This window comes from Cibotium barometz, chromosome 1, assembly GCF_041138505.1.
Source record: "Cibotium barometz isolate CiBa-2024 chromosome 1, ASM4113850v1, whole genome shotgun sequence".
NCBI classification, from domain to species: Eukaryota; Viridiplantae; Streptophyta; class Polypodiopsida; order Cyatheales; family Cibotiaceae; genus Cibotium; species Cibotium barometz.
Genome location: NC_141046.1, coordinates 56,569,351 through 56,641,439, shown reverse-complemented (window position 1 = coordinate 56,641,439; position 72,089 = coordinate 56,569,351). Strand labels below are relative to the sequence as shown.

At 41.7% G+C, this 72,089-nt stretch overlaps 1 protein-coding gene across 2 annotated transcripts; it reads right to left on the bottom strand.

The window, feature by feature from the left end:
- Positions 1-42,770: 42,770 nt before the first annotated feature.
- LOC147642211 (uncharacterized) lies at positions 42,771-69,233 on the bottom strand. 2 transcript variants are annotated; one of them, XR_015266782.1, is made up of 5 exons: positions 68,943-69,233; positions 68,481-68,732; positions 43,865-44,618; positions 43,236-43,485; positions 42,771-43,083 (listed from the first exon to the last, which is right to left on the bottom strand). XR_015266782.1 is itself a non-coding variant. In XM_086803869.1 (4 exons), exons 1-4 carry the CDS (start codon positions 69,130-69,132, stop codon positions 43,311-43,313), a joined length of 1,371 nt encoding a protein of 456 aa, XP_086659995.1. In that variant the 5' UTR covers positions 69,133-69,233; the 3' UTR covers positions 42,771-43,310. The 2 variants fall into 2 exon arrangements, 1 of the variants encoding a protein (XP_086659995.1); XM_086803869.1 differs by having other exon boundaries at positions 42,771-43,485.
- Positions 69,234-72,089: the final 2,856 nt, after the last annotated feature.

The following is a 72,089-nucleotide window of genomic DNA, read 5'->3' as shown; positions in this document are numbered from 1 at the left end:
CCATGTTTTGCATTAAAAATAGTCAAACTATATATCAATAGTAGTCATGAAAAGAATGAGACAGACAAACACAATATTTTATTTTAAAAAAACATACATATAAGTAAGTTGATGCATGACTACTGTGTGCAAGTGTATGAATCATAATTGTAACTATTGTATGTGTGCGCATGGGTGTAAGAATCATGATTGTAACTACCATATGCATGTGCATGGGTGTAAACAGCATAATTGTAACTACTATGTGTGTTTACATGTGTGTTTCAATTTGTACATATGGGTGCTTTCCCCTTTAGTGTGTGTACATGTGTTTTTGAATAAATACATGTAAGTCCTTATATTTTTCTCCATGGATGTGTGTGTGTGTGTGTGTGTGTGTGTGTGTGTGTGAGAGAGAGAGAGAGAGAGAGAGAGAGAACACTTCTTCATTATTAACAACATGTGTGTTCTTATCCTTTTCTTGGTGTATCATAATTGTAACTACTGTATACGTGTGCATGGGTGTAAGAATCATGATTGTAATTACCATATGCATGCGCATGGGTGTAAACAGCATAATTGTAACTACTATGTGTGTGTACATGGGTGTTTCAATTTGTACATATGGGTGCTTTCCCCTTTTGTGTGTGTACATGTGTGTTTGAATAAATTCATGTAAGTCCTTATATTTTTCTCCATGGATATGTGTGTGTGTGTGTGTGTAAATGTGTGTGTGTGTGTGCGTGCGTGCGTGCGTGCATGCGTGTGCGTGTGCGTGTGTGTGTGTGTGTGTGTGTGTGTGTGTGTGTGTGAGAGAGAGAGAGAGAGAGAGAGAGAGAGAGAGAGAGAGAGAGAACACTTCTTCATTATTTACAACATGTGTGTTCTTATCCTTTTCTTGGTGGGTGGGTGTGTGTGTGTGAGAGAGAGAGAGATCTAGGCAACACTTCTTCATTGTTTGCAACATCATAATTCATCAAACATAGTATTTGTATTCTTTTCTCCATGGGTGTGTGTGTGTGTGTGTGTGTGAGAGAGAGAGAGAGAGAGAGAGAGAGCACTTCTTCATTTAAATTTAAATGTACGTATGTATACACATATATACTCTCTTCAAACTCTTGTGGGTGTAAACAACATAATTGTAACTACTAAGTGTGTGTACATGTGTGTTTCAATTTGTACATATGGGTGCTTTCCCTTTAGTGTGTGTGTACATGATGTGTGTTTAAATAAATACATGTAAGTCCTTATATTTTTCTCCATGGATGTGTGTGTGTGTGTGTGTGTGTGTGCGTGCGTGTGCGTGTGTGTGTGTGTGTGTGTGTGTGTGTGTGTGTGAGAGAGAGAGAGAGAGAGAGAGAGAGAGAGAGAGAGAGCACTTCTTCATTATTTACAACATGTGTGTTCTTATCCTGTTCTTGGTGGGGGTGTGTGTGTGAGAGAGAAAGAGCGGGAGACAGAAAGAGAGAGAGAGAGACAAAGAGAAAAATGACACACGAATATTTATTTTCAAATTAACTTATGCTTAGGGATACATTTAATAACTTCTTGAAACACTTGACGTGCTTCATCTCAATCACACCAGGGATTGTCTTTTATTTCATAAAAATCAATCAACCCTAGACTTTCTTTAATATTCATCATATGTGTGTGTCACCATATGTGTATATGTATGTAGGCAAAAAACATAACATGTGGCATTATTGCTTGGGGTGTGTTTGTGTGTGTGTGTGTGGGTGTGCATCCATGTGTGCTCTACATGTGTGTGTATGTGTGTGTGTGTCACCCCATTTACAAAACATGCCCACACCCCAACTTGATAAACAAATGTATGCATATGCACCCATGTATGTGTGTGGGAGTGTTTGTGGGTGTGTGTGTGTGTGGGGGGTGTGTGTGAGTGTCACCATATGTGTATATGTATGTAGGCAAAAAGCATAAATGGTGACAGTAAGAAATATTCTAAACCTATCAAAAATTACAATAAATTATTTAAAAAGTGCATAGATTTTAGAATTTTTGACCGTGATTCTTTAGAATGTACATATAATTTTTTAACTTTTTGAAGGACAAATCCAACTTTGATGATGGATAGCCAAGGTTGATGTCCATGTGTGTGTGGGAGTGTTTGTGGGTCCATGTGTGTGTGGGAGTGTTTGTGGGTGGGTGTGTGTGTGGGGTGTTGGAATTAGGGTTGCAGGAATGCACACACAACTTCAAGAAGATGAGGAAGCTTGAGCACAACACAGTAGTGTATTATGAGTGCCAAAAATGAAAGATAACAAGCCCTAGAAGATAATGGGCGTATATACAATGCACGGGGGAAAAAACCTCCTAGTGAGGGAAAAAGTGCCCCGGCGGTCCTAAGTGTGTTCACACACATCACTACTATAATATGGTAACAAATCCCCCCTGGAGTGATGCGGTGAACAAGAGCTAGCACTCATGTATAGGGAAGTGTCTAGCTATGTGGACGAATCCACAAAAGGGAGTAAGCCCAAAGCTTTGCGAAAAGCTTCGAACTTCTCACGAGGCAGAGCCTTTGTGAAAAGGTCTGCAAGGTTATCCTGTGTTGGCACATAAGCCAAACTGATCTCTCCTGCAGAGAGTCTCTCCCTGACATAATGGTAGTGCACCTCAATGTGCTTCGTACGAGCATGGAACACTGGGTTCCGCGCAACTGCCAATGCGCTCTGACTGTCAGTGAAGATGGTGGTGGCAGATGGCTGCCCAACACCCAAATCAGCCATAAGGCGTCTGAGCCACACACACTCAACCGTAGCTGTGAAAGCTGCCCTGTACTCAGCTTCACAACTAGAAGTGGCCACAGTAGGCTGCTTCTTGCTCAACCATGATATGCATGAGCTTCCAAGCATGAAGCAAAAACCACTCGTGGACACGCGTGTGTCATAACAACCAGCCCAGTCAGAATCTGAAAAAACATGTAAATCTGGCGGCAATGATCCCCCCTTGGGATAAAACAACCCAAGATGCCGAGTACTACTCAAATAGCGAAAGATACGCTTCACTGCCTGCCAATGCTTAATGCCTGGGCTATGCATAAATCTGCTCACCTGTGAAACTGCAAACTGAATGTCTGGCCTCGTAATGCATACATAAATGAGGCAACCAACAGCTGTCTGATAGAGTGTGACATCAAAGTGATCTCCAGCATCATGAAGACTCAACTTCAAACCTGTCTCCATTGGAGTAGCAATAGGCTTGCAGTCTTCAAGGCCAAATCTCCGCAACAATGTTTCAATATACTTTGTCTGACACAAAGCAATACCTCCATCACACTGCTTAAATTGTATCCCCAAATAATGATGCAAATGCCCCAAATCTGACATCTCAAAAGAGGCATTCAAATCAGCCTTAAAATCAGCAATATGACTCTCATTTGGTCCTGTGAGCAGCATGTCATCGACATAGAGAGCAATGATTAGATGTACACCATCCACACGTTTAACATACAAAGTGCTTTCTGTTGGACTATTCTGAAACCCATGTGCAGTCAAATATGCATGTATTTTTTCATACCAAGCTCGTGGAGCTTGCTTTAAACCATATAAAGCCTTTTTTAACCTGCACACTTTGTTTTCTTGCCCTCTTTGAACAAAACCACGAGGCTGCGATACATACACCTCCTCATGCAAATCTCCATTTAAGAACGCAGTCTTTATGTCCAGCTGATGTACATTCCAACCATTATGAGCTGCTAATGCACAGATGCTACGAACAGTGGTCATACGACATGTGGGAGCAAAAGTCTCATCAAAATCAATGCCTTTCTCTTGAGCATAACCTTTTGCAACAAGCCTAGCCTTATGGCGATCCACTGTGCCATCAGGCTTACGCTTCAATTTGTATACCCACTTAGTGCCAATGGCCTTCTTGCCAGGGGGCAAGTCACATAAAGACCATGTACTATTCTTCATAATAGCATCGTATTCTGCTTGCATAGCAGCCATCCAATTTTCTGAACTTTGTGCCTCATCAAATGAAACAGGCTCACTTTCATCGCACATACTAGAAACAGCCAATGCATAACAATCTGACGCATAAGAGGCACCATGAGAGCCAGAACGAGTGCGATTAGACAAAGGGGCATCCAACTTGCTGTCACGCAAAGTCTGCACCAGCCATCTAGGCATGTTCCTAGAGCCCTCAATCTCTTGTCTCTCATCCTCAAGTGCATCATGCACATCTGCATCAGATATAGGCTGATCTGTGCCATCATTTAAAACCTGCATAGGCTGAAAAACTGCCTCATGAGGTATTGCACTTGACTGTGCACCACTGAAAAGAGGCAACAATGTATCATAGACATCACGTGAGCTGATATCTGTCTCCTTAGTACATGAAACCAAGGGCTGAACTGCATCTTCCACAAATACAACATCACGGCTAACCAAAATGCGCTTTGTCTGTGGATGATACAAACGATAGCCTTTGCTCTCAGCACTATATCCAACAAAAATACATTTGACAGCTTTGTCATCCAATTTTCTGCGATGTTGCACAGGCACTAATGCATATGCCAGGCAACCAAAAACACGTAAATGGCCAACAGATGGCTTGCGGCTATGCCAAGCCTCATATGGAGTGACAACCTGTAATGCTTTGGTGGGACACCTGTTTAGTACATAAGTGGCACACATGACAGCCTCAAGCCAAAAACCATGTGGTAGACTTTGACTCTTAACCATACATCTTGCCATTTCCATGAGAGACCTGTTTTTTCTCTCAGCCACACCATTTTGCTGTGGTGTATATGGCACTGTACATTGGTGTTTTATCCCACGCTCAGCCAGAAATGCATTAAATTCTGAAGACATATACTCCCCCCCTCGATCTGAACGGAGGGTGCCCATCTTACTTTCTGACACATTTTCAGCCATAACCAAAAACTGTTTGAAGCACAAAAACACTTCGGACTTTGCCTTCAAAGGATATACCCATGCATGCCTGGTAAAATCATCAATGAAAGTCACGAAGTAAAGGTAATTTCCAAATGATGGAGTTTGCATGGGACCACAAACATCACTGTGAACAAGCTGCAATCTGCGTTCAGCTCTCACTGATCCATCTTTGGGAAAGGAAGCACGCTGCATTTTACCCAATATGCAGCCCTCACAAACATGCTTGACAGGTGCCTCAAGCTTAGGCAAAGAAGACACCATTTCAGATTTCTGCAGGCGCAGCAAACTTGCAAAATTCAGATGACCAAAACGTGCATGCCACAGTTTTGCATTTGAAATAGCCTGCGTATCCATAATAGCACATGCTGAATCCTCTACACATTTGCCATCCATATTGAGCTTATACAGCCCTCGACATAGTGAACCAGATGCTACAATGATGTCACCACAAGAGAGATCATGAACAGTACATCTGTCATCCACAAATTTTACAACCAAACCTGTTTTGGCAAATGCGGAGACTGACAGCAGATTCTTTTTGATCCCTGGCACATACAATGCATCAAAAAGTGTAAAGGTGTTGCAATTTGCAACATTCAGCACAATCTGTCCAACTCCTTTAACGGGATAAGAGGAGTTATTGGCACAAGTGACAGTATTCCCTGTGGGAGCAGACTCAAGGAAAGTGAATAAACTGCGCTGCGAGGTGATATGCTTAGTGGCACCACTGTCAAAGTACCATACATCTGAATCTACTGCAGACATACATGTGTCATGCAAAGATGGGTCATAACTGCACTGCGCATTGAATGCCCATTCTGTATCTTGAACAACATTAGCAGATTCATTGTTAGAAGGAGAGGCATCTGCAACAGCCATACCAGCCTCTTTCTTCTTAGCCTCTTTCGCAGCCAGCTTAGGACACGCTTTGATGACATGATCATTTCCCTTACAGTACTTGCAAAATGTCTTCTGTTTGTCACCCTTCTTCTCATCTTTGTCTTCCTTCTTTGGTTGCGCAGCATTTGCAGATTTCTGCTTACTAGAAGAAAAGCCAGCTTTACCTTTCCCGCTTCTCTGACTAGCAACGAAAGCTTGATCTGCGACACGCATAATATTCCTGTTTTGCCTTGACTGGTCTTCTTGCAGCAAAACAGAAACTAACTCCTCAAATGATAAGGCATTGGGATTGCCTTTCATCATCAAGCGAAGAGTGGAAGCAAAACCCTGATAAGAATCTGGTAGACCATTCAAAACAGTCTGCACAAGTGAACTGTCTGACAGGATTTCATCTGCAGAAATGAGCTGCTCTTTGAAATCCTTGATCTTTGTCAAAAAGCTATCCATAGAATCACCTTCGTTCATATGCTCACTCTTCAACTGTTTTCGGAGGTAAGCAACACGAGCCTCATTTCTTGCCTGATACAATGTGGCAAGTACATCCCAAGCATCCTTAGAAGTCCTGCAGGAGCGAATATGTGGGATAATGGTACGTTTGACAGACAGCGCAATCAAGGCATGAGCCTGCGCATCTCTACCATCCCAACGAGTCTGCTCTGCTGAAAGTGGTGGTTCTCGAACAGCTGCTACAGCACTTGTGCCTGCACCATCATCAACAGTACCTGTTTCTGATGTGTTTGCAGCATTCCCAGCCACAATAGGACGTGCATCAATACCCTGCACAATGTTCCATAACCCCTTTGCTACCAATACATGTCGCATCATATATGCCCACAATGGATAGTTGGTGCCATCCAACTTATCCTCAGCAGCCAACATGCGGAATACATCATTGTTGTCAGCCATGGCCAATGACTGTACTATTAGATGTAAATGCTGTCTGTAAGAGGTAAACCTGTATAAAATCGACCTGTGCTATGTAGCACAGCCCAAAACAGACGAATGGGCACCTGTCCTGCAGATTTTAATCTTGACAGAAAATCTGCACAGTAGGACGATTTTGCCTGCGCAGTACTTGGAATTCAAAAACGGAGGGCGAAATGACTTCAGATCAAAATTCTGAAACGACCGAGCCCTCCGGCCCCCCCACGGCATATACTAACCTGCAGACGCTCGTGAAACCTCGTCGCAATCGGAGGAGATGAAGCGGCAGGTGCCGGTGATGCTGCCCGGGAGGAGGAAGCCTGCTCTGATACCAATTGTTGGAATTAGGGTTGCAGGAATGCACACACAACTTCAAGAAGATGAGGAAGCTTGAGCACAACACAGTAGTGTATTATGAGTGCCAAAAATGAAAGATAACAAGCCCTAGAAGATAATGGGCGTATATACAATGCACGGGGGAAAAAACCTCCTAGTGAGGGAAAAAGTGCCCCGGCGGTCCTAAGTGTGTTCACACACATCACTACTATAATATGGTAACATGGGGGGGGGTGAGTGTCACCATATGTGTCTATGTAGGTAGGCAAAAAACATAACATATAGCATTATATTCTTGGTGTGTGTGTGTGTGTGTGGGTGTGCATCCATGTGTGCTCTACATGTGTGTGTGTGTGTGTGTGTGTGTGTCACCCCATTTACAAAACATGTAGACTTGATAAACAAATGTATGCATATGCACCCATGTGTGTGTGTGTGTGTGTGTGTGTGTGTGTGGGAGTGTTTATGGGTGTGGGGGGGTGTGAATGTCACCATTTGTGTATATGTATGTAGGCAAAAAACATAAATGGTGACAGCAAGAAATATTCTAAACCTATCAAAAATTACAATAAATTATTTAAAATTTTCATAGATTTTTTAGAATTTGCATATAATTTTTCAACTTTTTGAAGGACAAATCCAACTTTGATGATGGATAGCCAAGGTTGATGTCCACAAAGTTTTAAATTTAGTGTATTTTTATGAACCCCAATAATGACCGTCACAAATAAAGCTTGATATTATTACCCATCTAAAGAGAATACCCAAAACAACCCTAAAAAATTAAGCTTGGTGCGGTCGCATACGTCCACACACACACACACACACACATATACACACACCGCCGCAATGTATGTATGTACATTCTCTCTCTCTCTCTCAAAAAAAAAAACTCTCTCTCTCTCTCTCTCTCTCTCTCTCTCTCTCTCTCTCTCTCTCTCTCTCTCTCTCTCTCACACACACACACACACACACACACACGGCACATTAAAAATACTTACATTTTCAAAAACTTAAAAAACTTTATTAACATTAAAAATTTAAAAAACTCTCTCAAACAAACACACACACACGCACACACACACACACACACACACACACACATGGCCCGCGCACATTAAAAAATACTTTCACCAAAAATTTAAAAAACTTTCTCTCAAACACACACACTCTCTCTCTCTCTCTCTCTCTCTCACACACACACACACACACACACGGCCTGCACACATTTAAAAAAGGTCTCTCAAACACATATACACACATGATGCACTGTAAAAATATTAATATTAAAAAATAAACACACACGACGCACTGTAAAAATAAAAAAATATATATAAAAACAAACACACACACACACACACACACACACACACACGGTGCTCTCTCAAACACACACACATTGCACCTGTAAAAATATTAATTAAAAAACAAACACACACACACACACACACACGGCTCACTATAAAGATTAAAAAATTAAAAACAAACAAACACACACACACACACACACACACACAAACGGTGCATTGTAAAAATTAATTTTTTTAATTAAAAAAAGCTATCTAAAATACACACACATGGCCCCGCGCACAGTAAAAATTATAAAAATATTTAAAAAAAGCTCTCTGAAATACACACACACGTGGCCTCGTGCACAGTAAAAAAAAATCACAAAAAAAAACTCTCTCAAGCAACGATGAGGCTGACTGAAAGATGACGAAGGCGCACTCTCTCAAGCGACAATGAGGCTGATCGAAAGGTGACGAAGGCAACCACCCCATAGATGATGACGAAGCCCCCTAGAGAGAAATGGCCAAAGACACCTGCGCATACACAAAGAGTGTCAAGGGGAGAGAGAGAGAGAGAGAGAGAGAGAGAGAGGAGAGAGAGAGAGAGAGAGAGAGAGAGAGAGAGAGAGAGAGACCCTCAAACGCAGGTATGGGAGAGCAAACGCAGCAAGGTACGGGAGCAAACAAAAATGCGGGAAGGCAAGACAAAAGGGTGGCCTGCATGGTTGATGTCGGCGTGTGCACGGCATCCTCAGGTATAGCAAACGGCGGTTGCATGCTAAACCCTCAAACGCAGTGAGGGAGGGGAGCAATGCCAGGCATGCTCAAAAAAATCCGCCAGGGGGGCGTTAGCCAGGTTAGATAATAGTAGATAGAGAAGAGTGTGTGTGTGTGTGTATGTGTGTGTGTGTGTGTGTGGAGAGAGAGAGAGAGATGATGCCATTAATTTGCGATGCAATTGATATGCTCAAGAGAGCTAGTGTGATACCAAGAGAAGGGTTTTTACATTGATTAGAGAAGGTGTGGTTTTATTTTATGATGTACAGGCTCTAGATTTTAATTTTATGGAGTGGAGACAATTGGGCTAGGGACTTTACAATATTGACAAGATATTGTGTAGAATCAAAGGTGTAGGGAATTAGAAGTGTGCTGGAAGTATTCGAGTACAAGGTAAGTAAGTGTCAAATCATCATCATTTATATTGTTGTAGCTTTGGTTCCTTCTTCTACTCTTGGTTTTGATAGTCTATCCATGATTTGTATTATTGCTTAGTTCTAGGTTCTCCTCTTGGTTTTCCTCACAAGATCGGGTTTTCACATGTTGTTTTGATAGTAGTAGGACATGTGCAACAACACAGTGAGAGAGGTGAGGGGCTAATGGAGGGGAGAAAAACAAAGGGAAGCAGCTCTTCATTGGCAGGTGTGATCAATATGTAAGTAATTGTGAGTAGTTTCAACCTCGTTATGAATCCTTTTTCGTATGCTTGCATGAAATTTTTCCACAAAGGGAGATTATGGTTTCACATGCATTGTTCCCATGTTTGCATGAAAGATGCCATGAAGGGCCCAAACGTCTTTTCTCCTTGAAAAATAATAATTGAAAAAAAAGTATATAGATCATAAGGTTTTTGTATTATTTTGGTCTAGTATTCGCTTTGCTGCTTCTGTAAATTAATCTCTCTTCAATATGTGGAGATTTCAATGATTCTGGTCCATAGATATTTTTTAAAAAATCCAAAGAAAAATCCCATGGAAGCATGTTTTTCCACCCCTAGCCTCCTCCCCTCTCCCCTCTCCCTCTCCTCCTCCACCTCTAGTAGCCCCTCCTCCTCTTCCTCCCCTTCGCCTCTCACTCTACGCTGCAGGCCCTCCCTCCTTCCTACTCCCCTTTCTCTACAAGCACCTCCCTCCCTTCTCTCTCTACGCTTGCCAGCAGCCCCCAACACCCCTACCGTGCTCCCCCCTCCTCCCCCCCCCCCTCTCTCTCTCTCTCTCTCTCTCTCTCTCTCTCTCTCTCTCTCTCTCTCTCTCTTCCCCCCATGCGTTGTCTCTCTACACGATTTAAGGTGGGTGCAAGAATCTTCTCCGAGCTTACATATATTTTTTAAAATTTCCTATTCTCATTAAGGCTGCGCAATGCTAAAGGTCCTCTGCATGTTTACAGATTGCTCTTGCATGCCCATCTTCGTGAAGGGTCATACCCCTCCCCTCTTAAGCCCAGATTGTCGTAAGTATCGAAATAATTTATCGGAACCACAAGCAACATTTCATTTCATGAAACCTTAGAAACGCCTTGAAAAAAAAAACGAAGATCTCATTGGGCAACTATTTGACAAGCGGGACGGAAGCCGACAATTGTGCTAGAAGATCGCACGAGGAGGAGGGACAGAGAGGAGAAGCACACTGCGCGGGTGAGAGAGAAGGGGGACCTTTTTTTGCAGCGTCAGGCGAGGGTACGGTGTTTGACAAGCGGGACGGAAGCCGGCAATTGCTGCTGGAAGATCGCACGAGGAGGAGGGACAGAGAGGAGAAGCACACTGCGCGGGTGAGAGAGAAGAGGGACCTTTTTTTGCAGCGTCAGGCGGCGGCAGCAGGGTGGCGGAGGAAGGTAAATGTTGCGCGGTGACGGTTGACGGTGCATCGTTTAATTTTTTCATGCAACCCGTCTCTAAGTTTAATCGAAAGGACCTTGGAAAAGCATCTCCTTCACTAATTAATACATTTCTTTTTTTCACTCATTGTGGCCCCCTATTTGGCATTGAAGTAGTAAAATAATAATGTCCTTTTACTTTTTATTTTGACGTCCGAAAATTGGCGGGCGGCCGTGGGGTTGGTTGAGACGGAACGTAATACGAAGGTGCGACTGAAGGTGGCGGTCGGAGAGGGAAGACAGTGGGGTTTGATGTCTGGCTGCAGTACGGCGAGGCGAGGCGAGGCGAGGCGCCAGAGCCGTAAGAGAGCTAGTGGCTGGAGCTGCAGGGTTGAGAATAGCGAGTACGGTGGTCGGTGTGAGAAGAGCTGTTAGGTTGTAGGCGCCGGCCGCGCTATGGAAACAATGAGGGTGGTTTGGCTGACTTCTGACAATGAGGCGGTAGGACGGCGGATGGCGGCTGCGGCGGCGGTGGGATCTACAACGGCAGCTGGTCACAGCAGGGGCAGGAAGACGCCCATACTGGCATGCAGTGTTGGAAAAAAAATATTTTGCAAACCTTTATCTTTGTGAAAAATAAATTATTCATAACAGAAAATCTTGAAATCGTACCTTCAAATTTTTTATAAAAAATACTTTCAAGTTTTAAATTCGAAGGTATTTTTCAAAATATGCAGGTGCAAACTACACTACACTCGGTTTTTTTTATGGTCTCTTAGTGGGTCGATTTTGCCATCATTTTTATTCACCATTAGCATTGATCAACAAGCGAAGTGACTCCTTAATAGGGCCCCATAAATAATAGAAAAGAAAATTTATTAGGGTCCATACCTAGCTACTTGACTGAATAATCCATGTTGATTCTTCACTCCTTAGAAGCCCTATAACAGAAGCAAATAATAGGAGCTACTTGACTAATTCATCCATTTTTATTTTTCACTAGTTATGTTCCCTATTATCTCTTTCATTAGCATCGAGTCAAATTCGAAGAGATTGCTCACATGCTAATTTGACTGAATCTAATTACCTTTTATAGGCTTAGTAGTTATAATTTAGTGCGGCAATAATTAATGAGAGAGATCATTGATGTAACATACGAGTTTTTTGACAGAGAAATCAATTGAAATCATTGATATAACACACAGTTTGTTTTGTAAGAGAAGCTCAAAGAGATTGAAACTTCAAAGATATTTTAATGTGTGTATGTGTGTGTGTGTGTGTGTGTGTGTGTGTGTGTATTTGAGATAGTGTTTTTATTGAAGGTGGATTTTAAAAAAAATATTAATAATTTGAATAGCAAGTAGGTGGGAGTTATAATGTACATGAGATTGACCATTGTAGTAGTGCGTGTGTGATAGAGAGAGATAGAAAGAGTGAGAGAGAGAGAGAGAGAGAGAGAGAGAGAGAGAGAGAGAGTGATTGTTTTACTTTTTTAAGTATGATGTTTAATATTATTAGTAAGTGCGGTCTTTTAATTTCTTCTTGCTTTGTTTAAATATGATGTTTCTGTGCTTTAAGTTTGTGTATGTAACATTTTTGGAAGTTATAATGTACATGAGATTGACCATTGTAGTAGGTTGTATATGTGTGTGTGTGTGTGTGTGTGTGTGTGTGTGTGTGTGTGTGTGTGTGTGTGTGAGAGAGAGAGAGAGAGAGAGAGAGAGAGATTAGTTTCATTCTCTCTCTCTCACACACCCACACCCACCAAGAAAAGGATAAGAACACACATGTTGAAGAAGTGTTCTCTCTCTCTCTCTCTCTCTCTCTCTCTCTCACACACACACACACATACATCCATGGAAAAAAATATAAGGACTTACATGTATTTATTCAAACACACATGTACACACACTAAAGGGAAAGCACCCATATGTACAAATTGAAACACACATGTACACACACATACTAGTTACAATTTTTCTATTTACACCCATGCGCATGCATATAGTAGTTACAATTTTTCTATTTTCACCCATGCGCACGCATATAGTAGTTACAATCATGATTCTTACACCCATGCGCGCACATATAGCAGTTACAATTATAATTCATACACTTGCACATAGTAGTCATGCATCAACTTACTTATATGTATGTTTTTTTAAAATTAAATATTGTGTTTCTCTGTCTCATTCTTTTCATGCTTGTTATTAATGTATAGTTTGATTGTTTTTTATGCAGAACATGGCATTAGACATTCTAAAGTTGACCTCTGACAATAATAAATTGTCAATACAATCTTCTTTGAGGAGATGCCACAATTGGGCTTTTTTGGATACCAAGCTAGTCCAAAATGAGAAGTTCTTGGATTTGATGGATGGGATGATCCCAATCGACGCTATATTTATATAGTCTTAGACCCCTATAGGCTAGATGATAATCTCAAGCTCCTCTTAATCAAAGAGGCATTGGGATTAGTAGATGGTTTTTACATTATGGGTAGCAGATGTAGTAGCTCCGAGGAAAAGCGCTTCATTTTTAGGGAAATATTGAAGTGCATTCCATTAAGGAAATCGGTAAAGATAATGTAATAATCTTGAAGATTATTGATTGATGTCTACATATAGCTACTCTGCCCTTTTTTGTGTATTTGGTGTGAAACATAGCCAGGACAGGGTGAGAAAAATAGAGAGACCATAAGAGTTATAATTGTTTTGATATTTGTGTGTGTAGAGGCAAGTACAAGGACGATAGCATCAAAGTTGGTGGGTTCGAATATCATTCTCTCCTTAACTTGAAGTTAGTTTTATTGTTGCGCTTTTGTCTCTATCTATTTGTAAAGTTGGAATTAATATGCTTGGTGACATACTTTCTATATCTCTTTCTATCTTATGGGTGTTTTAATATTAATGATTTTTATGACAAATGTTTACGTAATTACGATCTTTTTCCACGTCTAATACTTTTGTGTGTTCACATAAGTGCAGTTTATAATATTGATATGATATGCTTGGTTGTCTAAGCTATAAACGTTTTCTTTATAATACCACTACCTTTGAGATTGTAGAGAGAGGTTTAGAGAGAGAATATATGGGCCTTAGAGAATATACAAACTATAGTAGCTTTAGAATATCATAGATTGTAGAGAGAGTTCTAGGTAGAGAATATATGGCCTTAGAGAACATACAAACTATAGTAGGCGATAGCCTATAAACTACAGTAGCCTTAGAATAGTAGAGAAATGTTCTTAAAAAGTAAAGAACTTTCTTTATGGTTTTGGCAATACTAGACTTTTACAAAGATAATTATATGTATTGCTAAGCTAAGATTTATCACTTTGTACTGTTTCTATCAATGAGGTATCTACCTGTATATAGTACTCGTATACAGTTAGGGTTATGTTATATGTTGACAAAGATATAAAGAGATGTTTGTAGAGCCTTAAGATATTCATGTTGGATTTCAGTAAATGGAGATCCAGAATGATAACAACGGCTCCAATGCCTTAGTGGCCACGAATGATGCTTCTAATGCCCAAGTAGCTTTGTGTACCCTGCCTGATTTGATGAATGTTCGAGCTGCAAAACACCTTGCTCGGTCAAACACTTCATCTGGAGGACAGCCAAGCTCCAAACGACTACAAACTATTGCGGACATGTGCGAGCACACTGCGAAAAATCAGGTTTCTTGCAACAAGAAGTACTTAGATGCTCTTTGGGATGAGATCCGCGGAACAAGTAGCCAAAGGAGAGATACTCTAAGAGATGAGTTAACTCATCATTTCCATCACGTTCTTGTGGTAGTGGTTGCATGGAGGCTAACCAACTAGACATGATGTCTTTCATGGAAAATATGCATGTTGAAATTGGGGAACCTCTAGGTAGATGTAATAGGGAATGTAAAGAATAAGTCGATTCTCTAAAAGAGCAAGTACGCACATTAGGCTTGGAGGTATTGAGTCTAAAGATATCTATTAATCGACTCAATGCTATTATGAAAAAGATGAGCCGTATGTTGTAGACTAGGGTAGTTGCCCATAGATTTTTGTGACAGTAATGATGCTTTTGCTCAAGGGGCAAATTGTATTGCAAGTTTCCAAATCCGGCTCACTGTGGTGATATTTATAAATTTTCTATTTTCTCAAATTATTTACATCTCTATTTCTATTTTTTTCTCTCGGTCTTCTTAGTATTTGTTATATTATTTTCTGAAGGAGGTTGAAGATGGTTAGGAGCTACATATATCTAAGTTCGAGCCAAGTTTGTCGGCTTCGAATTTTGGATACAACACGTGTGTCTCACCGTAATTGTTTGTGGACAAGGACTTGCATTCAAAAATAAATTATTCGTGGACAAGGACTTGCATTCAAAAACAAATTGTTGCTAATTTAACTCAGTATCTTAACAAAAATGAAATCGAAACATTTGGAAGGGTTGAAGAGAGGAGGAGCAATAGAATTCTATGGTAGAATCCACTTAGATTTGAGTAACAAAGCCACTCCTAAGGCAACGGTACTTCAAGAACCTATCAATGAACATCAAAATGTTCAGGCACAAAGAAATATGTCACAAGGTCCCGTTTCTTTTTATTTGGATGAGCCACCTACAGATGAGATTGGTTGTGTGTTGATAATGTTCAACCTATGTGCTGTGTTGTTGACGATGTGAAAGGTATTAAATCCTAGTGTCACTCTATAAGGCATGTGTTTTCATTACCTCGGAATGTTAAGTACCCAGAAACTATGGTGGTATGTTCTGGAGAATATACCCTTCACTCCTTAGGAGCCCTTGATTATAAGTGCCATTTTTGTGGTGCACTAATTTGAAAATATGAGGCGTCAAGGAAGCTTGGGTTATATGTGGGCAAACACTTTTGTGCAAGTGGGAATATCTCTTTGTTGCCTTTGGGAAATCCTCCTTCTACATTGGTTGAGTTATTACTTGGTAATGATAATGCAAGTAAGGAATATAGAAAGAATATACACTCTTATAACAATGCCTTGGCATTTGTTTCACTGGGTGCTCAATTGGATAATCAATTCACTAGGGGGGGAGGAGTATTTAATTTTTGAATCCATTGTTCTACCTATCATCATGTTGGTTCTATAATATCTGATGAAACACGAGGTGCGGCTCCTCAATTTGCCCAATTATATGTGTATGATATGGAGCATGAATTGGAGAATATACTTCATGGAATACCTTCTTTAACTCATATCATGCTTCAAAGGTTGCAAAAAATGATGTATGAACATAATCTGTACGCCCGCACAATGAGAGAAATGTTGCAAACAAGTCCACATGTTGATTTGAGAATGGTCATCACCGAAGCTCGCGACCAACCTCAAGGCAATACTTGGTTCCTACCAGGGAGTGAGGGAGCTGCTATCATGCCGAATCAAGGAGATGATTTTCATGTCCTAGGTCATAGAGATATTCAAATAATGTCCCGAACAGGTGCTATAAAAAGAATATCTAACTTGCATCATTCATATATGCCTCTATTATATATTCCATTAGGAGAAATATGGACTCTCCATTTTGCCCGTTAAGGAGTGAATAAAAAAAGATTGGCCTGACCAATGAGAGAGCTGGGATTCTAGATCCATGTAACATGGATCTTTTTGTTATATCTTTGCCCAAATCTCTTAAGACAATAAAATAATAGATCCCATATCTTAAAAAATAGAGAAATGTCAGATTTCATGTCATAAACTATTCTTTTATGTCAGATGTACCTTGTGGGTCAGCACATGGAAGAGAAATGTCAGATTTCATGTCATAAACTATTATTTTATGTGAGATGTACCTTGTGGTGTGAGCACATGAAAACCGAATTCTTTTTCCCATTTTTTATGTTTAACTTTTTACTTTCCCTCCTTTTGCATTTCACTACCTTTTCATTTTCCCCCTTTTTTTTGGTAGAATTCAATTTCACCATATCTTCTGCAACTTTGGTTCTTTCTTCACGAAAATTTATAGGTATGTTGTTCTCCATCATAGCTCTCTCCTCCTAAAATTTCATCTCATTTGGACAAAACGTATGTGAGTTATGCCTGTTTTCTCACATGAACTTTCTCTTCTCTGCACCACAAATAGCTATCTTGATGTGAAGTGGCATCAAATTCTTGTGAGTAATTATCATATGTTTAGGGTTTTTCTATGTTTTGTCTTGATGTGAGTAATGATCATAGGTTTAGGATTTGTTTATGTTTTGTCTTGATGTGTTGCTGTTTATTTTCACAAGAGCAAGGTTGTGAGCAACAAGGTTGTGTAAATCAAAGCGGTAAGTTGTTTATTTCTTGTTGTTTTAATCTTTATTTATTGCTACAATCTTCTTTGCACAGTAATGATTTAAAGTGGCATAAAATACCACAGTAGTGATCATAGGTTTAGGATTTTTTTATGTTTTATCTTGATGTGTTGCTATTTATTTTCACAGGAGCAACAAGGTTGTGAGCAGTAAGTTGCTGTTTATTTCTTGTTGTTTTAATCTTTAAATTTTATCGATTATTATAATCTTCTCTACATAGTAATGATTTCAAGTGGCATAAAATACAACAGTAATGATCACAGGTTTAGGATTTGTCTATGTTTTATCTTGATGTGAGTAATGATCATAGGTTTAGGGTTTGTTAATGTTTTGTCTTGATGTGTTTATGTTTATTTTCATAGAAGCAACAAGGTTGTGTAAATCAAAGTAGTAAGTTATTGTATATTTCTTATTATTTTAATCTTTATTTGTTGCTTACAATCTAACATATATATTTATTAATCATGCAATCTAGCTTTATTAATTTAGATATCTTCAACGAGGAGGAATATCAGTAATATTGACACAGTGGAGGTGTTTAACAAGAGAGATGATGAAGGTAACTGGATCCATGATCAGTACAGTAAGTTAAATTGGATTTTAATGCGACCAAGTACTCGTGGCAATTTCAAGGTCAAGCTCAAAGATGTCACAGACCCCAACAAGCAATGGAAAGGTAGAATCATAGAGTTTAGGAGACGCACAAATGGTATGAGTACAATAACAGATGCTTTCATTCAACATGTTTATATGCACAAAGAGATTCAAGTGCATCATGATAACTTATGTGAAAGACATAAGCCCAACAGTAAGTTTATATCTGTGTGCTTTGTGTTCTTGTGCTTTGAGTCCATGGTTATTAGATAGAGTTTTAATATAAGCATGTTTGTTGCTTGCAGCTTTATATCCATCCACTCTACATGAATGGCAGGATGTAGAATGTTTTAGTGAAAAGCTAAATGTTTTACATGTAGAGATAGGTGCCTTGATCTATGACAACAAGAGTGCAAGCGAATTGGCATCTCAGAATGTTTACTTTTATGATTCAGTGTATGATGTGGAGAGACATAGTTTGGAGTATATTCCACTACCACCATTGTCTAGTCAAGAATGGTATAATCCTAGCTTAGACATGTCAAAAGCATGTAGGGTAAAGATAAAAACTGATGTTTATGCTATCATGAAACCATCCACAGGCTCTAGAGATGTGCATCTAAGTTGGTTTGTTTACACATTTGTTTAGATCCTCTGAAGTAGTTAAGAAAATTAAGATTACTTAGTAATGCAAGTGCCCAATTGAGGATTGGATGACTCAGTTACTGGGTGAGTCATGGCATCTCAAGAGAACTCACCACCCACGATGATATCATTGCGTGCAGAATTACCGTGTCAGATGTTACCTTTAGGTAAGATTGCACTTCTATTGATTGTTGATGGTTTTTATTCATAAGTACTTCATTGCAAGACACTGATTGTTGATTGTTGATTTTATGTTTTTATGTTGGTGGTTGTTTTTTTTATGACATGTACTTCATTGCAAGACAAACTCTGTGCATTCTCTCTTTAAGTATAGGAGGTGGCGACTTCTACGAGGGGAGTGGCTCAGCTTAGACCAAGACATGCAAGATATCAGAATTCAGCACTCATTGATGTGGTTATTCTTTGGGAGGGTTTTAGCGGCGTTAATGTAGAGAGTCATTGACCCCTTAGTTTTCTTAGGCACGAAATCCAACTTATGTCCAATAATTCCCCTTGTAATTTCTATTTTAAGTTGGATGGTAGGAAGGTTAGGAGTCGAAGTGAACATTGCAAACCATGCAAGCATTGTGTTACTTCACACATCCTTGAGATTGTGGAGTCAATGTAATTCTTATTCTTCCAAGTGAATATAAGAAGTTGTTTCTCTAAAAGTGTTGTAAATTTAATTTTTCTTCATTTTCATAAAGTGTTGTGGTTTTTTAAGTCTACTGTGTTTCAAACCCTTTAATATGTAAGAAAATAATGATAAGTATAAGTAAGTACAAACATAAATATAAATATAAGTATATATTTAAGTGTAAATAATAATATAATTAATTATGCTAGAAATATAAATATGTTTTTATGATTTGTTATATTTTAATGAAGTGTCATTAATTTTTAAGTCTATAGATATAAGTTTAAAAATAAATATAACTTTAAGGATATATTTAAGTGTAAATAATAATATAAGTAACTATGTAAATAATATAATAATAATAATAATAATATAATATAATATGAAATAGAAGTATGATTTATTATTTATTATATTTTAATGAAGTGTCCTTTATTTACTAGAGTATAAATATAAGGTATAAAAATAAATATAAGTTTATAGATATTTGTAGGTAATATAATAAATACAAGTATAAATTTATTATAAATATTATAAATTTAAGTGTAAGTATAAATATGAGTATAAGTTATAGATCAAACTCATTTATACTATCTATTCTCTAGCTCTCCCTTTGTGTGCTGGCTATCCCCACTACCCATCATGGCCGCCTCCCCTGCTTTCGCTACGTGGATTAGCAGCACTCGCTATGCTCACCTTGGGGACCAGATCTACCCTAGGTTTTGCAAGAGTTTAGACCTCGAGGCTGTCATCTCCACCTTAAACCCAAACTCCACCTTGCTAGCTGCATTTTGCAATGCAATCGACTTCACCTACTCTATCCCAAATTACACCTTGAGTTGGATTCCTTTGGAGTTCCTCTTCAACATGAAGAGTGGATCCAACCACAAGAAGGCGATGAACAGAGCTCTAGCTCATGTCGAATAAGATTTCCACACTACCGTTGTCCCAACCTCCTATGAATGAAGATCACATCCCACTCGATCTCATTGAGCGGGATATTGCTTTTGCTATTTACATCTTAAACTCTGATGTTCAAGAGCCAGAGCATGATGACATCCAGGACCTCCCTCTAGTGGAATCATAGACACAGAGCTAGAGGAGACCACTCTAGACCCTGTCGTTGAGGCCGCAGAGAGCTCTCACATGGCAGTTGCATCCATCCAGCCTGATGAAACCCAAAGTCACGACCGACCACTAGCTTCATTGAGTGCCATCACCATCGAAGGGGTGGAGTATCTCCTCATGCAAGATGTGTTGGAGCTCTTGGACTTGAGGGAGGAGAAACTATATAGTATACTTGTGCGAGATTCCATGATTTCTTGGACTTTGATTACCAAGAAGCCCTACCACAGGTTGATGAGGTAGGGCGATATGATGAAAGTAGTGTAGATGATATCTCTGCTATCATTGCCATCCAGAAGGAGATTAAGAATGCAGCTCCTCAATATGAGATCTCAAATGAAGAGCTCGAGCACTTGCAAAATGAACTCTTTGGACCTTGACCTCGACCACAACATGTGACACATGTGGTCCAGCCGGACGATGGTAGACCCATTCCATGAGCAGATCTAGAGGCACCCTTGCAGAAGGAGCTTGACGAAGCAGAAAAGGTATCTCCTTTTACCAGTTGTTTTCCCCAGATTTGATATTTAGGGCCTTTAGGGTATGTAGACCCCACATGTATGATCCTATGCCCATCAGAAGCAGGGAAGCTCACTGTCCGAAGGCTCACGTGGGAAGCCCTGAATCTGCAAAAATCAAGGCTTCCCACACGAGCCTTCGGCGGATAGTGCACTTCCCAGTCTCTAATGGGCATGGGGATCATACATGTGGAGTCTACATGCCCTAGAGGCCCTAAATATCAAATTTGGAGCCATTCTTTAAAAAAAATCATCCTGTCCCATGCATTTCATGATCGATGCTGACATCAATTTTATTGGTTTATAGGAAATTTTGTATCTTGATGAATTTGCATCGAGGCAGAGTGGAAGATCTGGGGGCCAAGGAAGGATTCAGGTCTCTACACTTAAGGAGTACATTGGCAAACTTGCCAATGATGTGATAGTCTTCCACAAGACTTTCTCTCCGGGGTATGCAGAGAACTTTTTGAAGATTAAAGCACTTACAAAGGGTGCTGCATTCAAACACCTTTGCAATTGCATCATCAACCTCTTCACTTGGCCCGTTGGAAAACATATTCTTCATGTTTGCACATTGTGCATAGACCCGCTAATTTTATTTCCCACTCCCCTCTAGTCAACTCATGAAGTGGTTTGAGCAACCTCACACGCTCACGTGCTTGTTTGGTTTTCGTTGAGGGTCTAGCAACAACAGTCTTTGTAAGCATTGCTGCCATCTTTTTGTTGTCCTTCTCCAAACCCTACATTTTGCAATGTAGTTCTGCATTGTCTACCTCAACAACATGCATCGCATGTTCGATAACATACATCACATCTTGCTGACTCTGATACTCTCTCTCCTTTTCACTTAGTGATTTTGTGAGTTCCTTAATCCTTGCATCCATGCCCATCATGGTGTGCTGAACAGATGTGTAAGCACTATGAGCTTGCATTGCTAGCCTCCTAGTGTATCCTAATAACCTTGCATTACCTTCACACACATACTTATTGAAATATGTAAGCCCACTAAATTGTGGAGGTCTTTAGGTAATTGGATCGGGTGGATAAATACACCCCTCAACCCAAAGATCGACATGTTTTTTCCTTGCATTTCTGTCTTGTTGCATTATCTCTGGTTGCTTTTTACTTGTTTCCGTTCTCTTGTTTAGCGGTACATACTCAGCCTCCAATTGCAAGTGAATGTCTCTCTTCTTGTTCCAGCCTACATCCTAAAATTAGCATTTAGACAAAACACAGCTATTAACCAAAAATTAGCTATGGATAAAATACAACTATTAACAAAAAAGTAGCTTTTATACATTTGTACAATTAAAAAATTTAACCAAAATTAACATTATTGAACACAACTTTAGCCAGATATAACTTCAATATAATATAGAACTAAATCATAACTTGTAATCAAAATAATACACTTGTTTTACCCAAATAACACAGAAATAACATCATAAATGAGAAATAACATTATTAAACATAACATAGAGACTTCAATATATCCTAAAACTAAATCATAACTATTAATCAATAATTATATTTCACACACTTGTTTCACTCAGAAAATAACTAATAAACAATCTAAATAACACAAAAATAGCATCCTTAAACTCAACTATTATCTTCTATTTTACACATGACTAAATCACATTTAGAACAATAAGATAGTCAAAATAGAAAAGAAAACAAAATAACTCAGACAATATTAAACCATAACAAAACAACATAACAGATAACAAGATGGACATACCTCCATTGCTCTCTTGTTCTTTGATTCTTTTACTCTCTTGTTTCCAAAACTAAATCAATACTATTAATCAACAATTATATTTCACACACTTGTTGCACTCAGAAAATCAGTGATGAACAATCCAAATAGCACAAAAAAATAACATCATTAAACTCAACTATTCTCTTCTATTTCACACATGACTAAATCACATTTAGAACAATAAGATGGTTAAAATAGAAAAGAAAACATAATAAGATGGTTAAAATAGAAAAGAAAACATAATAACTCAGATAAAATTAAACCATAACAAAACAACATAACAGATAACAAGATGGACATACCTCCATTACTCTCTTGTTCTTTGATTCTTTTGCAGAGATTAATGAACATAAAGATGATTGAAGGGAAAGATGAATATGTGGTTCCAACTAAATGGCACCAAATAATCAACATACCCTTCAATTTCTCTGTTTACAGAAGAGAAGAAACCCCATGATTGAGAAGATCTAAACTCATTAATGTGGTTTAGGAGAGGAAAAGAAAGCTTTTGAGCATAGCTACTAAAGAAACAAACACAGATTTGAATTTTCTCTGTACAAAGGAGGGAAAGTAAAAAACCTAATAAAGCAATATCTCATCAAAGCAAACTAAAATCGCCCTAAACTGAAAACCCTACTTTTCTTATTCTAAAAAACTAGAGAAGTCTCTAAACGAAGAAAAAAATTTAAAAACCCCTATATAATTAATGAAAAATGATGAAAATTAACAGTCACACTCTTAGAGCATACAGGTAGGCGTGGGTAAAAAGAAATTCGAAAAGGTGATGTCTACATCAAGCTATTCCATTTTTTAACTTCTCCCATTTTGAAATACGTAAATGCAATCTATTTGGAAGGATTTAGAAGCTAAAAAGTCATGTGGGTATTTAAGAGTATCACATCTTAGATACTTCACGTTTTTAGATCAAATAGAATATTATTATTTCATATTTGAGAATTTTGAGGACAGGTGGTCCTAACTTTGGACATGGAACAATACTACAATAAAATAATAGGTGAATCTCTTTTAAAAATAATATAAAGAGATCTACTTGATTATACAAGAGCTAATATCATAACATTATTTTAAAATCTTTTTCTAGAGAGAGAGAAGTGAGAGAAACCCCTTAAGGGGAAAAATGGAGAGTCCATATTTCTCCTAATGTTCTATTTCCTCTAGGAGAGGACGGCTCGAATCTTGGAATTCCACTTCATGGTAGGAATAGACAAGGTTTAAATGAGGAGTCAAAGATTGTAACTCAACGGCAATATTATGCATATAGATTACAGATAAGGGAACTGTGCGATGGTCGACTTTTGCAACAGTTCATTGTTGATTCATATAGTAGCATGGATACATAATAACCAGAAAGCATTGCGTGCCGAAGTACACCAAGGGCTTGCAGATATGGTTAATACAAGCGATGGGGTCAATAGAGTCTTTGGAGGCATTGCTGGATGCAGGATAGTTTTACCATCTTCATATACTGGGGGTCCTCGATATATGCATCAATTGTATCAGGATTCAAAGGTAATTGTTAAGAAGATGGCTAAGCTTGACCTCTTTATTAACTTTACTTGCAATCCTAAGTGGATGAAATAAGCAATGCTTCATTGATGGGTCAAACTACCCAAGATCGACCGAACTTGACACCACGGGTCTTCTATAAAGAAGCATAAGGATATGGTGTGCTTATTGGTGAAAAAAACATTATTTGGAAGGGTGGTAGGATTTGTTTCTGTTATTGAATTTTAAAAAAGAGGTTTTCCACATGCACATATATTATTGATATTGGAAATGTAAACCGATTGAGATTGCTCACTATGACATGTTGGTATGTGCTGAACTTCTAGATAAGGCTATGTTTCCTGAGTTGCACAACATAATTAGTCATTATAATATTCATGGACAATGTGGGAAACTAAATATGCGCTCTCCTTGCATGGTTAACGAGAGTTGCAAACATCGATATCCTCAGAAGTTTTCTGAGACTACTATTGTTGATGACAATGGATATCCAACATACATGCAGCGAGACAATGGTAGTTTCATCCAAGTAAAAAATCATAGGGTGGATAGTCAATGGGTTGTTCCATATAATCCTTTTCTCTCTATGAGATACAAAGTGCATATTAACATAGAAGTATGCTCTACTATTACAGCACTGACGTATTTGCATAAGTATGTATATAAAGGACATGATAGAGCTACTATATATAGAGTTGTAAGATACACATGGGGTTATTGACGAGGTTAGTCAATATCTAGATACACGTTATGTGTCTACATCTGAGGCATGTTGGTGCTTATACTAATATAATTTACATGATGAAAAGCATAATATACAAAGGTTGCATGTTGATCTTCCAATGCAAAATAATGTGAAATTCAATGACCAATGATGATTTCGGTGATATAGTTAGTTGTGACAGAAACCAAAGAACTACTCTCATCAAATAGTTCAGAGCCAATAAGTTGCATGCAGATGCAAACAGCTTGTTGTATGTTGATTCCCCTTGCAAGTGGGTTTGGAATTTAGCTCTTCGTCGATCATGGACTAAAAGAAAAAGGAGGAATATGATTGGCCATATGTATAATGTTAGCCCAAGTACAGGTGAGCAATACTACCTACGCATGTTACTCACATTGTGTAAAGGCTGTAAATCTTTTGAGGATGTACGAACCATAAGTGGACAATTGCATCCTTGCTTAAGGCTACATGTGAAGCCAGAGGAATGCTGGAGCGTGATGAGGAGCGGTGTATGTGTCTTCAAGAAGCTACATTGTAGAAAACAGGATTCCAACTACGTCAATATTTATCACTATACTGGTTTTTTGTGAGCCTATATTCCCTGGATAGCTTTGGAGAAAATTTTGCACAGAACTTTTAGATGATTTTTTTTATGGCTTGTAGAGAGGGTGTGCTGATGATGGTGTTTGTCTTTCTATAGCGAAGAACCAAGCTCTATTACACAGGCAAGAGTTCTTACAACAATATAGAAAACGGCTTCAAGATTTTGAAGGGTTGCCTATTCTTGATAGATCAAGTGTTGCTAGTGTCAACAATGGTTTGTTGATGAAAGAGATGATGTTTGATTTAGTTCAACAGGTTGATTTGTCTGTATCCATGGAAAGGAGTCTACATAGTTGTCAATCAAGAGCATTTCATACTATCCTTAAGGCTGTTGTTGCTTTGAACAATGGTGGTAATTTTTCCTTGATGGACTAGGTGGATCAGGTAAAACATATCTTTATAATGCCTTTCTATCTCGATTACGTGGAGAGAATCAAGTTTCTTTGGCCTGTGCATCGTCCGGAATTGTTACATTGTTACTATCAAATGGTCATACAACACACTCACGTTTCAAAATCCCATTGGTTCTCAATGCTTCTAGCACATGTGGTATCAAAGGTAATAGCTCATTGGCTAAGGTGTTGAAGCTTGCAAGGTTGATCATTTGGGATGAGGCTCCAATGATGCAAAAGGTATGCCTATGAAGCATTGGACATGACATTAGAAGACATTATGCAAAGTGATATTGTGTTTGGTGGAAAAATTATGCTCTTTGGTATTGACTTTAGGCAAATTTTACCAGTTTTGGCAAAGGGATCACGTGAGGATATTGTTGATGCAACGTTATGCCGATCATATATTTGGAGATATGTGAATGTTTTAAAGCTCACCCAAAACATGTGGGTCAGACAGAGTGCATTAGATTGTACAGAACGAGAATTTGTCAAATAGACTTTACAAATTGGATAAATCTCTTTAGACCATCCAAGCAATCAAGGTAGAGTGGTAATTCCACCATGAATGTTGATCCATGTAATGCAAGCTCATGGTAGAGGAAAATTTCAAAACTTCAAGTGGGAGTGTAATCATGAGGAGGCGGCTCTGCTATTAGCAAACCCAACGTTCTTTTTTGAAACCAAAGTTCTTTTAAAAACTCTCCACCCCCAAACAAAGTCGCCACATGGGAGGGGGGGTCTTAGCTTGATAAGAAATATAGAGAAGAGTGTGTGTGTGTGTGTGTGTGTGTGTGTGTGTGTGTGTGTGTGTGTGTGTGGAGAGAGAGAGAGAGAGAGAGAGAGAGAGAGAGAGAGAGAGAGAGAGAGAGAGAGAGAGATAGTTACCATTAATTTACGATGCAATTGATACGCCCAAGAGAGCTAGTGCGATACCAAGAGAAGGGTTTTTACATTGATTAGAGAAGGTGTGGTTTTATTTTATGATATACAGGCTCTAGATTTTAATTTTATGGAGTGGAGACAATTGGGTTAGAGACTTTGCAATATTGACAAGATATTGTATAGAATCAAAGGTGTAGGGAATTAGAAGTGTGATTGAAGTATTCGAGTACAAGGTCAGCTATCAAATCATCATCATTTATATTGTTGTAGCTTTGGTTCCTTCTTCTACTCTTGACAAGTTTTGATAGTTTATCCATGATTTGTATTATTGCTTTAGTAGTAGGACATGTGCAACAACACACTGAAAGAGGTGAGGGGGCTAATGGAGGGGAGAAAAACAAAGGGAAGTAGCTCTTCATTGTTTGATAGGTGTGATCAATATGTAAGTAATTGTGAGTAGTTTCAACCGCGTTATGAATTCTTTTCGTGTGCTTGCATGAAATTTTTCCATGAAGGGAGATGATGGTTTCACATACATTTTTCCCATGTTTGCATGAAAGATGCCATGAAGGGAATGACCAACCACCCAAACATCTTTTCTCCTTGAAAAATAATAAATAAATAAATAAAGTGTATAGATCCTAAGGTTTTTATATTTGATATTATTTTGGTCTAATTTTGGCATTGAAGTAGTAAAAAAAATATTATTTAATATTATTTTGGTCTAATTTTGGCAATTTTGGCATTGAAGTAGTAAAAAAAATAATGCCCCTTTACTTTTATTTTGACGTCCTAAAATTGGCCGGCAACCGTGGGGCTAGTTGACAACGTGCAAAGACAGAACGTAATACGGTGGTGTGACTGCAGCTCTAGCGGTCGGAGAGGGAAGACAGTGGGGTTGATGTCTGGCTACAGTACGGCAAGGTGAGGCAAGACTGCACCAGAGCAGTAAGAGAGATAGTGAGCTCTACCTCTCCTTTTTACAAGGCCGTTTTATCCTCTTTCTACAAAGCAGAATACCCTAGCCCCCGTCGGAGATGGGTCATGCCACTATTATAACCTAACAGCTCTTCTCACACACACTGACCACCACCGTACTCGTCGCTGCTCTCAACCACCCTGCTCTAGCCACTTTCGACCTCATGGTCATCGACTTAACAACCTACATATATATATATCCACACCATGCTTGTCACAATATCAAACCTCCGAAAAACACTTAGTTTTCTTTGAACAAGCACCAAAATTGGCATACATATGTATCTAGCATTCTAACCCAGGGTAGTGGTGACAACTAAACACACATGCATAAACCATTAAAACAATCTTCGAGCGACTAGATTATCTCTCCTTAGAAGCCTATACTCCTTATGAGCTCTATATGTGTGTGTGTGTGTGTGTGTGTGTGTGTGTGTGTGTGTGTGTGTGTGTGTGTGTGTGTGGATGTTAAGTATTTCGAACTAAGCAAGAAATATTAATAATGCCACAGTAAAGGAAATAAAGTCAAGACCAAAACATTCTCTTATTCAAAGGTTATATAAAAACAAAGAAGAGCTCACGATGCCCCTATAGCCATCCCAAAATTTTAAACCACCGCTTCAGCAATAGATGGGGACACTCCATACTTCTGGATCTACATGGTGGCTTCACCTCAATGTAAACCATTTATTCCAGACAATGTAAGTATATTTATACATATCAATTCAATATTACCGGCAATGTAAGTATATTTATACATATCAATTCAATATTACCGGCAATGGAAACGCCAGTGTGGGAGATAAATTGTATGAATTTTGCCATCCAACTCCTATTTATCTTCATGTCTTCTCATCACAAAAATAAAAATGTCAATCTAAAAGAAACATCAATCAACTTGAAATCATGCACACTTACTAAAAGACAACATAGATTGCACATGCCACTTATTTGCAAACATTCTCCTTCCAAATGTTTTCTTGATTGATACAACGATAGCTACGAATGTAGTCTCTAGTATTTGTAGGTTGCCTTATGGGCATACATTACATTTACATTTTTTTAAATGCCATTTGCAGTAAGACTTCATGTGTACCTTCATTGCTGCTTTTATGGTCCACAATATCTTTTACACACACTTTCACTGCATCTGATGATTTAACACGTGACATAGCAACATACAACTATCCATGCGTGAATACTTGTGTGGTCAAATAAAGTCCCAACACACTCAATGTTTGACCTTGGGACTTATTTATTGACATACCAGAAGCTAGCCTCACAGGAAATTGTCTCCTTCTCATGTCAAAATGCAACTGAAGCACTGATGGAATGAATGTTATCCTTGGAATAAAGACCCTTTCTCCAATGTTTGTACCTGTAATAATTTCTTCTTCTATCACCTTTAAGTGAAATTGCTTACATATCAATCTGGTACCGTTACAAAGTCCTCGTGCACCGAGGATCCAAATTACGGAGAAGCATGATAGGAGCATTTATCTTTAAAAGCAAGCGGTAAGGAGGGTAACCCCACCACCCAGACTTAAACTATTCAAGTACTCAACTGCATACAATATTATGTCACTCTCAGAAGAAACAACCGAATCTGCACTAAGGTATTCCCTTTCAAGACCAGGTAATACAGCCAAGGCTAGTTCATTAATCTCATCCACCTCTTGATTTCGTGGTGCAAGATTAGCACGGTCTTTGATGAAGCGTGCATAATCCTCCACTCTTTGAAGATCTATATAAACCCATTCTACCAAACTTAGCAAGGAGTTCCCATGGATCAACATTCGTGGTGGAATTACCACTCTACCTTCATTTTTTGATTGGTCTATAGAGCCATCCCCAATTTGTAAAGTCCTATTGACAAATTCTAGTTCTGTAGAATCATAACCACTCTGAATGACCCGCATGTTTTGGGTGAGCTTCAAAACATTCACATGTCTCCAAATATACCGGCACAACATTGCATCAACAATATCCTCACATGATCCCTTTGCAACAATAGGTAAGATTTACCTAAAGTCGCCACCAACAAAGAGCATAATTTTGCCACCAAACGCTATATCACTTTACATGATATCTTTTAATGTCATGTCCAATGCTTCATATGCATACCTATGCATCATTGGAGCCTCATCACAAATGATCAATCTTGCAAGCTTCAACATCTCAGCCAATGGGCTAATAGCTTTAATATTACATGTGCTAGAAGCATTCAAAACCAATGGGATTTTGAAATGTGAGTGAATTGAAAGTAACAATGCAGCTATTATAATGCAGCTATTCTTGAAGATGCACATGCCAAATCAACTTGATTATCTCCGCATAATCGAGATAGCAAGGCATTATATAGATATGTTTTGCCTGATCTGCTTGGTCCATCAAGGAAAAATACACCACCATTGTTCAAATTAATGGCCTCAAGGATGGTATGGAATGCTCTAGATTGATAACTATTAAGACTCCTTTCCATGGAAAGAGCCAAATCAGCCTGCTGAACAACATTAAACATCATCTCTTCTGTCAACAATCCATTGTTGATAGCAGCAACAGTTGATCTATCAAGAAGAGGCAACCCTTCAAAATCATGTAAACGTTTTCCATATTGTTGTAAGAGGTCTTGCAAGTGTAACAGAGCTTGATTCTTAGCTATATATTGACAAACACCAATGTCAACACACCTTATCTGCAAGCCATGGAAAAAATCACTTGAAAGTTTGACACAAAATTTGATCCAAATCTGTCCAGGAGATATCGGCTCGCAAAAAACCAAAATGATAAAAAGTTGACGTTAGCTGGAATCCTATTTTCTGAAATGCAGCTTCTTGAAGACACGTATACCACTCATCATCACTCTCCAGCATTGCTCTTGCATCACATGTAGCCTTAAAACACGGATATAACTACCCATTCACAGTACGTACTTCCTCAAAAGATTTGCAGCCTTTACACACTATGAGTAGCATGTGTAGATAGGATTGCTCACCTGCATTCGGGCTAACATTATACATACATCCAATCACATTTCCCTTTTTTCTTTTAGTCCATGATCGAAGAGAAGAATTCCATACCCATTTGCAAGGAAAATCAACATATAGCAAGCTATTTGCTTTTGCATCCAATTGATTAGTTCTTGAACCATTCAATGAGAGCAGTTCTTTAGTTTCTATCACAACCAATTACATGACGCAAATCATCGTGGTCATTAAATATAACATGATTTTACAAGGGGAGATGAACATGCAACCTTTGTATATCTGGCTTTTCATCATGTAGATTATATTGGTATATGCGCCAACTTGCCTCTGATGCAGACACGTACCACGCATCCAAATATTGACTAACCTCATCAATAACCCCATGTGTATCTTGCAACTCTATAGTAGCTCTATCATGTCCCTTATATACATACTTATACAAATATTTCACTGCTATAATGGTATAGCATACTTCTATGTTAATATGGGCTTTGTATCTCATAGAGAGAAAAGGGTTATATGGAACAACCCATTGACTATCAACCCTAAGATTCTTTACTTGGATGAAACTACCATCATCTAGCCGCATGTAAGTTGGATACTTGTCATCAACATTAGTAGTCTCAAAAAACTTGCGAGGATAACGATGTTTACAACTCCCATTAACCATGCAAGGAGATTGCATATTTAGTTTCCCACATGGTCCATGAACATTACACTGGCTAATTATCTCGTGTAACTCGGGAAACGTTGCCTTATCTGGAAGCTCAGAACATACCAACTTATCATAGTGAGCAATCTCAGTAGGTTTACATGTGCCCTCCAATATCAACAATATATGTGCATGTGGCAAGCCTCTTTTTTGAAATAATCCCACTACCCTTCCAGATAATGCTTTTTTCACCAATAAGTGCAACATATCCTTATGCTTCTCATAGAAGACCCGTGCCGTCGAGTCAGGTCAGCCTGACCTGGCAATAAAGCATTGTATATTTCATCCCACTTTGGATTGCAAGTAAAGGTATTAAATAGGTCAAGTTTGCCCATCTTCCTACCAGTTTCCATTGAATCTTGATACAATTGATGCATATATTGAGCCCCCCCTCCCCCCCCCCGTATATGTAGATGGTAGAACTATTCAGCGTCCAGCAATGCCCCTAGAGACTCTATTGACCCCATCACTAACATTAACCATATATGCAAGCCCTTGGTATACTTCAGCATACAATGCTTTCTTGTTATTGCATATCCATACTAATCTTGATTCTTCCATGCTACTATATGCATCAACAATGTGCTGTTGCAAAAGTCGACCACCATGCAAAAGGGAAGCATTTGTATCTTCCCTTATATTTGTAATCTATATGCATAATATTGCCGTTAAGTTACAGTCTTTGTCTCCTCATTTAAGCCTTGTCTATTCCTACCATGGAGTGGAATTCCAACATGCCAACCATCCTCTCCTTGAGGAAACAGAAGAACATATAATAGAGGCATATATGAACAATGCAAATTAAATATTCTCTTTATAGCACCTGTGTGCGAGACATTATTTGAATATCTCTATGACTTACATGAAAATCATCCCCTTGACCTAGCATGATAGTAGCTACCTCACTACCCGTAGGAACCAAGTATTGTCTTTATGTTGATCGAGCTTCAATGTGATGACCATTCTCAAATCTGCATGCGGACTGGACTATTACATTTCTCTCATTGTACGAAATGCACCAACATACAGATTGTGTTTATACATCATTGTTTGCAACCTTTCAAGCACATTATGATTTAAAGAAGGCATCCCATTAAGTCTATTCTCCAATTCATGCTCTATATCATACACATACAATTGCGCAAATTGAGGAGCTGCATCTCATGTTTCATCGGGTATTACAGAGCCAACACAATGATAGGTAGTACCATGGATTCAAAAATTAAATACACCTCCTCCCCTAGTAAACTGATTGTCCAAGTGAGCGCCTAGTGAAGAGAGCGTATATTCTTCATGTATTCCTTACTTACATTATCATTACCAACAACAAGTAACAGATTGGCTAATGCAGGAGGAGGATTTTCCAAAGGCAATAAAGAGATATTCCCACTTGCACAACAATTTTATTCCACATATTATTGAAGCTTTCTTGATGCCTCACATTTCCAAATTAGTGCCTCACAAAAATGGCACTTGTAAGAAAGGGTCCCTAAAGAGTGAAGAGTACAATCTCCGGAACATAACACCATGGCTACTGGGTGCTTAACATTCTGAGAAAATGTAAAAACATGCCTTATAGAATAACTTCCGGATTTAATACCTTTTACATCGCCAAAAAAATAGGAAATAGGTTGAAAATCTTCAACACGACTAATCTCGTCTATAGTTGGCTCATTTAAATTGAAAGAAATAGAGTCTCTTACCATATCTCTACATCCCTGAACATTTGAATTTTCATTGCTAAGTTCTTGAAGAACCATAGCATTAGGAGTTGCTCTGTTACCCAACTGTTACCCAAATCCAAGTGAATTCCAGCATACAATTCTCTATGCTCCTCATCTTCAACCCTTCCAAATGTTTCGATAAGTACTCCATTAAATTAGCATGAATTTGTTTTTGAATGCTAGCCCTTTTCAACAATTATGGCGAGATACGCCTGTTACATCCAAAATTTTAAGCCAATGGACTTGCTTCGAGCTTAGGTATGTAGAGCTCCTAGCTATCTTAAAACTGCTTTGAAAAAGAAAAAAGCAGCTACTAATTTGATTTTTACATTTATTATCTTATTAAATTTATTCTACTTTAAGTGCCATCATTCTCACATATGATCTTCGTATGTATATCACACATATGACCCTACTCTCAAGGATAGACTTCACACATTAGTAAACATTGTGTAATTATTAGAGAGATTTAGAGAGTCAAACACAATTAGTTGCACTAATAAGTGATAACCCCTCTTCATCTCTCACCTTTATTTGCCAACAAAGGCATTACTCCAAAGAGAGAGAGAGAGAGAGAGAGAGAGAGAGAGAGAGAGAGAGAGAGAGAGAGCAATAAAAAACATAGAACTATAAAACATGTTGAGACATAAAGAAAGAAAGAGCAAAGAATAAAATAGAAAGGGAGATATAAAGACTTCGGGAAAATAGGAAATTCATTAATATCACCCGAAGAGTCAAAGTAGAATAGTTAAGTACAATTTTCTCCTAGACAAAAACATCATGCTCTCACAAAATCACTAAGCAATTGTGCTACTTTTCAACACACAGCTCATCTTCTTCATAATAGCATTGAGTCGATTAACGGATATCTTTAGACTCAATACTTCCGAACCTAATGTCTGTACTTGCTCTTTTAATGAATCAACTTGTTCTTTACATTCCCTAGTACATCCACCTAGATGCTCCCCAATTTCAACATGCAAATTCTCCATAAAGGAAATCATGTCTAATCGGTTTGCCTCCATGCAAGCATTGCTATCGAGAGAACGCAACGAAGATGATGTGTCAACTCATCTCTCATCATATCTCCCCTTTGAGTGCCACTTCCACAGACCTCATCCCAAATCGCATCTAAAAACTCCTTGCAAGCAACCTGATTTTTCTCGGTGCGCTCGCATATGTCCACAATCGTCTGTAGATGTTTAGCGCTTGGCTATAAGATGTCAATCCCACAGGCAATTGAGTTAGGAGAAACTCTCTCAGTTAATTAATTAAGGGTTTATCCAACCTAGTGTATTACCTTGGGGAGAACCCAGTCTCTTCCAAAAGAAAAGAGATGGCACCTTAAGACTTTGTGTGGATTATCGAGGTCTTAACCAATGCATCATCAAGAATAAATAACCAATTTCTTACATTGATGAGCTTTTAAATAGATTGCATCACCAAGTACTTTAATAAAATAGATTTAAAATCTATCAAATCAAGATTCAAGAGCAGCAGGATATTCTAAAAATTACTTTTAATTCTTGCTATAATCGCCAGGGTGATGCCTTTTGGGTTAACTGATTCCCTAGGTACTTTTAACAGATTGATGTCTGGCATCTTTCGAGAGAAATTGGATGAATTTGTGCTCGTGGTCTTTGATGATATCTTAGTGTATTTGAAGGATGAATAAGAGCATGAAATGCATGTGAGGAAGGTTCTGGACTACTTTATTTGAGGCTATGTGGGTACTCACTTAGATATGAGTATGGCCAATCACCATGAGATGGTAGACAGATCAAGAGGGTTGATCAGGTTATTAAAGATATATAGGACTTACTACAATTAAGAACCTAAGAAATGGTTTAAATTTTACATATGGTATAATTTACTTATAATGCCTCTTGTCATAGAAGGTTGAGAATGTCTCCCTTTAAGGACTTGTATGGGTAAGAACTTTGACTTGGTTGGATCCTTTGATTAGAGTGAAGACCACAAAAAGTAGATGATGAATGAAATGGATCGTCAAGTCAAGCTGATTCAACAAGATCTGAAAGCCGCTCACGATCAATAAAAGAGGTATACATACATAAAGAGATCTAAGAGACTATTCAAAGAAGAAGACATGATGCTTTTCGGAGTCAAACCAAAGAAGAGATCCCAAAATGGTACCTCATTAATTGAAGGTGTGCAACCCATCTCTTCCTTTTGAGGAGTTTGGTGCCCAGGTATTGTGGTCCACATGTGATCACAAGGCAAATTGGTGACTAGGCCTATGAGTTACTATTGCCTCCTCATCTTCAAATTTATAATGTCTTTCATGTAAGTCTCCTTAGGAGATATGTGGATGACCCCTCCCATATATTAGATGATGCCTACGTGCATCCCTAAGCAAGGAGAATTTGAAGTGGAGCCAAAAGAGATATTAGACTTTCGAGAGAAAAGCCACTTTGGATTTTGGTTAGATTTTGGTCAAGTGAAAGCACCCGCTATTAGAGGATGCTACTTGGAAAAAAGGTTGACAATATTCATCGCCTGCATCCTCATTTCTCGAGTTGAGAATAGCTTGTTCTTTTTAATTTAGGAGGGAAGGATGTAAGGTCCCTCCCTCTCCATATCTGATGACTGTTGGCACAGGGAGCAAGGGAGTGAAGCTGGAACAACAGTAAACGAAACTGTATAGCAAAAAAATGACTAGACTGAAAGCACAATGTCATGTCAACATAATCCTAACTTAGGAATAACTATCCTAAGTGTCCTAGGCTAGAATAGGACTAATTGTACTAACAATACTAAGTGTCCTAACTACCATAAAATAACTAGATCTAGACTAGCTAGCACCACAACACGTGTCCTCACCCACAGTACGGCTACAACCTCAAAGCCAGGCCAGTGTAGGGACAATTGCCATTGGAAAAACCACATAGCCCAACGCCATGGAACATGAAAACCCACAAATATTTCAAACATTTGTGGTGTCAATCTTGAAATTTTTTAAGCTGCAAGAAACCCAACAACTATAGTTAAGGCAATTAGGACATGTTACTTTTGATGTATCATCAAGGACAAGTATTCCACAAAACACCTAATAGGAAGCACATACATTGTAAGCATGAATTCCACCTTCAAGAGCTCATTAAGTTTCTTCACCACATGGAACCAAGTTTCAGTTTCCCTCTATTCAGATGAGGAGGAGCACGGAACATGGGGAAGGGTAAAGAGCTAATGACTAGGACTACCTCAAACCCAAGGGATACATAAAAGCAACCAAAATACTTGTCCTCAGCCATAGCAAGGCTGCAGCCTTAAAGCCAAGGCCAGCGTACAACAAGTGCCATAGGACAAATGCCATTGGAAATTTCATAGCCCAATGCAATGGATTTTGAAAATCCATAAGAGAAACCATCATACATGTCCTCAACCGCATTAAGACTGTGGCCTCAAAGCCGAGCCAACATAGAACAAATATCAAAAACCGCACAGCCCAATCCCATGGGGCATGAAAAATAAAACCTTGAAAAATAGAGGGCTTTGCGTAACCGCCCGTATGAATATTTAGAAGATATGCTTAGGATGGCATTTAAAATTTAGGCAAAACAAATTCAATCCACATCTCAAGGATGACGACCAAATTTGATGAAACTAGATTTCCCGTTAAGTATCTAGAGAAGTTCAATCAAGTTTGCAAGGCCATGGGAAGGACTGATCCCAGCAAGATCTGTTCATTTGAGCTTTACCTTGAAGGTAAAGCTAATAATTTAAGTCCCTAAACCCACTTGAAAAGGCCATCTATGAGATCTTAAGTCACATACTCATTGTGACTTAGGTCACATTCGAGCTTTACCTACTTGAAAAGGCCATCTATGAGGTCTTAAGTCACATACTCATTGTGGGATTCTCATCTACTAGAGCTAGATGGAACCCCATCACACACATATATAACCCTCAAACAAGATAAAGGAGAGACAATGCGGGACTATGCTAGAACCAAGTATCTCCACATGGGATGGAGTCCTTGCAAAAGTCTAAATGACTTACTTCTCATTGATTTATAATTGGTCTCAAGAGCAAGAGGCTTCATGACCATCTCTACAAGTCTAGACACTAATCTTTGGCTCAATAGGTCTAGATACTATATCTTTGATGAGTACTGCAGCAGTGAGGCAATAGACATAGTAGACAATCTCTAAGATAGGGATGTAGAAGTCATCCACCTAATCTAAGAGATAGGGGATGCATCATCCAAAGCCTCAATCAATAGCTAAGAGTGTCTAACTAATCAACACCATCTAGACTCTCAGCTAGAGTCCTAGTCAAGGACATGAGCATGGATGAGTTGGTAGAAACATTGCTCAACTGATTACGCCAGTAATGGTATCATCCCTAAGGGAAAACCTCACGGATAGCCTGAGCCAATTCCTTAAGTTGGACACCCACACTTATTTCCATGGAGAGTTATAGTTTGTGTAATTTACCACCAAAACTATGAGTTGCTATAGCCTAGATAATAATAATTTTATGCTCACTACCAGCACCACGAGGAACCATGACACAGCTCATTGTTGATACCAAGGAAATTGAGTAGAGTGGAATCCAACAACACAATAGATGTTCCTTGTGCCAAGTTATCCATTAGTCTTGCCATCCCCACTAGTCGCTCCTCAACCTACACAATTTCTAGTGTTTGCCTATCAAAACTCCCTTGTCGAGAGGTATGTATAGACCCCCACAATTACCACATTCACCTCCCAATACTACCACCTCAATTAGTTCCTCCAAGAGCTACACCAATACAATAGTATTTGGTGACTCTATCGGTAGAAAGTCAAGAACAAGACAGATATGAGTCTTATATGAATAGTAAGACCCATACAATCACAACAACAGTATGATCCCTATCTTGAACATGCTCTTGCCATAGAATGTGCCTCTTTGCTCAAAGCCATGGTACAAAAAAGAGCAAGAGACCTCAACCCAAGCCTCGACCTTCTCAGCCAACTAAACCCCCTCATTAGTAGTATACATGATCCCCCCCATCCTTGACTCATTCCATGAGTGGCCACATCTCAATGAGGAATCTCAATGAGGAACCACTGCAAATTACTCCAGAAGAAGCCAGTGAAGATGATGGGAAGGACCCAAGGTGTTCCTGCCTGTACGTGAACAATAGCTCACCTACCCACGAACCGTGTGGGATCTCACATTCCAAGGAAACTTCTATAGTCACCTCGATACCTCCTTTGACATGGCCAAAATCCGTCTCGTGAACCAACACATGGATTCCTTGTTTGGTCAATAGAAGATCGACAAATTGTGGCACACCAGAGGAGGCCAGCATTTTGTTGACCCTAGGGACTACCTAGCCGTAGGTCGTCACATAGGAGTTCAATGCGAGTGGCATACATCCTATCTCTGTGCAAATGTGGTGAGGAGAATAGATGGCCGTACCCGAAGAAATCTGCACTGATCCCAAGTTCATGTCAATCAAAAGGAAGTGTGGTGCAAGTTCATGTGCATGGAAGGTAAGGGGCATGCTTACAACTTTTCCTACATTAAAGGCCCCCCACACCCCTCACCACCATGGAGATGCGGCTCCGAATGAAGAACTTCAATGACCTCTACTACGCCACGGCCCCACTATTATCACCACATGCCGATTCATCTCATCATCCTTATCGTGGGAGGAGGTGCCAAAGAACCAATGAACAAGCATAGAGCAGCTGGTCTTTGATCTCAATGAGAGTCTCAACTTTTGTCAACAATTCGACCTTTATAGCATGGTCAAATATTTTCATGGCCACAGAGTGGTCACCTTCGAAGACATGCTAGATATAGGGTTTTAGAAGCCCTTTGAGATCATGTATCGATAAGGTCAATGGCTTTTCTATAATCCCTTCATCACGTCTTTCTATGAGACTGGTGGTATATTTGTTACCAATGTGGGTTGGTAAGTCTCACCCCACACCAAGCTCGGCCTACTACCTGTCCAATCTTTCAAGGGCCCACTTTCAATACAAAAACCATGTCTAGTGGTACCCACAAAAAAAGAAAGAAAGAAAGAAGAGAATCAAAGAAAGCAGAATGTAAAGAGTGGAAGAAAGCACAGTGTTGGAGTTTTCACTGAAAGAAACTTCTACACAAGCCCACCTTTTTCCCCAATGCCCAAGGCCCATGCACATTACCTACAATATCCATGGATTCTACATGTAATAGACAAATAGGCACTATTCTTTCATGCACCTGCGTCAAGCCTCATCACCAATAGCGATCAAGGAGGTACATTTCTAGACGGGGAGACCATGACAGGCACAAGACTGGCCCATGGTACAACTCATTGCTTCTTGGACCTTCCCCAAATTAGCAGGAATCTTATGTGGCCTAGTCTTCGACCACCCCCTTAGTGATTCCCTCTTCCCTTATGCAATGTGCGTGATAATGCTAAATCCATCAGGCCACTAAGGTTTCCCAGCTCCCTAGCAACTGTGGGCACAGCCATGGGTAAATCTACTCCCATGCCTTAAACACTCTAATGATCCTCTATGTCGACTCCAATTCAACAACACCACCACCTCGCCTTGGTTGACGTATTTGTTAAGCAACAACCCAATCATTAGGCATCACGTTATGAGATCCAGGTATCATACCCTATGCCAAGCTGTCTCGGACCTCCATCTTCCCATGCCAATCATTCCATGGAGTCCTAGCACTCATTCTGCCACTCACAGGGTGTGAGTCGCTTCTACCCACTACCTCACATTAAAGGGTCCACACCACTTACACAACCTCTACATCATCTATCACTTTCCATGCCACCTCAACAAGCTGCCCGCCCCATCAGGGTTGCCTAAAGCTTCTCATCATCTTACCCTGCCTATATCTAGCTGTGGATAAGTCTCGAACTATACCACTTAACCTTGGCTTTTCTGCCAACTCCATGGCGTATCATGGAGGACCATCCACTTGCCAACATCAGCTTTACCACCGACTTGGGTGGCGCAAGGATGTAGTCATTATTAGGCAGGGCAATATGTTAACCATTCCGTATAGGTTAACATGGTTTTGCCCACTTGACCCCTACTGTAAGACACTTTGCCATCTTACCCGCTCAAACGGGCATTTAAACTTTGTAAGATGGCATTGGAATATATACGCCGTGCCTAATGTCAAATAGGGAAAGTCTATGAACTTATTGTATATAGTTGCTTAAGACTAGTAATAGAGGCCAAACTAATTTTTAGTTTGGATAGCCTAGTGTGAAAACTAGTCACTTGTATGTAAGTCAATTTTTACAATAACATAATCATTCCCTTGTAATATTTTTCTTGTGAGCTCTCCTCCTTCCCTCTTCTTTCTTGCTTGCTAGATGCATGCTAGACAGGTTTGATTGTAGGTTTTCGTCTTACATTAGCTTCCTCTTCTTCCCCCGCCTTTTGTAAGAGAGAACCATCGCGAAGATGGATCTCTTGTTGCCTCCATCAAGGCATGGAGAGGTGTCTTTTCACCCCTTTCACAAGGAGCATTTCGGTGTGACAAGGAGCATGGAGAGGACGTGATGCATGGGAAGTTGTAGATTGCAGCTCTAAGGCAAAACCCAACAACACATGCTTCGGAAAGGCTAAGGTATTCTCTTGACTTGAACAAAGGACTTCGTATATATACTTGCTTAAGACTACTAATAGAGGTAAAACCATTTTTAAGTTTGGTTGACCTAGTGTGAAAAGTCACTTGTATATATGTCATTTTTGACAATAAGGAATACACAATCATTCCCTTGCAATAGAATACTTGTGTGCTCTTCTCTTTGCTCTTTTGACTTGCATGTATGCTATTGAATCTCGCTTGATGGATGCATGTTTGTAGGTTTTCTACCTGCATTAGCTTCTTCTTCTCATGCCTTTCCTGCGAGAGAACCATCATGAAGGACCATCACTACTTGCCTCCATCGAGGCGAAGAGAGCTCTTCCTTCACCCCATCAACAATGAGTCCGGTGTGACAACAGAGTGAGGATGCAATAAATGAGCTAGCATACCCATATTAAGAAGTTACATTTGCAGCTCGAAGGCAAGGCCCAACGGCACATGCTTCGGCAAGGCTAAGGTAAGCTCTTGACTTAAACAAGGAGGCACTCTAATAGCTTACAATTGTGAGAGTACAGCCACGTGGATGCCTTCCTTTGCATCAAATATCCACTTGAAGGCATCCTCATCCTTCTCAACATCCATAACCAACAAATCCAAGCTTGACTCATGGTAGTACATATAGTCACCTGGATGCTTTCCTCTGCATCGGATATTCACCTAAAGGCATCCTCATTCTCTACTTCAAGGTCTACAACCAAATCCAAGCTCAACTCATCAACCTTACTTACGAGCATGTAGAATACCCTGAAGTCAACAAGGAGGAGTTCAAGGCAGCAAGGATGCATTTCAAAAGGATGGCAAGGGATGATGATGTGGACAACTCAATGCACACTTCCAAGAGCTAGACGCCTCGTCCCATCAGACTCAAGCTCATCAGCCTAAATTTAGGAGATCCTCACCTACCATACGAGCAACCTCATCCTCACAACAAACTACTGACATCTCTAGCCTTCTTATATCACCCATGATGGTCATCCTGGATGGACCATTGCCTGGCATACAAGGTTAATTGACTATTTTTATTTAGTTCTCCCATATCCCTTCACTTATTGTACCCTATACCTGGCATAGTAGGATCTAGATTTTTCATCTTGATTAATCTCAAAGTTATCTTAACTTCCCATTTTCGATTTTAGCTTACCATTGCTTTTTCTTTTAATCCATGATGAGATTTCATGGACACTACGTATACATCATTTTGGTCTCATAGACCTTTTAAAGACGTTAATATAACTTTCTCTCTCTCTCTCTCTCTCTCTCTCTCTCTCACACGCACACGCATATACCAATGCCCAGGAGTGTGCGTTGGTGTCGCATTGCATGGAGGGTGGTCTCTTCTACTGAGCTTTAGGCCTTAGATGTACTTTGTGTCACTATTAGGAGAGGAAGGTAGCAACAGCTAGCCATGTCAAGGCCAAGATGGAATCTCCCCGACTTGGTCCATTTGGATCTCCTCATTGAGCTCCCAAACTCGCCCAATACTGCAAATAAAAATGTGGGGAGAACCGAACATAGCCTGCATTGTTCTCACCTCCTCTATCCCCATATGAGTCAATAATTGTGTATCACGTGGGGATAGAAAGTGCCACTCACACGTGGTCCTCTTACTCTTATGACTAGACAAAAAGGACCAAATCCCTCTCTCGGCAAGCAGCAAAAGCAGCTTTGGGGTGGTGGATGGGTTGGGTGGCATGGGGTGGGCTGGGTGGGCGTGTGTGTGAGTGAGAGAGAGAGAGAGAGAGAGAGAAGGGGGGGGTGTTGCTGCAACACAGATCGATTAACAGAATATATCATCACCTTCTAAGATCAAATGCATGCTATTTACCTTGTGAACAAGGGCATCTCCATGGTGAAAGGAGCAATAGCAAAGTCTTTCGCTTTTGTATATAAGGAAGTGTGGACACTGTCATGCCCTTTGGAGGATATTGGAGAGAAGTGAACCAAAATAATAGAAAAAGGTGCGCTTCCAAAAAAGCGTTTCATAGGACACAGACCCATCATCGTGGTGGACCATCTCACATTGCAAATATTGGGAGCCGCTTAACGGTTGTGACTGTGAATGGCAAGACTGCATCACGGAATGTATTAAACGGTATACATTGCCACATACGAACCAAGCAAGCCCCCCCATACCTAGTCAAAAGAGACTTGAAAAAACCATTGCAAATTCTAAAAAGGACAGCATTGCAGTTGGTAATGCAGACTTAGTGGTAAAAATCACTGACAGGATTCTTTTCGGTACCACCTATATCTCTGCACGCAAAGAACGTCTCCTTCATTCTGAAGATCAACTTTTATGAATAAATCTTGTATAGAAATTCAGACGCAAAGAACGTCTCCTTCATTCTGAAGATCAACTTTTATGAATAAATCTTGTATAGAAATTCAGAATATTCCTGTAACGTGGCATTTTAATCAAAATCAGCCAAAAAGAGAAAACAAAACCCTCAACATGATCATCAAAGCAATCCCCTTATGGCTGTAATTATTGCCAGAAGGCTGTATCGTCAGCATATTGACAAGGCAAAGCAAAGGGTGAAAACTCCACCTTTCAGAGAATTGGACCAACATCACCTTGAATGCCAAGGATAAGCTTTCCTAATTGTCTACAGCCATGAACGCATCAGGCTGAAATCTGAGAAGCTGCAGTTCCAGTCCCTCGTGCTTTTGATGCCGAATTGTTCTTCACGAAATCAATCCTGGCATCATTGACAAATTGATCTGCTTTCTTGGCCTCCTCAATTAAGTCCAGCAATGTCCTCAAAACATCCTTTTGATTCTCATATCTATGCTGATACCTGATCAAGAGAAACCACCTGTATAGTTATGACCCACAAATGATGCAACCATGAAAATAACAGTCCCATTCTCCATGGTCTAAATCTTCACCTATAAGATGAAGCACAAAACATTTGTAACGCAAAAGAAAAAAAATCAGAGGTCCTTGTACGTCATAAACACATGGTTGCCTGCACATATGGATGCGTGTGCGTGGGTGCATGTGTGTGACAGCGTACGAACTGGTGAGCCGGTGTGTAACAGTGGGCATGAATGAGTGACTGCCATTGCATAAGAACAGATGGGTGTGGGCCGGTGCATACAAGTGAGCATGAAGAGCATGGAAAACATACAAAAAAACACTCAGAAAAAACAAAATAAGCCTGGAAACAGACTTACCTTTCACTAACAATAGTCAATTCATCTTTAGGGGACTTGTATCTTTTCCCAACTAGTGCCAAGAGGCGCTGCTTGGCATACTTGGACAGACCCAACTCTCTAACATAAACTGAAACCGTTGCTTTCCTGTTGGCCGGATGCCAAACATCTCCTGGTCCCAAAACCAACTGTATCTTCCACCTTAGAGTGGCATGCTTTTTCTGCTCTTCAGCTCTCTTTGCCATTTCCTGATCTCTGTAAGCAACCCATTTGTCATAGTTGAAGACATTCACTTCATCATCAGCAGCAGCTTCCTCAGTTTTGGCCTCCACAACAGCCTTCTCTGGATCCGTACCAGCAAGCTCTGGCACGGTGAGAACATCATTGATCACATCATCTATAGCACTCGTCATTGCCGAAAGGTCTGACGGCTCAACACTGCCTTCTCCTGCCAATACCTCCTCTCCTGCCTCCAATGTAGCAAGAGGAGCTTCTCCTTCTTGGTGGCTTTGAGCCTCATTTTCTTTCAATTCTGTCTGTAAGGACTCCCCCTCTATCGCCACCCCCTCAACACTGTTTTTTTGCTCCTCTGTGCCTTCACTTCTTGTTTCGCCTGCTGCAACTTGCAATGTTTTCTTATCCTCGCCACCTTCCACCTTCTCTTGTTCCTTCTTCTGTGCTGCATCTATCTCATCAAATGCAGCCTGTGTCTTTCTGTAGAACTCCACAAGGCCCTCATGTAGAGTCTTTCTTAGTTCATACTCTAGTTTCGGATCTGCACACAAGAAAAAGGCATTAAATAAAACATACATAGCCTGTACTTCATACTCTACAAAAAGCATCCAACGAATAATCCCGATTCCCTCTTGTTGCAACCCACAAGGCAGCTCCATCTCAACTTGCAATCCCCACCTTGCGATAAACTGCACTACTACACACAAAAAGCCTCAGGCGATCAACAGCATGCATAGCATAGACAATGTACTAAGGCATCCCTACACAAGTAAACGTACAAAGTTCAAAGAGCCTTGACTGCACCTGCAGATGTTTCAATACAACATATTCAAAGACAACTGCATAAGACTATTATCTAGATGTGTGTAGGAAGAATGCAAAGACAAGTATCAAATGCATTCCCATGATAGAGTAGGGCTTGAGATGCAAACGTGGGAATGTTGTCAACAAAGGCATTGGGAACCCAAAGAGTTTTCACAACTATGCTTAACGCAAAGGCTAAAACTGCCTGGCTTTTGGAGGTGCTTCCCACCCCCCCCCCCCCCCCACACACACACACACACGCACAAACAAATTAAAAAAACAAAACAAAAAAGTTTCCTTTAAAAATAGCCTTTATTGAGCCTCGATTCTCATCTCCTAGAAAAGTTTAAGCAAGCCCTAACTCTGCCTCGTGCATGCTGCCTGCTTGCAAATGGCTTCCCCAAACCCTGTCATGCTCAAGTGCTGTGGTGCATGTTTCAGCCCTGAGTACTGTTGCGTATGCACAACTTGCCTTTTGAAGCCATGGTTGTGAAATCTGGAGTTGCTCAACATAGACAGCCTTCCCCAAGGTTCTTCGCATTTGCCTGAATACAATTCACGTGCTGCCAAGACCATGACTACCTGGATCGTGCTCATCCCTGCTCAGGTTGAGCATTATCCAAGCCACTCCACAAATCATCATTTAGTATTGAAAAAAAACAGTTTGAAACGTGTTTCAATTTGACTACATAACAAACTGCATTCCTTGAGACCCTTGCAAGACCACTTGCATTACACCATTGCTTGTACAGGCATTACGGACACAGATGCACCAATCTCCTAGCTATGGAGACATCAAGCCCAACTCTGAATTAATCATAAGATCGCAAATTGCTTAGCTAGTCAGAGAGGCAAGCTCTCGATTTGTACAACAATTTTGCAAACAAGAGAGAACAAATGGAAAGATAACCATAGATGTAGGTAAAGGCTCTATCTTATGAGTCTTCTACTTGTGGGCCACCTCCCACAGTAACTCTCTTCTTGCTCTATAAGCAAACACACACAAAATCCAACCATAGAAGTGGCTAGTAGGCTTACCTCTCAACCATAGCTCCCTTCCGGAGAACCCCCAAGGTTGTTGAGGGTAGACCAACACCGAGCACTTTTGCCCAAACTCTGGCATCCCATGCCACAGAAGACCAGTATCCAAGTGTATGTCTAAAACATGACCTAGCCCTTGCTTGGGTCTCAATCCCATGGAGTCCTCCATGTGAGGGACACTACTTATGAGCCAGTAAGTCACTTTTATTGGCTTAGGCTAGATTAAAAGCACTCCTATTAAGAAATATATAGCTGTTCGCCATGTAATTGTCACGTGCATCCCGCACTTGGATGCCACGTAGACATTTCTGTACAGAAGGTGCAGGACCTGGGATGGTGAACTGGTCCCATGTGAGCCCAGTCCGGGACGAGTCAGCCAGGGATCCATCTCAGTCGTCCGAGGTCAGGTGTGCATTGTCCTGCACATGAGTCCAAGGTCAGGTGTGCACGGTCCTGCACATGAAGCAGTGCCAGTCCGCGCTGTGAGTCTCCCTCTGGAATGATGTCAGATGTTCTGTGTATCTAGTTTGCAACTGGATGCCAGGCCTCTGTAGGCATGTAGTTTTGCATGTAGAGATGGGGCCAGCCCAAAGGGCTACCCCAAGACCATTGATGTGGGCATGGGGGAGGTGCAGTGTAACGGGAGGCGGAAGCGTGAATTGGAATCGTATAAATGTGAACAAGATTCTGAGCACTTAGCAATTGCATTACAACCACAAAGCTGAAAATGACAGCACACCACATAAAGGGGCCGATGATAGGCTGACCCCCCCCCTTTAGGTTATATTACCAAAAGAGTCTGCAAAGTACAAGATTATGGGTGCCTGGGGATTCACCACCAGCCTGCACCTGATTCTTCCAAATACATCATGTATGAATACATCTCAAACAAGAGAATCTGTAGGTACATCCGCCCTACACACAGGTACATCCGCCCTGCACAAGCCTCTTCACAGGTACATCCGCCCTGCACAAGAGTATCACAATCCTCACAGGTACTCCGCCCTGCACAGGATGTAAATGGATCTTTAGGCCCTGTTTCCACGCGAGAAACTGATCCAGAAACCTGTGTTCTCCGCGAGCAAGTGTTCCCAATGCTTGTCCTAAACACCTGTTACACCAGGAATCCTTGAGACACATCCATGCTCACATATTCCATTGCTGTCCGGCCTGTTTTATGCAATAACCAGTCCAAAACAGCAACTTTCCATCGCGAGAAATCCACCTGTTAAGGGTCCTACAGCCCTGTGGAGGTCCCTAGAGCTGTCCTGTATTGTCCAAGTTGACTTTGGACACCTGTAACCAGCCCAAAACTCGCAATAACCAAAAAATACAGGTCTGAAATTTACCAACCAGCCCTTTAGAAGAGTGTGGGGATCGATATCCAAGCTTGTGTGAGTCCGGGAAGCAAGCAACCAGCCCTGTAGCAACTCCCAAAGCTTCAATCAGCTCTCCAATGTGTTGAATTATGAATAAAACAGCCCAAAAGGCCTCTTAAGGGAGGCGCCTTTCTCCAGTGCCACCTATGGGGCTTGGTGGGTACACATACAGGCTAACAAGTGTCCCCATAAGGTGTCCAGCCCATAGTGCTCCATTTGTCCTGTTTGTATAAGTTTAGGTCCAACCAAATGGGAAATGGCCATAAGCTGTCCGGACTTCATTAATTTTGGTCCAACCAAATGCGAACGCATTATAAGTTGTCCGGCCACTTATTTATGAGTGTGGACCTGCAAACCAATAAACTTTAGTAGTAAATGAAATAAGCTGTAAATTGAGTGTGGACGCACTTACCACCTGCAAAACCCATAAGCCCACAGTTTTAGGCCCAAGCAGGAGTGCACACACGTGTCCACAAGGTGCCCGGGCGTCCCCGGTCCCTCGGACTTCACAAGCCAAAATAACAAGCATTGTCCAGGCAGCAAGACAATGTCACACAAAGTAAAATAAAGTTATGGCATGCATCATTTATGCATTGTGCACATGTAAACTTGGAGAACCACCTATCATCATTCTTGTACTTGAAAATATTCCGCCTGCCATCATAACACACCATGTGTGCATGGCCGGAATCCACACGGGCACCGCCCGAAAGTCCACAAATGTCCTGCCATGTCCTTGGACTCATATGCATCCACTCATATGATCCATACACATGCCCAGGTATAATACATACATGCATCCGCATGTTTCTAGGCCTGACACGCATCCGCATGTCCCTAGAATATAGGGATTTGTGACAGCCCCCCGGCTTCTAATCAGTTGACCGCAACTGAAAAGCCTCCAGATAGGCCTTCAAAAGATCTGGGTAATCCTCGAAGTAGGCCTCATCCATCCATTTCGCATCCAAAGCTGAATAATTCTTGAACTTCACAAGGTACCTACGAACAAGTTTGCCTCCCGCAAGCTTTCGTTCCTTGTGAAAAACAATCTGTTCAGGTTGAAGAATCTCTTCCAGCTCATCCACCTCGGGTGGGTCTTCCAAAACCGGCTCAAACGGTGTCGGTCCCACATAAGGCCTCAATAGGCTCACATGAAAAGCATTATGCATGTTCCAATGATCTGGGAGTACAAGCCGAAATGCAACATCATTGATCTTCTCCAAGATCTGAAAAGGTCCATAGTACCTGTTGGAAAGTTTAGGATACTTTCCCTCTTTTCCTGGCCTCTTCCGAAGGCGTGCCTTTTCAAATTTCAGCAAGACCCAATCCCCTTGTTTGAATTGTACATCCCTTCTATGCTTATCAGCTGCCTTTTTATTCTTGGTTTGAGACCTGTCTATGGCTGTCCGTACCTGTGCAAATGCAGTATCCAAGTCTCTGACATACTCATCTGCTGCAAAAATCTCATCCTTTGTACGAAGGATGGGTGGTAGTACCACCTTGCCATAGATAATCTCAAAGGGCGCCTTGCCCGTAGAAGTATGTACCGTATTGTTGTAGGCAAACTCCACAAGTGGCAAATACTTCTCCCAATCCGATTTGCGGTCGGATACATAAGATTTCAGCAAGTCGAGGACGGCTGAATTTGCTATTTCACTTTGCCCATCTGTCTGTGGATGGTAAGCTGATGAGAAGTTCAGCTTTGTACCCATATTGTCAAACAATGCGCGCCAAAATAAGCTTGTGGTTCTAGGATCTCTATCCCCCACAATAGATTTAGGCATGCCATGGTGTTTGAATATCTGTGCCAAAAACATCCTAGCCATATGATCTGGCTTTATTGTCTTGCGCACGGGAATGAAATGTGCCTGCTTGCTAAACCTGTCAATAATGGTCCAAATAGCATCATTTCCCTGTGGCGTCCTTGGCAAATCCATAATGAAATCCATAGCAATGCTTTCCCATGGTTCATTTGGTATAGGCAAGGGCTGAAGTAATCCAGGTGCTTTATGTCGATCAAACTTGACCTTTTGACACACCATACATTCACGTACATATGCTTCAATATCCTTGCGAATATGTGGCCAAAAGAAATACCTCTCCAAAGCTTGTGCTGTGGCCAAAATGCCTCTATGACCTGCATATGGAGGAGCATGGCACTCATCCATAACCTTATGGCGAAGGTTCTTTACCACACACATACGATTTTGCATCATGAGATATCCATCTCTTATGACATAAGACGGGACAGCAATACCCTCTTGCAAATCAGCCCATACATGTGCAAAATCCTCATCCAAATGATAAGTATTACGCATATCCGATAAGTCCTCATGGTATGCAACTGTAATAGCATGAACCTGTGGTCGTCTAGATAAGGCATCTGCCACCACATTCTTTTTCCCTGGAGTGTGTAAAATCTGAAAATGAAACATTGAGAGAAAATTTGCCCATCTCATATGCTTCTCTGAGAGCTTACTTTGAGTCAAAAAATATCTCAAACTTTGATGATCAGTTTTGACCATAAAATCAGCCCCTAAAAGATAGTGTTTCCAAATAGTAAGGGCATGAATTACAGCCAACAACTCCTTCTCATAAACCTGTAAGTGAAGCTCTGCATGTTGCAAGCGTCTGCTCTCATAGGCAATGGCATGTCCTTCTTGGTTCAAAACAGCCCCTATGCAGTCCCCACTTGCATCACATTCCACAACAAAAGGTTTGTGCAAATCCGGAATAATGAGTACCGGTCCCGAGATGATTGCACTCTTCAACTTTTGAAAGGCATCTCTCTCTTCTTGTGTCCATTTAAAGATTGCTTTCTTCTTCGTTAAATCATGTAACGGAGCGGCAATGAAAGCAAAATGCTTGACGAACCTCCTGTAGTAAGCACATAAACCAAGGAAGCTCCTCACTTCATGGACTGATTTCAGCTCTGGCCATTCTTGCATGGTTTGTATCTTTGCGGGATCCATGCGCACACCATCCTTTGATACAATGTGACCAAGATAGTGAATTTCTGGGAGGAAGAATTCACTCTTTTTTGCATTTATATAGAGCTGATTTTCCTTAAGCTCTTTAAACACAATAGCCAGGTGCTCACGATGTTGGGCTTCATTCTTTGAGAATACAATAATGTCATCAAAGAATATACCTGTGAACTTTCTATGCTTTCTGAACACCCTGTCCATCATCCTGTTGAAGGTAGCGGGTGCATTTGTAAGGCCAAAAGGCACCACCAAAAACTCATAAAGACCAAAGGCTGTCCTGAATGCAGTCTTGTGTACATCTTGAGGTGCCACTCTTACTTGATGATACCCACTCTTGAGGTCTATTCGGCTGAAACATGCGGAACCTTCAAGCTTGTCCAAGATGTCATCAATGCGCGGAATGGGAAACCGATTCTTGATGGTTATCTTATTGAGGGCACGGTAATCAACACACATCCTGTAAGTACCATCCTTCTTTTGAACAAGAAGTACCGGCGAGCAATATGGCGAGGAACTAGGCCGAATCAAACCCTTTTCCAAAAGTTCATTCACCTGTGCCATAATCTCTTCTTGTTGACTAGCACTCACCCTGTATGGTGGCCTATTAGGTGGAGAGCTACCGGGAATTAGATCTATGCAATGATCTTCCGGCCTCTCTGGTGGCAACCTTGCTAGCAAAGCATTCGCAAAACAATCTTTGAACTCATTCAAAAAGTTAAGCTTGTCTTGATCTAATGTACTAACATCAACACTAGAATGTTCAATGGTATCACGTACAAAAACCAAGTAAGAACAAGCTGATTTCTTTATTGCCTTATTAATTTGTACATGGCTTACAAGAGGTATGGTACTTCCAGTAGTACCAGCATCTATAGAGTGCTCACGGCCTCTATGTACAAAGCTGATTTTCTTCTCTTTGTAAGCCTTAACAGGCTCTAAACGGTGATGCCAGGGCATCCCCAACAAAACATCACAACCTGTAAGAGGAGCCACTAAAAAGCTCTCATAGTCGAGGTAGTCCTGTATATGTACACGGAGCTTACCAATGACCGGAGTTACATCAACCTGTTTGCCCTCAAAGGCGGCATCTGCATTCATTTGCATTCCCATGTCTTCCACATTGAGACCTATGGCGGCAGCCATCTGTACGGATATAAAGTTATCTGTGGAAGCATCATCAAAAAGAAACAAAGCGGGCTGATCCTTCAATTTGCCCCAAGCCTTGCATATGACTCTACTCTTGGGCTCATGCCCTGTATTACCCTGCACATCGGGTACAACATTCACAAGAGGTTTTTGCACATTAGGCTCAGCATTCTTAGGATTCTGTGGGCATTTAGGATATATATGATCTTTACTGCCACACTTAAAGCATTTTCCAGCCTTCCTGTACTCTTCCAATTGCTGTTTTGAGAGCCCAAAATTGTGGCGTTTACCCCCTGGCTTCTTTTCGGAGTCATCCTTTGCATCTCGGCCATCTTTGGGAGCATTCTTAGGTGGCTGTCCACCCTTTTTCTGGTCATAACCAGCCCTGAATTTGCTCTTGTTTTGACCTGCAAATGGCTTATTTGTGGGTGCTTTTATGTGCAAGTTCTCCGCAATCATGGCTGAGTGTATAAGCTCCTGTATGGTCTTATTTGGGTACACTCCCAAGCTTTGCTGAATGATGTGATGGAGCCCCGATTCAAACTTTCTCTTCTTCTCGTCCTCTCCAATCTTCATGAAGGGAGTAACCTTGAGGAGGACTTTCCAAAACTTTGCTATGTATGAAGCAACGGACTCTCCCTCATCTTGGGACAGCCAATCCCACTCCTTGCGTACATCCTTTGCAAAGTTTGGTGGTAAGAATTGATCATAAAACTGAATTTTGAAAGAAGACCAAGTTGGGGCAGCACTTCCATCAAGTATTTTTGCAAGCCACCAATCACTTGCCGTATCCTTGAGATGCATTCCCACATGCCTGAGCATAGACTTTTCCGAAAAGTCTTCATTGCAAAAAGCTATCTCAAACTGTCTGATGAAAGCAAGTGCTTTGGTAGAGTCCATCCGTCCCTGAAAGTTTTCAAACTTTACATCCTTGTCACCGGACTTGAACTCTCGAGGCTTCTTCCTTCTATAAGCATCCCTATGTACATCCTGTTCATCTGCATGATGATGATGCCGCGATGAAGATTCACGATCCCTCTTCGTTCTCTCTTGAGTCACACTCTCCAAATGAGTGGAAAGCTCAACACGAGAACGGACATGTCTTCTTGGAGCAAAGCGGGAATGAGTAGAGGATCCCTCATCCTTACTCTTCTCTTGACCTGCATCAAGCCTAGCACCAGGGACTCTTGTCCTTTCAGCATTTGGCATTTGCTGTGCTCTTTCTGCTTGTTGTGTATCATGTGCATCACCATGGGCAGCCATGAGGGGTGGCTTCTTGAAAGCCAAACTACCATCTGCTTCAGTGTATACATCACCCTTAACCATTAGGTATGCAAGTGCAAGCTCTCGGGGTTTCTCAACATCCATTTCCTTTGCAATTGCTTCAAAAGTGACTTCATGGACCGAAGCCTTTGCCTTCGCAGCCAACACCCTTTGTACATCCGGGTCATTTTTCAATGACCTAAGCTCTTCGGTTTCAGCCCTATAGCGTCGCACTTGACGCCTCAAAGATTCCAAATCAGAATGCATAGTGTCATGAGTACCTGCATCTCCATAGACATCATTGCCTGTAGCATCTCTTGCATCCTTTGTACCATGAAATTCACGGTCCTGTGTGTTCTCCACACTGTCAGAAATGTGGCTGTCCATGACACTCAAATCAGGTCACCACTTATGATTCCAAGCCTCAGACCGTTTTCCAATGAGGGGAAAAACTGAGCTCTGATACCAATGTAACGGGAGGCGGAAGCGTGAATTGGAATCGTATAAATGTGAACAAGATTCTGAGCACTTAGCAATTGAGCATTACAACCACAAAGCTGAAAATGACAGCACACCACATAAAGGGGCCGATGATAGGCTGACCCCCCCCTTTAGGTTATATTACCAAAAGAGTCTGCAAAGTACAAGATTATGGGTGCCTGGGGATTCACCACCAGCCTGCACCTGATTCTTCCAAATACATCATGTATGAATACATCTCAAACAAGAGAATCTGTAGGTACATCCGCCCTACACACAGGTACATCCGCCCTGCACAAGCCTCTTCACAGGTACATCCGCCCTGCACAAGAGTATCACAATCCTCACAGGTACTCCGCCCTGCACAGGATGTAAATGGATCTTTAGGCCCTGTTTCCACGCGAGAAACTGATCCAGAAACCTGTGTTCTCCGCGAGCAAGTGTTCCCAATGCTTGTCCTAAACACCTGTTACACCAGGAATCCTTGAGACACATCCATGCTCACATATTCCATTGCTGTCCGGCCTGTTTTATGCAATAACCAGTCCAAAACAGCAACTTTCCATCGCGAGAAATCCACCTGTTAAGGGTCCTACAGCCCTGTGGAGGTCCCTAGAGCTGTCCTGTATTGTCCAAGTTGACTTTGGACACCTGTAACCAGCCCAAAACTCGCAATAACCAGAAAATACAGGTCTGAAATTTACCAACCAGCCCTTTAGAAGAGTGTGGGGATCGATATCCAAGCTTGTGTGAGTCCGGGAAGCAAGCAACCAGCCCTGTAGCAACTCCCAAAGCTTCAATCAGCTCTCCAATGTGTTGAATTATGAATAAAACAGCCCAAAAGGCCTCTTGAGGGAGGCGCCTTTCTCCAGTGCCACCTATGGGGCTTGGTGGGTACACATACAGGCTGACAAGTGTCCCCATAAGGTGTCCAGATAGGTGTCCAGCCCATAGTGCTCCATTTGTCCTGTTTGTATAAGTTTAGGTCCAACCAAATGGGAAATGGCCATAAGCTGTCCGGACTTCATTAATTTTGGTCCAACCAAATGCGAACGCATTATAAGTTGTCCGGCCACTTATTTATGAGTGTGGACCTGCAAACCAATAAACTTTAGTAGTAAATGAAATAAGCTGTAAATTGAGTGTGGACGCACTTACCACCTGCAAAACCCATAAGCCCACAGTTTTAGGCCCAAGCAGGAGTGCACACACGTGTCCACAAGGTGCCCGACAAGGTGCCCGGGCGTCCCCGGTCCCTCGGACTTCACAAGCCAAAATAACAAGCATTGTCCAGGCAGCAAGACAATGTCACACAAAGTAAAATAAAGTTATGGCATGCATCATTTATGCATTGTGCACATGTAAACTTGGAGAACCACCTATCATCATTCTTGTACTTGAAAATATTCCGCCTGCCATCATAACACACCATGTGTGCATGGCCGGAATCCACACGGGCACCGCCCGAAAGTCCACAAATGTCCTGCCATGTCCTTGGACTCATATGCATCCACTCATATGATCCATACACATGCCCAAGTATAATACATACATGCATCCGCATGTTTCTAGGCCTGACACGCATCCGCATGTCCCTAGAATATAGGGATTTGTGACATGCAGACCCGCCCCCAAGGGGCCAGGAGGGCCCCGGCTGTGCCCACCAGCCATGTGACAGGCTGGAAGGGGCTGTCGGCCAGCCTTAGGGCCTTGGGACAGCCAGCCGACTGGGCAACAAGGTCTAGAATGGCTGTCAGCCAAGTGTGGGACAGCCCACACAGGCTGCCCAGCAGTACAGTACCCTTGCGCAGGGCTGTCCAGCAGTCAGGGGTACTCTTCTTGGTTCATGCGCAAGATGCCCAGCCCATTGAATGGTGTGAAACCATTTATTTACACTTTTTCCAAAGACCTAGTCGTGAGGCTCTTTAGTAGCTGGCCGACTGCATATAGTAGAGGGTATAAATACCCAAGACATAAATCATTTCATTCATCTCATAATTCACCAAGAGCTCCAAGCAAACAAGGGCCAGGACAGCCAAGAACATTGCTAAAGCAAAGGGGTGAAGGACTGAAGGTCAAGGGCAGGTTAACCAGCCAAGAAAAGGTCAAGTACTTTTGTATTTGTTTTCAGATTTACATCATTCTAATAAAGCAAATACACCATCCGTGGTGGGGGCCCTACAGAGGGTAATTGGGACCCAATACTGTGTCCTCTCCATCTCCCCCTTCTCTCTCTATTTTCTGCACATCGTCTTTCAGTTTGTGCGTTAATTCCGTCGCAAAAAGAGTGCTGATTTCTGAGCTTTGAAGTACCGACCCTTCTCCGAAGCTTCCGCATATTACAGTGGTATCAGAGCTCACTTCAAGGACAAAGATTCAGCAAAGAAAACCAGAAAATTTTTTCGCTCGTGTGGTTGGTCTTTAGACGCCGGTGGACTACCCCTTTCGGAGTGACTCCTGTCCCTCGAAGGACGGTTGGTTTTTAGCCTCCGGAAGCCTCCGGAAGTCTCCCACACAGATAGTGGATGGTCAGATTGCGTTCCGGAAAGGAATTGCATTTTCCCGCTATGGCGAACTTTGGCGACGAGAGAGAACCAAAACCATGGGACCAGAGTGCACCAGGCAGCCCAGCGAGGGCACCCGGCTTGAGTGTACAAGACATGTTCCAGCAGATGATGCGAGCAATCGCAGACCACACAACCAAGTTGGATGAGCAGAAGGCGCGGATTTTGGCTCTGGAGGAGCGTTCTCGCTCTCCAGCGTCGCGTTTTCCATCTCCTCCTCCCTCTCCTTCCGTATCCCAGATACCAGATCCTCGTCACTCACAGGGACCCTCTCGCAGGGTCACAGCCGCAGCCAAGCTCCTTGCTTGAGATGCAGATGCGCGCATTGGAGATTCGACAACGCGAAGACGACGCCATGCGACGAGTGGAACACGAGCGTTACCTCAGAGCTTTGGACGCCAGATTGACACCGGCGGCGCCCTCGAATCATTTTCCCGAGAAAATGAATTTCAGTAAGTATAATGGTAAACTCGATCCCACTACTCTGTATTCATGGTTACATCAATTTGAAGCTTACTTTGCCGCAGTTAGGAAATCAGATAATTGACAAAGTGATCTTAGCCAGTTGGTATTTGGAAGGTGAGGCCATTCCTTGGTGGACTGTGGGCTCATGCCCACACCAGATCAGGTATGGCAGCTTATGGGTGGGACGAGTTCGTCCGTGACCTTAAGCAGCGGTTTCTACCGCCCCACTACCTTGAGCGACTCGAAGACGAGTTCAGGGGAGCGCGTCAGAACGCGCAACCAATCCTTCAGTTTGCCAATAGAATTTCGACCTTGTGTCTGCAATTAGGCTTATCTGATACGGACAAGAAAGGGCAGTTTTTGTATGGCCTGGACACGCAAATCCAATGGGAGGTGCATATGTTTCGGCCAGCCACCTTTGAGGACGCACTCTCGCTTGCGCAGAGTGCAGAGATGAAACACAATGGTGGCAAGCCCAAGACTTCCCAGCCGGCTTCTCCTAAGGCTAACGCCTCGGGGGGCAAAAGCCAGAACCAGACGGGGTCTTCCCCAGGACAGAGCCCGGGAGCCTCTGGCTCCAAGAACTCGAACAATGCGTCTAAGCTTACTCCAGACCAGAAAGCGGAGGCAGGCAAGACAGGTGGCAAGTTGAGTGCTGAGGAGCTTTCTCAGTACAGGAAGGAGGGTAGATGTTACTTTTGTCACACAAAAGGACATACTTCTCGGGATTGTCCGAAGAAGCCTCCAAAGGCCGCCGCCGCCTCCACAACTTCCGTGGTGAGCACAGCTCCCACACAGACCCCAACGGCGACCCCTAGTTCTTCCACCCCCGGTGCTTCAGTTGGAGCAATTATTAGCCGGGAGCTCGAAGATAAGCAGAAGGGCGCCCATGACCAGGAGTATGAGCGCAACGAATTGCTCAAGTCCTTTGGCTACATAGGTGGCCAGAGAGTCGTTGTCTTGTTTGACAGCGGCAGCACGGAGGATGTGATCACGGAAGAGGCCGCTAGGCGTGCCCGTTTCGAGCTAACTCCGGTGGACAAACAAGTTGAGGGTTTTAGCACAGGTATGACAACGAGCGTCAAGTATGAAGCTCTAGGTGCTAAGTTAGTAATTCAGGGCATAGAGTTTGTGCGTGACTTTATGGTTGCCCCTCTTGTAGGGGCAGACATAATTTTGGGTATCCAGTGGTTTCACAAGTTTCTCCCAGATGTCAAGTGGGACAAGCACACGTTCCAGATCGATCGGAATGTGTCAAACACCCCTGTGACCATTAAGTGTGAGCCAGGTATTCCAAACTTCCCGCTCATAAGCCACTTGCAGGCTAAGCGAGCAGTCAGGAAAGGCGCACAGTGTGCGATGATTTACATCCAGACAGCCCAGACGGTGGCCAGTGCTTCCGAGAAGTACTCGGTTCTCCATGAAAAGTTCCAGAAGATTTTTCTTCGGGACAGTCTCCCTCCCCAGCTTCCCCCGTCCAGACCGGAGGATCACAAGATTGACCTCCTCCCAGGCTCGGAACCCCCGAGCAAGTTTCCGTATCGCCTTTCTAAGGCAATGGAATCGGAGTTGGACCGCCAACTCCAAGAATTGTTGCAAGCTGGCTTCATCCGCCCCAGCGTGTCGCCATTTGCAGCACCGATCTTATTTGTCAAGAAGAAAGATGGGTCTTCTCGGTTGTGTGTCGATTATCGTGCACTCAACAAGCTAACTATCAAGAGCAGATTCCCGATGCCTCGAATTGACTATATTCTCGAGAGGCTGAATGGAACTAAGGTGTTCTCCAAACTGGATTTAAAGAGTGGGTACCACCAGGTTCGGATTGTTGAGAGGGACATCCCCAAGACAGCTTTCCGTACAGAACGGGCCCACTATGAATTTGTGGTCATGCCATTTGGTTTGACGAACGCCCCAGCTACATTTAACCGCATGATGATGCGTATTTTCCGGGAGTTGATTGGAGTGTGTGTTCATATTTCTGGACGACATACTCATATTTTCAGCTACAGTTGAGCAGCATGACATTGATGTGGAGAAAGTCCTTAAGTTGCTGGAAAGCAACGAGCTCTATGTCAATGAAAAGAAGTCAGAATTTTATCTGTTCCAGGTACATTACTTGGGATATATAATCAGTGCTGAAGGCATTCGACTTGATCCGGCTAAAGTGGCCGAGATTGTTAACTGGGAAGTACCTCAGACCGCTTATGACATTAGATCATTTGTGGGTATATGCCAGGCATATTCCACCCACATTGACAAGTTTTCTGATCTCTCGGCAGACCTCACCGATCTGCTAAAGGGAGTGAAAACAAGGAGGCAAAAGATTCGAATGACTCCACGAGCGTTGGAGGCATTCCAGAACCTCAAGGTGGCTTTGTCAGAAGCGCCTTGTTTAGCACTTGCCTCGTGGGACGAACCATTTCAAGTGATCACCGATGCGAGTAACATCGCAATTGGAGGTGTATTGCAACAGAATGGTCATCCAGTAGCTTACATGTCTCGTAAGTTACTGCCGCCGAAAAGAACTACTCAGTCTATGATCATACAGGCCTTGAAACATTGGAAACATTTCCTGTATGGCCGTGACTTCGAGGTCCGCACTGACCATCAGGCATTGCGCTGGATTCAGACGATGCCAAGTGCACAGTGGAGTGATCGACAACACCGCTGGAGTCGGATATTCCAGCAGTTCGGTGGCATGATTGAGTACCTTCCAGGAAAGGCCAATCCAGTGGCCGATGCTTTGAGCAGGAAGGGACAAGTATCTGCGATTCAGACCACTAGACTTGACCTTGTTGGTACTGGATTAGAAGACATGAAGCACACGTACGCGGATTCCGAGGAATTCGGTACTCAGTGGGAACAGGCATTGGATGCCACAGGACCATGCCATTTTCTGATACGCGATGGTTGGCTTTTCTACAAAGGCCGACTATGTGTCATGAAATCATTCCGGGCAGCTCTTCTCCATGATGCCCATGACGCCATTACAGGTGGTCATAGGGGCATGAATTCGACTCTGGAGAAATTAGAACGGCAATACTATTGGCCAAAGATGAGGCGTGATGTGTTTACATATGTACAACGCTGTGACATTTGTCAAAAGGTGAAAGCTCCTCGTGGAAAGAAGATAGGGTTGTTACAGCCTTTGCCAATTCCTGAGGGTCCTTTCCAGGACATTTCGATGGACTTTGTCACGAATCTGCCTCCCAGTCCGAGTAAGCGTAATACACAGTGTTTAACGATTGTTGATAGGTTCAGCAAATTTGTTATGCTTATTCCTTGCAGGGCCAATGTGACCGCCGAGGATGTTGCCCAGCTATTTATTCGGCATTGGTACCCGATTGGTGGGATTCCTAGGACCATAGTGTCAGACCGAGATGCCAAGTTTACCAATCATTTTTGGAGGGCATTGTTTGATAATTTTGGTACTAAGTTGAATTTTTCCAGTGCAGTCCACCCATAGACAGATGGCCAGACAGAGATATATAACCAGTTGGCCTTTGATGTGCTGAAGTGTTATGTCCACGATCAGCAAGGTAAGTGGGAATCGTTTTTGCCTTTAGTTCAAGCTGTTTTGAATGACTCTTTTTCTTCAGCTATTGGCAGGACTCCATATGAGGCAGCGTTTGGAAGGCCTTTCCAGTCATTGTTAACCAGGACTTCGTCTTCAGTACCGGAGGCGAACAGAGTGACGGAGACTTACCAGGAGATCCTAGAGTCCATTAAAGACAGATTGGCTAAAGCGCAAGAGGCCTACACTCGACAGGCCAATAAAGACCGAAGGGACATGAAGTTTTCGGAAGGGGATTGGGTGTATCTTCGGATTATGAAGCAAAGATTGAAGCAGGTGGGCAAGCGATGCCCAAAGTTGTCTTTCAGGAGCTTCGGACCATTTCCCATCCGGAAAAAGATTAATGAGGTGTCTATGCAGTTAAAGCTACCTCCGAGTTGGACTATGCACGATGTATTCCATGTCAGTTGGTTAAAGCCATATGCAGGTCCACCCCCTTCAGAGGTCAAAGACGAAGCGGAACCAGACATCATTGATGAAGCAGAAGTAATGGTTCCAGAACAGTTCTTCTGCACCGTTTCAAACATGGCTCAGGCCGAAGACTACGACAGTTTCTCACGAAGTTTCAAGAGCAAGGAACTCATGAAGCGGTATGGCTCGACAAAGAATTTTTCGAAGACTATCCGGCTTTATTGACGGATTATTTGGAGGCTATGCAGCTTCCGTCAAGTTAAGCAGAAGGGGATGTCACGTGCATCCCGCACTTGGATGCCACGTAGACATTTCTGTACAGAAGGTGCAGGACCTGGGATGGTGAACTGGTCCCATGTGAGCCCACTCCGGGACGAGTCAGCCAGGGATCCATCTCAGTCGTCCGAGGTCAGGTGTGCATTGTCCTGCACATGAGTCCAAGGTCAGGTGTGCACGGTCCTGCACATGAAGCAGTGCCAGTCCGCGCTGTGAGTCTCCCTCTGGAATGATGTCAGATGTTCTGTGTATCTGGTTTGCAACTGGATGCCAGGCCTCTGTAGGCATGTAGTTTTGCATGTAGAGATGGGGCCAGCCCAAAGGGCTACCCCAAGACCATTGATGTGGGCATGGGGGAGGTGTAGACCCGCCCCCAAGGGGCCAAGAGGGCCCCGGCTGTGCCCACCAGCCATGTGACAGGCTGGAAGGGGCTGTCGGCCAGCCTTAGGGCCTTGGGACAGCCAGCCGACTGGGCAACAAGGTCTAGAATGGCTGTCAGCCAAGTGTGGGACAGCCCACACAGGCTGCCCAGCAGTACAATACCCTTGCGCAGGGCTGTCCAGCAGTCAGGGGTACTCTTCTTGGTTCATGCGCAAGATGCCCAGCCCATTGAATGGTGTGAAACCATTTATTTACACTTTTTCCAAAGACCTAGTCGTGAGGCTCTTTAGTAGCTGGCCGACTGCATATAGTACAGGGTATAAATACCCGACATAAATCATTTCATTCATCTCATAATTCACCAAGAGCTCCAAGCAAACAAGGGCCAGGACAGCCAAGAACATTGCTAAAGCAAAGGGGTGAAGGACTGAAGGTCAAGGGCAGGTTTTCCAGCCAAGAAAAGGTCAAGTACTTTTGTATTTGTTTTCAGATTTACATCATTCTAATAAAGCAAATACACCATCCGTGGTGGGGGCCCTACAGAGGGTAATTGGGACCCAATACTGTGTCCTCTCCATCTCCCCCTTCTCTCTCTATTTTCTGCACATCGTCTTTCAATTTGTGCGTTAATTCCGTCGCAAAAAGAGTGCTGATTTCTGAGCTTTGAAGTACCGATCCTTCTCCGAAGCTTCCGCATATTATAGTAATGACCTTCAGGGTGAAACATATAGACCTTCTCATTAAATGGAGAAATTACTAGCAAGAAAGCCAGGGAACTGTCTTTTAAGAGACTCCACAATATCCTAAGAACTATCTTCTGCATAACAATCCTTCCACTTGATTAGCAACTCTTCAAACACTTGTTCCAAAGTTCTCTTTCCCAATAACCCACAACCAGCTCTAGCTCATGTGTAACATATTAAGTTAATCTTCTAACCAAACGAGTTCATCATCTCAAACAAGACTCAGTAACATATTATTTGAAGAGTCCTTGCCCTTGCTGGCAAATCTGGTTTTTAAGCTAACTCATTAATTATCTTTATCTTAGTAACATTGTAAGGTCTGCTAAACCGAGGAGAAAGCTTGTAAATCTTCTGGTTTTCATAACACCTAAATCCTTTGGGATACATAAGTAAACCATTTGACCATACTCAAACTATATAGGTGATCGCTTCTAATTTGCATAAAACTTAACCCTATGATGAATTATTGAAATGCTTTCCTCATGCAGCATTTCGTATTGCTCTTGCAAGAAAAATACCTTCATAAGATTGAAAATATATCCAACATTATAAATTAAGATAATGATTGCACTTATTTCACAAACAAACAAACAAGGAAAACATTAGAAAAAGTTATGCAAAGAATAGAAGGACATAAAGAAAAATATACAAATTTTCGAATTAAAGATCAACCGATAGAGTAACTACTAGAACAAGAAACTTGGCAGGTTATAATTTAAATCAAGAAAAACAGTCTATAAAAAACAGGATAGAGAGAGAGAGAGAGAGAGGAACACACATGCACACACATATAGAGCACCTCATAGTAAGCCAAGCAATACTTATGTTCTCATCAGCTCCCAAGCATAAGTTGCTCCCTGGATGAACCAAATGCTTACTAATAAGTACAATCCAAAAGTGAAAGAGAGAATTTTTAAGGGTGGGGAGAGGAGGTTTTTTTTTTTGGGGGGGGGGGGGGAGAGAGAGAGAGAGAGAGAGAGAGAGGGAGGGAGAGAGAGAGAGTCCTATTAACGTGCACGAAAGACCGAAGGGTAAATGAGACCAAAAGTGTTACAATGTGTCCATGAAGTGACAAAATCATGGAAAAAACATGATTACAAAAACCCAACTAGAGTTGAGAGAAGAAACAACAGCCCTGTACGTGCCACTAGAACAATGCTAAAATTCTACAATGCGAGGGAATCAAAGTGGGTCCTTGAAATCTATGGCTATATAGAGGCTCTCCACATCCACTACCTATGGAAGGACACTCCTGTATCTCTGGAGGATCTCTCAGACCTGAAGCTGTTGAGGGGGCCATCTCCTTGGACCACAAGGTCTTGAGTGTTTAGCTCGCTGCACCTAAATCGTTGTCTAGGGAGACGCCCGGGAGGCAGGGTGGCACGTGCTGTCAATGTGCGCTGCTTGGTCTGCAAGTAGGGGCTTCTCAATCAGAGCTATCTTGTGGTCGTTGGCGAGGTCCGTAAATAACAAAACTACAGCAAACATATAATGAGGTGTGCACATATTCATAGATGTGAAAAATGCTTTCTTTCACACACGCTGAGAGCTTGATTGTGGCATGATGCTAGAGCACCTTTAAATGAAAGTTGCTTCTTATGAGCATAGTTGTCATGGTACGAAAATACAATACCGTACGGGAAATTTTGGTACAATATGAAATTTTGGGATACCATACAATAAAATACGGTTTTTTTTTATAACACACACGACTATGGAGCTTCAAGCCTGTTTGAATGTAGGGGGGAGGGGGGGGAGTCGTCCACAGTGCTTGAGGAACCAGAACATGGAGATGTGTCTCTCCATGTTGGATCTCCCAATTGTTTTCAAAAAAGAGCTTGCATGGGTAATGTGATGCCAAAGGTCTCCCAATGTAGTGTTTATGACTAAGGGTCTGTCCTTGCACAGATACGGGCAATGCATCTAGGGTGATGAGTTTAGGGACTCCTCTGCGGATCAAAATGGCCCTGTCCAAATCTTCTCCCTCATACATAACTTGAGGATCTAACCACCTAGCCCACCTATACCAGGGATCTATAAGTGATGTAGCAAGATTCTCTCCTCATCCTACCAATCAAGTGTACACTACCAATCTACCTTGCCAGATTTTTTGGGTCTCTGAGCAACACCATATGGAATGCTAAGTGGACACGAAAGTTGCAAAGTATTGCGGGCATTTGGGATCTTCCATCTTTAATTGTTGAGCAGGATTTCTCTTTTTGTTGAGCATTTGGAATCTATTTTTTCGAAAAGGGGGGGGGGGGGGGGGGGACAAAACTCATACCGTACAATATTGTACGGTACTGTATCAAACGAACCATATGGTACGAATTGGTTCGTACCGGTACGAGAAACAACCATTCTTATGAGTTAAGTTGGAGTAGCATTGTGGGTTAGGGTTCATTCTCTTAGTGAGATTTTGTGTAATTCTATGTGAGAGAGCCTTCTTTGTGAAAGAGAAAGTTTCAATGCTTAGTGTGAAGAAAGAGCTAAAGTCTATACAATCTCTCTGTGTATATTCACCTTAAGAGATGAGTTGTGTGAGGTTATCTTAAGAGAGAGAGAGAGAGAGAGAGAGAGAGAGAGACTTCCCAGCCTTCCTGTGTGGACATCTCATTCAAAGGTCATTGAATCTCTTCCAAGGAAGGTAACTTTTTTAACTAGCTGTAGGAGTAACAACCGTTTTGTGAGAGCACATCATTCATCAACGACAATCAATTGTCAATATGCAGATACTGCTTGTTTGATTGCCTTCCCAAAGACCATTTCTGTGTAGCAAAAACAAGCACTTCCACGACAGCAGTAATGGAGGCCATAGTTGCATTAGTGCCAACTGCATGGACATCAACTACACCACGAACTAGCAATCGTTCTCTTTGTGGGAAGCTCTAAAGCTGTCATAGTTGGGAGGTGATAGCAGCACATTTATTCTAATTTCTATGTGGTCTATTAAATATTAATAGTGATTAATGTGGGAATAAACCAGTGCTAGGTGGTTGTGTAAACTAGCACAGTATTATGTGTAAGCTTAGGCTTTAAATAAAGCAGTTCCATTGTGTGTGAACCACCGCTAGTGTGTATGAGTTCTTTTGTGTGGGAACAATCTCTTAGAAGAATTTTATGTAAGTAGTGATGTGGGGCAAAGTGACACCTATTAGGGACACTTGGAATCATGTTTGGCATTATGCTTCACCTTTGTAAAGGGAGGTCTCTCCTATAAAAAGGACCAATTTCTATAACGCAAATATGCTTTTCCACCACGACTCATGTGTAATCCCCTTAATCCCTTTGTTAGTCTTCTCCTAATGTGCTGGTTATCTTGTTGCCACCCATTTCTGCCACCATTCTGGGCGGAGCTAGTGGCCAATGGATCATCCCAGAAGTGGAGAAGGCTCTCGTCCATGGTCGTGCAAGCTATGTCCATATAGGAGAACGGGTGAGGCGCATAAAGTGAGAGCTCACCTCTTGCATGAGCCCAGTCATGAGATCCAATTTTGTGATCGGGTCACACCAGAGACGAGAAGGAGGCTTCTTGAATGCGTTGCCGCACATGAGGCCTTGCTTTCAAGGAGGAGAGTGCCGCATGTGACCGTGGATCCCGCAACACTAGTGAGGCCATCCCAAGGTTCGGCATCCACATCGACATCCCCATGTGCATCCACTTCATCGGCACCCGTGGCCGCATCACCCGCCCCACAAGAACGGACCCCAACACCATCCTTCTCCATGCCGACCGCATCCACACACACGCTGGCAATGTACTCTTGAGGGTAGTTGGGATCCCAAGAAAAAGGAAGAGGTGGATACGGCCATAGCCCGCTTCTTCTTTCACAACCACATTGCTTTCCATGCTGCCAAGTAATCAAGAATCAAGATGTCTAGCTTAAGATCTATCATTTTACAATGTTCCTCTTACTTGAACTTTGAACTTTGAACTTGATCGGTTATTAAATTATTCATTTTTTTGTGGATAGATCTGACTACTTCAAGGTCATGGTGAAGAAGATGGGGGAGTATGGTCCAAACTATACGCCCCCATCATCAGAGTCTTTGCACACCACATTGCTAGAGAAGGAGAAGAGGCTTGTGGAGCAAACAACAGAAAACACGAAGAAACAATGGGCAGGGAATGGAGTGTCCCTGATAGCTGATGGATGAAGTGATACACGGAAGAGGTCCATCCATGGCCTTGTCGCATATTCCCGCGGTGAGATGTACTTCATCGCCTCACATGATGCTTCTGGGACCGGGAAGAGTGCTGATGTGCTAACAGCAGAGTGGGCTAGTGGCATAGAGATCATTGGCCCAGACCTAGTTGTGGGCTTTGTTGCTGATGGGGAGGCTTCAAACAGGGCAGCCGGAGTGATCATCAAGAGCATGTAGTATGTACCCCAACATCACCATGTCATTTTGCATGGCACATTGCTTAAATAATCTCTTGAAGGATATTGGGGACTTGCCATGGATACGGTCTATCATCCAAGTGGGTAACCAAATAGTGACATTTGTCACAAACCATCAGTTCCTACGCCATGAATTCTCCAAAAAATCCAGCCGTCAGCTCCTCAAATACTCAGATATGAGGTTTGCCTACAACTTCTTGATGCTCCACCGATTGAAAGAGTGTAGTGGTGCATTGAGACAGTTGTTCATTAGTGACGAGTTCACTTCTTCACCATTGGCTTCCACTGAGACAGGAGCTCTATGCAAGGAAAAAGCAAAGAACCCTGATCTTTGGGAAAAAGTGAAGCGCATTGATGCTATGGTTCAACCTATTGTCCACTTGATGAGGCTTGTGGATGGTATGAACCCATGCATCGGCAAGGTATATGAGGCTATGGACAGCATGATAGAGAAGTTGAGGGATTTGGAGCCAGATGAGGACAGGTATGAGGAGATCTGTGCCCTATGTGTGCGTAGGTGGAACTCCTACTCCTCTCCTTTGCATGCAGCAACCTATGTGGTGGACACTGAGTTTTAGGGTAAAGGGCAAGAAAGTGACGCAGAGGTGAGCCAGCTATGGAGACTTGTCTTGACTCGACTTGTGCCTAACCCAAATGTTAGGCGGAAGATCCGTGACCAATTGTCCAGGTATAGGAGCTTTCAGGGCTCTTATGGAGACATGGATGCACAGGATGATCACTTCAAAGTTGGGGCTGCTTTGTGGTGGGAAGCTTTTGGTTCGGATGGACCTGAGCTTCAGCATCTAGCCATCCGCATTCTCAACCAGGCAGTGAGTTCCTCTTGCCTAGAGACTTTGGAGCTCATACAGTCACATTGCATCAAAGAAGAGGAACCGTCTTGGGGTGGAACGGGCAAATGATCTAGTCTTTGTGAGTGCAAACTTGCAAATGCTTTGCAAGAGTGCAACTGCAAAGGCTGATGCATTTACCGGGTGGGAGATGTCTCAGGATGATGAGGAGTTGGAGGAGCAAGTGGAGGACATCTCTATGGAGCCTGCAAGCATTGCACGGACCCATGATCGTAAGGCTAGCACTTCACATGTCCCTTGAGGCTTTTTGACATTTGTACTACTCTAGTGATAGTCTCTTTTTTGTATGCCACTTACGTGGTTAGGGCCTAGGCCTTTGCCCTTGTCTTTTGCTTTAGCCTTTGGCACCAGGGTGCCCGATCTCCTTTTTGGTAACACCCATTTTTTTGCTAGTATGACTTAATATTGATGCTTTGGAAGTGTAAAGTGACTTTGTTTTAGTATTGTTAAGTTTCTTGAATGAGTGCTTACTTAAGATTGCATATTTTGTATGCCGTCCCCCGTTCCCCGTCGGCCGTTCCCAGGAATCCCCGTCCCCGTCCCCGTTCCCCATTACGTTCCCCGTCCCATGTTACTATGCATCAAAGGTTAGATTATGTGCATAAAGACAAGATGAAAATCATGTTGTATACCTTGCATACTTAACAAACTCAGTCCCTGTGCCCGAGATGCTTATCTAGTGGAGAGATCATACTGAGGAGGGTAGCTCATGAGACGCAGGTGAGTTTCTCAAGAACTTCCATGTTGTGGAATTCTTTCTGAACATGCATGTCTGCCAAACATACATGCCCACAAAGACATGACTAAGCCAAATGTTCTAAGGACAAAGACTGTCTTAAGTTGGGTCAACACTCAGAGACATAGGCACATCTAGAGGTTGAGCTCATATGGGACATTACAACTTGGGTCAGGAAAATCTGTGTGTTGGTCTATTCTCGAGCTTGAGGGACCTCCCCATGCAAACTACAGCTGGAAGGTGAGCTTGCAAGCTCCTCCACTAAGGTGTAAGAACTAATGTGGGATGGAGTTATGCAAACCTAAGCTGGTTGGGAGATCATTGTACTGCATTTGATTACAATTCCTAAACGTGATCCCTTAAATGCTTGCTTCAGTCTGTCTTGCCAAATGCTGTCTGCTAAAACTTTCCTCGTATAAGTGATCGTCCAACATCATAGTCTCTATTCACAAGGCTAGATGAAACCAGGTAACTAACAAAGGATTCATCATGGTGAGCCATTCAATGAAGGAGCTACCCCCAAGCACTCAAGTCCATGGCTACCATGTGAGCTGTATGCCTACACTATTGTTGAAACATTAACAAAAACTTTGCAACATGACATCATTCTGCAAGAGAAAGATCCCATGGAGATAATCCCAAAGGCCTACTATATAGAGTGCACCATGAACACCCATTCACACATCCATATACATGCCAGAGATAAAAATTTGAATCCAGACTGCTCATTTAACCCAGGCCATAACCATCAGACAAAGGACCAACAACAAGGTCATACTCTCTCTAGAAGTTATGATCCTTATCTAAGATCCCAACATCTATTAGGAAAGTGCATGATAACCAACCTGCAGATCTCAGCTTTTTTTAACACATGAGCATACCTGTAATCACTTTGAGTCCATCAAGGCGATTTTTAATCATGTTATAATCCACCATTTCACGAGCCTTGTACATCGGAAGGGGCCATCTTCTGCTCTTCTCATTTTCTTTTTTCCCTTGATGCAGCAGGTTCCAAGTTTCATAATCCCACTCATAGCCACTGTTATCCTGAACATCATCAAACTCATCATCCTCGTCGTCGTCATCCTCATCATCCTCATCCTCATCAGCTTCTTTGGGAGGGGGGCGGCCTCCTGAGATGGCATCACACCATGAAGCTTTTCAGCTATGACAGAAACCATAAAACCATGAACACAAAGTACAAAAAACCTGATTGAAGCAAGACCTAAGCAGTGGAGACCCTAACCAAGGTAACTAAAAACCTCGTTGATTCAGACCCTGAGTAAAGGAAACCATGTGTGAAGCAGAAAACAATGCAGGAAAGACCCCATATATGCACTTACCTCTGCTTCGAGTCGCAAATTGCATACGTGGGTTAGAAAAAATGGTGGGGAAGTAAGCCAAAGAGCTTGAGTTTGCTCCTGTGTGAGGTAACCATGAAGACTTGCGGACGGGAAACCATGATTTCAAAGGTGATTGTGCTGCTAGGGCCTGTCTAATGTGCTTAGATGCAAGCCCGTGCCACCGGTACATCTCTGTCCCTCAACGTGACTCTGCTAAAACCTCCGCATCATACAGCTCACTTAAGCATAGAGGGAGCTCTGGTCTAGTGTACCAAGATGATGTTAATATTAATTCGTTAATTCAATTGGACAATTAAAACAACCCTTATTCAAATGTGGTGAAGATAAATTTTTATCTCATTACACAAATTCTACAAATGTGATGTTAATAGAGTGAATTAGGGCCAACTCATGCACTTTTGAAATTGTTCCAAGCACTTAAAACATGAACACAATGTGCATACATTGAACAGTTAGACCTATATGATGTTTACACGACACCATAGTTGATTACACTAGCTCGCTTTTGGCTCGAGCACACCACCACAATGGATTGAGTGAGCTTACATGGGCTCAAAGGGGGGCACCATAATTTGAAACCTCTTGTCTCTTTTACACTTAGAGTTGGGCTAATCAATAATAACCTCAAAGTGAAGTAAGAAATGAATTCAAAGATGTCGAGGACTTGGAAGGATTTTCTATGCATAGAGATCTTCTCACAAATGGTTGAACGTGTTTATTAGTTCCACCAACTTATGCCATGTCACAAAAGAGATGTCTAAGTTGGAAAGAAGGTGGAAATGATTAAGCGGCCATAAAAATCACCCTACATGCTAGTTACAAGGCCTATAAATTGTCTACATTACTTAATGATACCACATGAATGTGTGAAAATGAAGCCCATGGCAAATATCTATAACCCAAATACAGCAAGCAAAGTCTATGATAAATGCCAATTACAAGGCCTGCGTATTGTAGATTGCCACATGTAACATCAAAATATGTGAATGAACCCATGACAAATAGCCACACAAGATTACCATGGAAATAATTGTCTAGAACAAACATGTACATGCCCCAATTTGGTGGGTTTGGGTTTTGGAAATGGCGCACACAGAGAGATTATTTTTGTGAGCTTCATTGTTTTTTTGAGCTTTTTTAGATAATCATTATAATTAGTGAATCAAAGACAAACAAATTATTAATAGATAGAAAGTTATAAAAAATATGTGGCTCAAGAGAACGTCGAAAATGTATATAGATTACATACATACATTATATATCTATATATACCACAAGCGAAGTAAAGTGAACTAGTATATCTATTCATTACATATACGATGCCACACTTACATTTGAACTAGTATCACCATCCAAAGTACCTATATTATCCTACACTAGCATGATAGGGCATGCCTCAATGCCAATAACAACATTCTAAAGCCCTTTAACACAAGGAGTAGTTGGTCTTGTTAAGCTTATCCTTAGTGGACAGCACCCCATATACATCACTGCTTGCCATTTCATCCTATAATAGCGAATCTTTGTCCCAACTACCTCTGTAGATACTGGCGGTGCCCACTGAATGCAACCGAGATGGCTACCAGTAGATCACGAAGAAACCTATATAAAGTGTATAAAAATGGTAGAGTGTAGAGTGTAGAAATGTTACTAGCAGCAATACAGAATTGATAACAATGATGATGATGCTATCGAAGCTGTTGCTAATGAGCTTGAAGATACGATGTTTATGACGTATATACAACACCAAATGTACGTATATACAACACCAAATGTACGCTACCACAGTGCAAAAAACCTACTATCGAATAAAGATAATTTAAACTAACACACCCTTGGGATTTTTATGAAAACCTTATAGCATGTGGACGAGCTTCAAAACATGCCTGAAATGCCTTGAAATGCGTAAATTTTATATTAGCGTAGTTAACCACACATTTTAGAGTATATCTTCTCCACCTAAGAGGATGGCTCAATATGAGTCAATTAGAAGATCAACTCGAGGAGATGATGATGAGGGGGTGAGGACCAAGAGAACTTGATCTACTACCAATTGTTAGAGTGGAGACAAAGGTAGCAACACACATAGATGCAACAAGCAAGGAGAGATAGATGGAAACACAACAAGCAAGGAGAGATAGATGCAACAAGCAAGGAGAGATAGATGGAAACACAACAAGTAGATTGATGAGATGAGTGAATTACAAGTGAGGTAACATGATAAGGTCACTTACACACACTCATAAGAGTGTGGACACATGCTTGGGGAAAAAACTCTTAAGGAGGGAAAAAGTACCCTAGCTCATTATTAGCCTACATCCACACATCATTACTATATAAGTATGTCCCTATTTTCTATAACATATCCAAGTTGATGTAACTATTCTTTTTCACCTCAATATTTTATGTTTAATGTCTCTTTTTTTAAATTTATCTCCCAATACACATAAATCTGTGATGTGTCTTGCAGCTGCATTCTAAACAATAAAAGCATTCTTATGGGCAGTGTTGGTGTACTCCTGGCTATTACTCTACTCATTAAGACTTATAAATTGGGTCCATCTTCCATGCTTACCAATCATATAAGCATATTGATTTGCACTTTGTAATAGAGCATTTTCCATGTTGATTACACACGAATCATATAATGTGATCTTGGACTTGTTTCCCTCCCCAGCTCTAGCAAACTCCCGTGTATACTCTCGGTTAGGTTTGTTCTTAGAGTGTATGCTTCTCCAAGTGGAAAATAATAAAAGTAAGAAAGGAAATAATCAATAATGATGTTAGATATTCTCCTAATCATTAATGGAAAAAGGGTTTTGCATTTATTGTAGACATAAGATTCCCCCAATATCCACTATTTTAACTTCCCACTAGCACAACCAACTACCGAGTGTTGTTATGTTATTTGTATCACTTGATGCTCCTCCTCTACACCAATTCCTTGTGAATCGACTTTGAACAAATGATCTTACATGTTCTCCACTTTTCACACATGGATTGCAGAGCCTTCTTTATATATTTTTATGTGTTGGGATAAAGACTTTGTTTCTAATGGAAAAGACAACACCTTTCTCAACCCCCATAATTTTGTTGCACAACAACTCCATTGTACACAATTCTTGT

Excerpts from the sequence above, each read along its gene's own strand:
- LOC147642211 (XM_086803869.1), bottom strand. The coding sequence starts at position 69,132 with ATGTACCGGTGGCACGGGCTTGCATCTAAGCACATTAGACAGGCCCTA. Across the intron at positions 68,733-68,942 it reads ATTTGCGACTCGAAGCAGAG|GAGGCCGCCCCCCTCCCAAA; the intron begins GTAAGTGCATAT and ends ATGCCATCTCAG. Across the intron at positions 43,486-43,864 it reads TTGACTATTGTTAGTGAAAG|GTATCAGCATAGATATGAGA; the intron begins GTAAGTCTGTTT and ends TCTCTTGATCAG.